A 69884-nucleotide genomic window follows, 5' to 3' on the forward strand; every position below is an offset into this window, starting at 1 on the left:
TCATAACCCGAATGATGGGGCATGAGCCAGGAAGTTTGGTATTAAAAGAAAAACGACTTAATTAAATTAAAACAGATTTGTTTGATAACAATTTTTTAAATGGATAATTATAACCCACCTGCCCACTCAGGTTTATTATTTTAAAGTTTTTTTTCAGGTTTCATCACCGCCTTAGTAACAAATCAACAAAATTTCCAAATTTTCTTGAAGTTTCTCGATTCCAAATTCGCAGCTTGTCGCACCCAAACATTGAAAAGGAAAATTTTCGGGACCTTAAGGGTAAACACTGTAAATTATAATGCGTAAAGAGCGCGGATTTTTTTTGCAATAAGAGAAGACTGTGACAGTTGGCAGAGTTGGTCGTCAGACAGATTCATAGCGGGGCGTATTTTGATAACGTAATACGACGCTAATTAGTGAGAAAAGTAAGTGAAATACACTTATAAAAATCTTTTATTGAAAGGCTTGTTTTAAAACGTCCCGACAAAGTTAACGAATAAATGACTGTTATGGTTGAGAGTATTTTGGTTGCCAGAACCCTAGCTTCAAAATTAAATTATTTTGAAGAGAAAAAATTCTATTTTGACAACAAGGAAGCATACCGTAGTCTATATTTCCTTTTTTTCCCTTCTCACACACGATGTCGTGCTATGAATATTTCATGTACTTGGAGCCTTCCAAAAATATCCTCTTTATTTATTTTTTTAACCTACCTTAGGCACTTATGATAATAAATGATGGAGCCCATTACCCTGACGTATACTACTCACGTATTAATTTAGGAGTTATTGTTTTCCCAGACCAACTATATTTAGAACGGCTTTCCAATCCTTCGAGAAATAGAGAAAACATAGCCGCTAAAGCCGCCATGTTGGTGGAATAAACAAGAGGAACTAATGAGGAATGCTTTGTTATTTGGCTCCGATGCGCATCTAAAAAAAGAAAGGAAAAAACCCCCGACAAATTGAAAACTAGAGATAAGGGTAAGAGTTGTAAGCTTCGGGTAATAGCCTCCTTGAGCAGATATTATTAATTGTTATTATATGAATATTATTACTGAACACGTAAATAAAAGTCTAGTAATACTACCAAACAAGAACACTGCCCCACAACTCTAATAAAGTGAGAATAAAGGAAGAGAGTAAGTAATGCTCAGGTGAAACGTTGAACTCCACATGAGCCGAACCTAAGAACATCAAAGAAGATCGCCTTGTTATCCATTGTTTCAATTTGGTTCGGCTCATGTCAAGTTCGACGCTTGACCTGAGCCTTATGAAAAACCTTTAAAATATTTCAAAATGAGTACTATATTATGTAGTACCATGCAGATCAAATCTAAAATGCCTAGGCTTGCTCATGTGTCAATCAGTACAGTTTTGGATGTTACTAGGTAATATATGAGTTTTATCTAAATAAAAGCAATTCAAGCATATTCAGCCTTTTCTGACGCTAACAAAAATGGTTCATTATGGACTAGCTTGGATACAAACATGTTTTGTTTACCATCTTGCCTTATATGGCGGCGTTTGCAACACTGCTTACAAAGCTCAGAAAAAATCTACAGCTACTTCAAGAAAAAAATGGTTGGTTAAGGCTTTGTTGCATGTTGCACCTCTGTATGTTGCTTACTAAGCAGGGAATTTATTATATTCGTGTTTAAATAATGTCAGAAAAAGAAAATATACGTGGCGTGAACTCGGACAAGTTTAGAAAAATTTCATATGGTTGACCTTCCGCTGATAGTAGAGTGCAAACAATATAACCGTGAAACTTTAGTAATACTAAATAGCACAATTTCATGCAAATTCCATTGTTTTCCATTGTTTAATTAGCACTATTTTCTACTATTTAGTAATTAGTGTTTTACGGATTAATTGTTTGCACTCTATTCACATCGCCTATGTAGTGCAACTCGGGCTTGGGATGCACCATACAATATATGCGTCAAAACTTACACCAACGTTTTTGTAAATAGGTGTATCTCGTATAGACAAATGGAAGCTTAGGACTTATGAATAGAATTAACAAATGCGGGTCACCGAAAAATGGAGAAAACTAGACGATTAATAATGATTTTACTTGTATATGATTTATGAAGCCACTATTAGTTGCTTGGAAAGTTTATTATTGCAACACAATGGCAAAGATCGCACGCTGTAGACAAAATACTGAACATTGAAGCGGAAGGAAAGCTTAATTGCCCCTTTTATGCTGCACAGGGCAAAACAATCTCTCAAAAAAAAAAATCTGTTAGTCATAAAAATATCTTTTTTGTAGTCATATCAGTCTGTAAATTTTGATTTTGAAACACTTTCTCCAAAAATGGCAATGAGTTCCGAACTAGTCGCATAAGAAAAGATTTTTAGTTCGCCATACGAAGCTACAAGAATATGAAAGAGTTGGAGAAGATATCTGGTCGGTAATAGGTTAGAAGTGCTTACTGCTACACCATCCTTTTTCAAACAATCAAACTATAGTCAATTAGAGATACTCCATCACACTCACCGAACGGAATATACAAAACATTTCCCCCCGCAGTAATGAGAGGAACTTCTCCTTGTTTGACAAAATATATATACAATGTACACTATATTATTTGCATGCGGAAATTACATGGAACAAACAATTATTAAGTCATAATAACATAAAAAATACTCGGAATCCTTTTGAGATCTTTTTAAAATCAAGTTTTAGTGGGAAGATTTGTTTCAAGTATTTTTCTTTTTCTTTTTCTTTTCCTTTTTTTCTTTTTCTTTTTTCTTCTTTTTTTGAGATCTTTTTAAAACCAAGTTTTAGTGGGAAGATTTGTTTCAAGTATTTTTTGGATGGTTTAAGCTAATAGCATTGCTCAAATTCTTTGGAACATTTCTATCATTATATCAATATACGTACTTACCCAAAAATCAAAGAAGAAACGAAAAAAAAGGGGATTTTTTGAGTGGTTCGACCAATTATTCTAGCTGATGGTATATCATTGCGATTGAAAAAGTGCTTTATTTCCGTTTCATTAAGATATTTATTTCTTATTGTTCAAGTAAAAGTGAAAACTATATATAATTATAATCACTGATACACAATTCTTTGATATTAAATAAGGATGGTTTTAAGTTACTTCATTGTACCACAAACAATGGAATATGTGGTCGACACATATCTACTATTTTTCGAATTCATTTTTCACAACTCTTTCGTTTGATTTGATTTCAGACAAGCGCGCGGTTCAAAGACAATAAATTCGTTTCGAAATGATCTTGGGAAACTTTACGCGAACAAGTATTTTTCTTGTTAGCGGAAGCTATCATGGCCGCGTTCATTAGTCAATGTACTAAGTCGAAGTATAGCATTCCATTCACGTAGTTAGGATACGTTTTACTACTCCTACTATACATTTATATAGTTGGGCAAATTCTGACTGAGTGAAACAATTGTATTTTAGACACGAATTCAGTAAATACTATTTTTTTGATTAATTCGCGTACATATTACTCGTTTAGTCAGTCTGTCCGTCGCGTCGAAAGTTACCAGGCACGGTACCTTCCTATCTCGCTATTTAAGAAACACAACTTCTCTTACATGGGTTAGGTTTATTTTTGAGAATGCAGTATTGTTGGGCAGTAACCTTTTAAATTATTAAAATCTATTTGATGAATTCTACTAAAAGGTTCTTTAGCGCTTGAAATGATCTTTCGCTATCTAACTGCTCCTTTTTGCTATGGTGACTTGCGATGGTACGATTCTAACATAAAAACCGTCCTTGCTTTACGAGGATAGCCAGTGGCTACCACGTCCTCGTTCGAGGATCGAAATTGCCGGGAATCGGAATTTAATTTAGAAGGTGATTTTACGAAAGGCAAATAAACCGGAGAACGTGGCTTTTGCCGTGAACAGCAATTTGTTGTTTATAGATACTAGAAATAATTCCATTCCAAAAGAATGATTCAAAAATGCATAGTATAGAGCCTTTTTCTCATTGGATTCGTTTGTCTTGTTCTCAGTATATAAACACTCCTTTCTACCACCTCTTTCTCTTTTTCTCCGACGAAGGACTAACGTCCGAAACGTCAGTAAGTTTCTTCATCTTTTCACGGTGTATAATTTACCCTTTGATTACCATTACTGAATATATATAGATAGTTCAGTAACGCTATAGACATGAGTAACATTGTTTTGACCCTAGTACTAGTTCTGTTATCGATAGTGGTTCAGTAATTGGAAATCGTGTGCACTTTTCTTTTTTTTTTTTTTACTGAAGTGCTTGGTCCTTGAGCGTAGAAAGTTTTGTTAATTGAATAACGATTCAGTCAGTTCCTGTTTGTTAGGTTTGAAAGATAATTGACTCTTTTCATATATGCTGATTAAAGTGTCTCGATTATAATTATTATTGTCGGGCATGTAGGAGGCGACTCTGACAACACAATATTAAAGCAATCATGCATTTTATCATGTTTTCAAAACAGAGTTTCGGCGCCAAGATGCCGTTTAAACAAAGACGCCATGTATTGTTTGGCAGTTCTGGGCAAAGTGGCAGTGGCAGCTAGTGACAGTTATTAGCAGTAGCAGTAGCAGTAGCAGTAGCAGTAGCAGTAGCAGTAGCAGTAGCAGTAGCAGTAGCAGTAGCAGTAGCAGTAGCAGTAGCAGTAGCAGTAGCAGTAGCAGTAGCAGTAGCAGTAGCAGTAGCAGTAGCAGTAGCAGTAGCAGTAGCAGTAGCAGTAGCAGTAGCAGTAGCAGTAGCAGTAGCAGTAGCAGTAGCAGTAGCAGTAGCAGTAGCAGTAGCAGTAGCAGTAGCAGTAGCAGTAGCAGTAGCAGTAGCAGTAGCAGTAGCAGTAGCAGTAGCAGTAGCAGTAGCAGTAGCAGTAGCAGTAGCAGTAGCAGTAGCAGTAGGTGGTGATGATTGTAAAGGTTTTACCTGAAATATCCAATATTTTAATATCATAAAAAAAAGTACATGGTTTCAATTCAACAACCTAATTAAACAGAGACTATTTAGGAAATACTTCCTACGAAGCATTTATGCCCCAACAAAATTCTCTCATTTCATTATCCAAAGTGGCGCTATATATTGATTGTCCGACAACTTAATTTCCTTATCTATACTAGACAACTGGATATAATTTTCAGTCACTTTTTTACTTCAACTCATTTGCTGCGGGAAGGAAGGAGAGTAAAAAGACTCTTATATCATTGACAGTTCGGTGAGTGGGAAAAAGTATCTAATGCTTCAGTTGGGAAAAAAAAAAAAAAAAAAAAAAAACTCGATACCCTAAGGGCGAAACTGAACTCAAAGTAGTTAGATCCCTCAGTGAAGACACTGCTAGGTTTTGTGCAATCATATTTCCCAAGAAAGTGAAGGAAAAATGTTAGTTGGTCAAATTCAACCAACAAAGCGACTGCAAAATGTCGAATGACTGATAGAAAAATTACTTTAAAGATTTAGTGCAATGTGATAGATGGATGGATGATGGACGGATGAATGGATGGATGGATGAATGGGTGGATGCATGGTTGGGTGGGTGGGTGGATGGAAGGATTGATGGATGGATGGATGGAATAAAGGATAAAAGAAAGAAAGAAAGAAAGAAAGAAAGAAAGAAAGAAAAGATAGAGAAAGAAAGAAGAGAGAAAGAAGAAAGAGACATCAGCCAATCCTCCCTCCCTCTCTCCCCCTTCCTCCCGCCCCTCCCCTGCCACTCCCGTCCCCCCCCCCCCTCCCTCCATCCCCTCCCTCCCTCCCTCCTTCCTTCACTCCCTCCCTCCACTACCCCCTCCCATCCCTTAGATCCCCCTCGCCCTATGCCCTTCCTCTCCAATACCCAAGAACTATACCTTGCGAGCAGTGCACCAAATCTATAGTTGGACCCCTAGTAGCGTCGCTATTACATAGCCACAAGATAACGGGTTAGTAGTCTTCAAATGATGGGGAAAAAGACCTCCAATTTCAACAACAATTTATAATATTTATCTTTCGATGGTTCTTCGATGTCTGTGTTGTAGCTTTTCCTTACCACAAGAAAGTACCACAGCAGATTTTGAGTCTAGCTTTTAGTAAAAATATTATTTAAACCAAGGTTGCCATCATGGACATCCGGCGAGGGTTGTAAAAACATCAATTAACTTATTTAACATGCATATGTAATCGGCTCACGTGAGAGCAAAATTAAAACTAGTACATTACCATATCTGTAATTAAGAACAAACTATGTTATGTTTAGGTCAATGTTTGCTGCTTGGACATATATTGGAAAGGGAAAAACGATGCGGAATGCTCCTGAAAACACTCAAATATCAGATAATATGTTCTTTTATGTATTGGATTGAATTGTGGCTTTAACAACCAGAGGGCACTAAGATGTATGGCACTGGCTCAACTTTAAAGCCGCTGATATTTTCCATTAAAATATATTGATCACGAGTTTACTCTCTGAATCTCTCTCTTCCTCCTCCTCTCTATACATTGTATTAAGTATTAATATCTATATATTAAGTTCTAAAACTTCCCTCACATATTCCATATTGCATTGTCTATCATAGGCCAGAAGGCAATATATTCAAGGGGGTTTTAAGGAGCGAGGTCTTATGGCGAAAAAGAAGGAATTACCCAAGACTAAAAACTAGATGCACACTTAAACCTCAGGCAATATATTCAAGGGGGTTTAAAGGAGCGAGATCTTATGACGAAAAAGAATGAATTACCCAAGACTAAAAACTAGATGCACACTTAAAACTCACTACCAAATCCACCACTTACAATCCTCTGCTCGAAATTTGGTTTATTACTCCATCGCACTCCAAAATATGATACATGAACTATATCTGAAGAATACTACTAGATATTGACAAAGACTCAAGTCACCTAGGCAGATTTTTAAACGTAAATCTATTATCCGAGGAAGCTAAAGGGTCCAAATTGTCTTCCAACTTTACCTCCTCTTTAGATTAAGATTCTATCTTGTATATCAGACCAATATCATATTAATATCAATATTTTGGTGCACTGAATCTTAAGCCGTTTCAGTATTATATGTATAGATAGTACGACAGTTGCTAGATGTTTGAATGGGGTTCTTAAAGTATAAGGAAAATCAGTAAAGATCCCAGATAATAGAAAAAATAATCTCACTTTCACGTTTTATGAAAATGAAGTTTGGTTTATTTCAAATCTAAATTGCTTTTTTGCGTTCTTTCTTTCAAAAAGCGAAATTTGAATGCAAAATGAAAATGTCTCATTTAAATGTAAAAGAAATAGAACCCCAATTTCTCGACAAGCGTTTTTCGACTTATTTTTAGAGGACTAATTCACCGTCACGATATAAGAACCTTTTGTTGTAGTTAAAGTTGTTCGTGATTCGTTTTTTTATTACCAAACTACTTCGCCCTCAGGAGTTGAATCCCCTTCGGCGATAGTCCATTTTGCAATAATTAAAACACCCAAGAGTACACTTAATGCAACGAAAGACACCGAGACATACAGTCATTAAAGAAAATCTACTTTTTCTCCAGATTAATATTATCACTATAGTTATTACTGATCATTATTATTATTATTTTTTGTGTATGAGAATCGAATATATATGAAATATATATTTGTACTACGGTTGTAATGTATCAAATTGAGCTGATCCTCGCAGTATGTGAAGCAACTTATGCAGCTGCCAATCGAAAAACTCAGAAAAAATTCTGAGTCTAGCCAGGGCAGGGATTCAAATCCCCTTCAAGATTTTTTCTGAGTCTTCTTCAATTTGCAGCTGCATAAGTCGCTTCATACACTGCGAGGATCAGCTCACTTTGATACATTATTATTATATGTTTATTTCAACATTTTTGCTACATGAATACAGAATATTGCGGGCATGAATAGTCTAAGCAAATATCTGCATTATTATTATTATTATTATTATTATTATCATCATTACTATTATCATTATTATTATTATTATTATTATTATTATTATTATCATCATCATCAGCATTATTGGATTTGCTGTTTCTCCACATACACAAGTGAAAAACAAAAATACTCGTACGGTTAGAATAACACAAAAACCAACAAACGTATCTTTTTTTTAAATCCCATTTACTTAATTTTCCTTTGTTTTAGTTTACATACAGTATACACTAACAATCTCCCTGTGACTATCTACTATATTTCATTATCAAACAAAAAAACCAATAGAACCGTAATTTGTTTTCCACCAAATTATGTTATAATTATGCTCAAAGAACCGATCTACGCTTCCACATCCGTTGGGAAAATGAACAAGAACCACATTGTTTGTGAAAGTAAGGCCAGTAAGATAAGATCACTTTGTATATACAGACAAATGCTAACACAATCTCGAAAAGCAAATGTCAAAAGCGTGTTCTTATTAAATAGCGGGGGAAGATAGACCCGGCTTTTTGATTGTTAAACAATGAGCCAAGATGATAGGTTTTTAGCAAAGAAAACTAAGAAGAGGAATATTGGTACATATTTTGTTTCCTCTAGTGACAAGTTCGCGATATTATTTTAAACAAAACCAATGAAACAAAAGCGACATTTTTTTGACAAGATTTATAACTTCAATTTGCCTTGACTCAGAAGATAATGACTTTTGGAAAATAGGTCTAGTTAATACGGCTTTGCGGAGGCTGGTTTAAAAGTATTGAACATACGCTAACTGAAAGCGGCTTATGCAATCTTGGCAACATGTATCTAGTGCAAAACTAACACGGCCTTGAAAGCCAAGCTATTTCAAATAAGGTTTGCCCCAAATCTATGAATGTATTATTATAGGCATTAACCTTAATGTTTGAATTTAAGTTGCTTTAAACATGTTCTTGATTGACAAGCTTTTTTTACACGAAAACATACAGTCTCTTTTAATGTTATTAGCGAGTACGAAGTGCAAGCCAACTAGTTTAGATCTGTGGTTGCTGTTTGTACCAAAGTACCTGATTTATGGTTGGCGGAGTCGGCGTAGTTCTTTCAACTCTTCATGAGCTTGAACCACGGGGGGATCTCAAAAGAGTCATCCTTATTTCTTTTGTGAAATGATTCACATTGCGACTGTGCTGTGCCGAGTGGATTCCAAGGCCACTTGACTCGATTACAGCATTTCGGCCATGAATGGTTTTAGTAATTGCTCTTTTCAAGCCAGTTCGGTAGTTTTCGTTTAGGATAAAGTAAATGAGAGGATTAATCGCTGGGTTGGAGTAGGCTAAAAACTGGACTACGTCAATGATTGTTGGCAAAGCACAGCGAAGGTTCGCAGGAACATTATAATCCCATAATGTTAAAACAAAAAGAACTGCGTTCAAGGGTCCCCAGCAAACTGCAAAGACAATTACTATAGTTAAGGCCAGTTTGATCACACTAATGTTGATTTTCGCTCGCCGTTTTCGCTGCATCTCTAGTTCTTCCCCAGCACCTCTGTTGCGTCGAAGAATGACAAGGATCGCGGTATACAATATGATAAGCAACACAAATGGAAGGATAATAAACAGCACGCATGCTAGAATGGTGAAGATTTTATGCGAATAGTTCGACCAAGTAGGCATGCAAATCCACATGTTTCCATTTTTCATCAGGTTGAACGCGTAGAAATATGGTGCGAAAAACGCCATGGTTACCACCCACGAGAATGCTATGAGAACCACACGATATCTTGCTGGGATCAACGCTGCTTTCATCGGGAATGCAACTGCGCAAAAACGATCAAACGTCATCAACACAAGACTAACAGAAGACACCGTTGGCGTAATGTCCGAAATAAAGTAAACGAACTTGCACAAGAAAGCACCTATTGTTCCATGGACTCTCCATTCCCTCGATGATGTCACATTTAATATTCGGAGCGGTAGAACAAAAATAGGAATAATCAGATCCGACAAGGCCATGTTGACTATGAAATAGTTGACGGTGGTGCGCATGGATCTGTTCTTGTAGATCACAAACACCACTAGAATGTTACCGATGAGAGATACGCAAAGAATAATCGAGTAAGCTATCGATTTGGAGATCACAGTTGCTTGCGAGGTGGTAGTGCTTGTGCAGGTGTCTATTGGCAGCAACGTTACGTTAGAACTATTCTGCTGGGAATCCGATCGATTTATCAAATCTTGAAGCGACATCCTTGTAAACGACAGAAGGAGATCTTGCGTTTGGGGCCAGAAATGTTGAATGAAATGAACAGTCTTTGTATGATCCTTTTGAATGGTAAAGAGCATCAATGCCTGGTTACCAAGGTCGATGATTTGTCACCTATCATATCCTGTATGTGGCATTTGGTGATGGCTTTAGAAATCCTTGATGAAGCCTGACGACCTTGACGTCTTCCACTCAACCAAGCTAACCACAAAATGAAAGAAAATTTCCCAAGGTACAAGTAAATTCAAGAAATCAAAAATTCTCAACACTATCTTATTAAGCAATCATAATGTATTTTGACTTTGCTCAATAAAGTCAAAACACAAGTAACTGACTAAAACGTAATTGAGATTCCATGATTTTAGTTGTCAGATTCGAGCCACCACACGGCTAAAAAAAAACACACATGCGGCCAGTGTTATTACATATAATTGAAATTAAACTGTAGGATATGATCGTGTACGACCCTCATAAATTTATTTAAAGAGAACTTTGTGGGAGAAAGTTTGAGCCAATCATCTATGTTCCTAGCTAACGAACAAGCTATTCCAAGGCTAGGTCTTCTCACGGTTCTATTTATTTGTGGTATGAAAAAGGAAGTAATGCTCATAGTATTCAAACCACGGGGTGTATCAGTGAACGTGTGCAATGTGAAAAACATTACATTATTGCTGATAAAGACAGGTTCAATCTCTCAACGATGGGTAAACTCTTCTTTTCTTTCGACTATGGGCTGCGTTTTATTTAAGGTTAATGAAAAAGAGAATAAAAAGAAAAGAAAAAAATAATAGAGAGGAAAGGGATGTATGGATGTTTCGCTGCATAATAAACTAGAACCGTTAAACAGCGACCCACTCAATATAAAGCGAGAACAGTTAGTGGCGCAGAGCGATAATTGACAAAACACATTTATCAAACCTAACATTTACGTTGGCGAAGATGAAGGAAGTTTTTTTGGTAAGCGATGAAATTTATTAAAACACTCGTTACCTGCTGTGTGTGATCAATTGTTTGGCAAGCGGATGTTCTTTCCGTTGGGGAGTGCTGTACTTGCTAAGGGGGCCAGAGAAAAAAATCATTTCAGTTCACAAAAAAAAGCCGCGTTTGCGACAGTGCACTCGTTAATATAAATGAATATGCGAACGTTTCTCAATGTTTAATTGATAGCTCGACGTTTATATATCAATATATATATTTGATGAACCGAAAACTTCTGAAGAAAATTAATGTCCTAAAATGATGAGCAGTCATTGCATACTAAATAAAAAACAACAAAGTTGCCATTAACGATTTGGTCAAAGTCCGGACGGTTTGATAAGACAAATCACTACCATATAACTACAGGATCTTGTATTTTTTTCCTAATTTGACGTAAATGAATGTTATGCCATTTTATGTTTTACTTCCGACCGGATTATTTGTGGAATATAGTTTGCTGCGTTCGTATTTTCTGTTATTTTCCCCTGTGCTTGAAGATATGATTTATCTACTAGCTATCATTCACTTACTAAATATAACTTTTAATCTTGCACTTTGTAAGCTCAACCGTTGTCATAATCTAAGTTATTTCCCTATTATCTATTCATTGATCTTTTGATCCATCCATTTGCAGCGTAGTAACGGACCGTCATGTCCTTAGTCGTGTGGTTTACTTAAGCTCATTTATAGACTGACTGATCCACCTTCGCTCTTAACCTTTTATAAGTGAAAAACAGTTCTCTTAGCCAAATCCAAAAAGAAAAAAAGCTTTTACTTCGACAATTAAGAGATTACTGACATAACATGACCTGAAGAGTGATCAGAAATCACGAGATTGAAATATTCTGAATTATATTTGAACATAATTTTAAATCTTCGGCCATAGACAACCACGAACGACGTTGACTTGAAGAAGAATCTTCTGTCGTCGCACTATAAAATATGATTTCATTTAAGGTAAATTGTGGATCCTTCTATCTGGTTCTGTTATTTAACTTGCAGTGCTTTAATGAAGTGTTCTGTAATCAAGAGTTTAGTATTTAAGTGATCGTTTAAAATAATTGCCAAATTCAGTAAAGCACATCCACAATAAAGCACAACTCTATGTCGTACATCTCATGTAGAGAGATCTAGATCTTTCCCAACATCATGGCTCCTATTGCCAAGACCCAACGTGACCAAGTTAGACTTGAAAATATATACATCACTGTTTTTTCCTTCTTTCCTTCTCCACAGGTTAAAAACTCTCGACCTTGTGTTACGCGTATTGGGGGAATTGTGTCGTCACGATCGGGAACCTCAAACGTTAAAACGAGTTGCAAAAAGAGAGCGTTTCTTTCAGAAGAGGCTGGCGGTAACCTTCATTGATCGATTCGCGCAAACGTCCACACAGATGTTCTCAACGTACCATTTATAAAAAATAATGCGTAAATGCGTGACTGAATGACTGAAAAAAATCAAAACGTAACAACGACTGACAAGTATTAACAAACTAGATTTTTGGACTGGGATTTTTCATATTGAATATCCTTTCTATATCTGAAAAGCATGTTATTAATTGACAAGGGAATTAAGCAATTTCTAAAATGAATATGACGTCATTTGAGGGTTTTATTACATTAGTATGATAAGGCTTGATCGCAAGATCAAGCTAGCTTTTAAAAGCGCGCATCGTCTTAAGTTAGTATATGTGATTAACTTAAGGATTGTTGTTCGTCGAAGATAACCCCCCCCCCCCAAAAAAAGCAAACAAACAAACAAACAAAAAACAAAAAAACAAACAAACAAAAAAACAACAACAACAAAATGCTGCCCGGATTGGTTTGTGCGCGTTTTTAGTATGAGAGCACGCAGCACACTCGCGGATTTTATATTTCATCATTCAATCCATATATCTGCTATGCTAATTTATATTTTCTAAAATGATTATAAAACTTGCTTGCTGTGCTGTGTGCAGTCATAAAGCACGTTGGGATTGGCAGAACACGAGAAAAGTGTTGGGAAGCATTCGCCAACGCTCCTAGCAATTTTCTACCATTTTTACGCAGTCCCCTCCTCAATTATCTAATGGTCCTTCCCTATTGCCCGCGTGATTTATAACTACACACAGAACGCGTGCGGAGTTTTAATTTTTTTTCGACAGAATTTTCCATTCAAAGCTACATAGTCACGTTACTGAACTCCAGTGAAGACAGAAACGCCGCATGTCATGGCTGATCTAAGATCACACTTTTTTTGTAGCTTAAAAATACGAATAAAGTAATATTTGATTCTTTTGCCTTTGTACTCGTACTAGGAAGTGACCCAGACGACAAGATTTAAAAGTATTGGTTTTACGATAATAAATGATTATTGTAAGGAATTAACTGAAGTGCATATGGGGGTTTTAAGACCGCAAAAGGTAACCTTCTAGACATCTATGCAGCTGGTTTGATTGACTATTTCTGATACACAACGATCGATTTAAGATGAAAGTCGCACGCGTTTTTTTAACCGCTTTTCTCATTTTCTATCCTTTTTGTTCCTCCCATTCTATTTATATTTCATTCATCATATATATATATATATGCATTGCAATAAGCATAAACCTTGGCCCTTTTCATATATCTACAAGTATATCAAAAGTATATCAAATATTATGGGATATCCTCCCAGATATTTTTTTCAGAAAGCCCTAGTGACAGACACCTCGAAAAAAATATCAGGGACGATATCTGTTATAGCTTATGCATGATAGAAGCGGGTTCCCTGTGGAAGAGAGAAAAGGAGCTCGTGGGAATGGGGCAGAGTTGATATAGGGAAGAGTAGACAAGTTGTTGTTCTTAAAAAATGAATACGGAATTCGAATGATTTTATCTTCAGGACAGCACATATGTGTAAGTATATTGATTCCGTTTTTCTTGGACAGAATATATTCTCATATAAGGTTTTGCAATTGTCATTCTAGCGAATCGTGAAAACCTGAACTCGTGAAAACCTGAAATCGTGAAAACCTGAAATCGTGAAAACCTGAACTCGTGAAATTAATCCTGTAACGTGGAATTGTGAAATCATTGACTGACTGAACTCTGAATAAACTGATAATCTAGAACCACTACAAAATTCGACATATCGTCAAATCTGAACGAACTGATTGAGAAAGAAAACACAAGATGAATGCCGAAGGAAACCCGAACTTGACCATCGAGCAACAACATGAAAGAATCCTCGAATTAGAAAAACAACTTGAAAACATGATAAAAGGACCGTCTGAATATGGGAGACAACTTGAGCGAGAGTTGGATCTTGGATCCCGAAGAGGTAAGAGAATTATTCAAGAAAATATGAAAGATTTCGAAGGCCGTAAAGCCGAACGGATTACACAAAGACAACATTCCTTGGCGGGATATTTATCCCACCTGTCAAGACTTGTCAACCAAGTTGGAGACGTGGAACGATGCTTCGAAGCCGAAAAAATTGTTGATTATTTAAAGAAATTAGAACTTGCATGGGATTTGTACAGAAATGAATACAGTGTTTACATCGAGGAAGATGTAAGTGAAACAGAACTTTTACGAGTAAAACAACAACACGAACATGCCAAAGATAATTATCACAAGTGTGCCTATGCCGCATGCGAGCGTTTGAGACAGGCACAACAATGTCGAGAAGACGAGCAGGCGCCAGTTCGCCGACAAAGAGATAATGAGACAATAAGCCGATATTCCTACGCAGGGGGGTCTACTAAGTCGAAAACTAGATCGCTGAGCTCTTCGAAGAAACGAGAGCTACAGAAAAACGCGGAATTGAAGAAAATGATGGCAGAACAAGCTGAAGGAATAGCAAAATTGGAAGCGGAAATGGAAAAGCGCAAGATAGACATTGAACTAGAGAAGCAAAAAACAGTAAGAAAACTGAGATTTGAAGCCAAGATAGCAGAAAAGGAAGCCGAATTTATGTCAGAGGATGAAGAGTCCGATCTAGAATTACCACGTGGACCATGCCTTTACACAAGCACCCCCTTGACAAAGGAAGACCAGACCACTGATTGGGTCGTGAACGAAACCACACGCATCCATGTACCGGATGACCGCGATGAAAGAATAAAACGAGAATACGAATATGAATACCAGAGAAGCTCCCAATGCCCCGAGAAGTACGATGAATATTGGAGAAACTCCCACGTTCCTAAGAGGTACGACATGCAAGAAGAAAGCGCTGACAAGAGCCACGCCCAAAACGTTATGGCCGACGAAAGATACCATTCTGAGAGACCTCGAAGAGAAGAATCCATCTTACAAGAAACTACAACCCACAATGCAATTATGCTGAAGTTGAACATGTTGCAAGCCATGCAGCCTGTAAAGTTCTCCGGAGATGCTGACGACTTCCCCAGTCTTAGAAGCCGCCTGAAAGACAATTTAGAGGACGGATTATTGACCGACGGACAAAAACTGGAGTTCTTACCGAAATTTGTCTGCGGAGAAGCGTATGAAGTAGTTCAACGAGCGTCTGGATGCAAGTACGACGATATTGTGAAGCTGCTAGAGGAACGATACGGACACCCATCCGCGGTTGCAGCCGCATGTATCGAAAAACTGACCATTGGTCCAAAGTTAGCCCATGATGACAACAAAGGACTACGTAACTTTGCAGAACAACTTGAATCAGCATCGAAGAAGCTGGAAGGAGAATACGAAGTTGAAGCAAGCACGACGTCGAACCTGAAGCTGATCGTAAGTAGGTTGCCAAACTACCTATCAGCAAGGTGGGGAGATACCCTGTACTGCATCCGAGAGAAAGGCAGGTCACCGAAGTTGAAGGACCTTGCCGCATTCGTGAAAAGACAAGCAGCAATCAAGAACGATCCCGCCTTTGTCACTACAACTTCATCACGGAACAGTGAATCGAAAACGAACACTGCTAGACCAATGAGATTCACTCACAAGGTAATGAAAGCTCAACCTCCGCTGAAAACCGCCACCTTCACGACCGACGTCAGACCTAAGGAAGCGTATCAAGCCGGTAGTAAAACAGAAAACGCAAGTACGCCGGGTCGCTGTGTCTGCTGCTCTGGAAGCCACGACCTTCTACATTGTACACAGTTCGCAAGGAAAGACATCACGGACAGATGGAACGTCGTGAAGAATAATAAACTGTGTCATGTTTGCTTGAAAGCGGGACACTTAAGAACACAATGCAAATCGAACGAGAACTGTGGATGTGGAAGTGAGCGACGCCACCACAAGCTGCTACACAACTTTCTCAGACCGAAAGCAGCCCCAGTCGACAAGAAAGCTGAAGAAAGGGAACAAAGAAAGGATCCACCGAGTAACGACCAGAGGCCTGCTCCTGAACAGAGGAAAACCGACCAGTACGCAACCAACGTACGAAATACAGACAAAAGTATTCTTCTGCACGTGGTACCGATAAAGATCTCCGCGCCGGATGGAAGTGCGATAACGACGTATGGACTCCTGGACAACGGGTCCCGCGCCACCGTAGTTGACGCCGAAGTGGCAGAGATGATAGGACTCAAAGGAAGAAAGAAAAGAATATCGGTCAATACGCTGATGAATAAAGAAGAAGAGTTCCAACTGGCTGAGTTCCAGATACAGTCTGCCGATGGCGAAGGACAACCAATCACAGTAGAGGAAGGGTTGATATCACAAAAATTCAGCATTTTTGAAGACCTCTTGCCTTCCAATATCAACAGAAATGCGTACCCTCATCTGATAGACATTGAAGTACCGGAAGTAGAAGTCCCGCGGGTATCTGTGTTGATTGGCAAGGATGTTGACGAAGCACACGAGATAATTGAAGTACGGAAATCTGATGAACCTACCTGTAAGCTCCAGGCTCAGAGAGGGCCCCTTGGGTGGGTCATTACGGGTACTATTGAAGGAAAAACACAACGAACGAAACTTGACTTGCACTTTACGGACATAGAAAACCTGAAGTTACGTGAACAGATAGAAAGATTCTGGAAGATAGATGACTATGGAACAAGACAGAATGTCAAAGAAAAAGAGGTGCTTTCAAGAGAAGATCTGAGAGCAGTAGCGAAGCTTGAAGAGACAACAGTGTTTAAAGAAGGACATTACGAGACCGGACTGCTGTGGAAGAAAGATGATGTGAAATTGCCAAACAATCGCGAGCAAGCTGAAAAGAGACTGTTGAGCCTCAAGAAAAGGTTTCAAAAGGATCGAGCGTTCGAAGAAGTGTATCGTGACACCATGAATGGCTACATCGAGAAAGGATACGCGCGCAAACTCTCCGCTGAAGAAACTTCACAGATTGGACCGCGAACATGGTACTTACCTCACTTCGGAGTTACGAACGTTAATAAGCCAGGAAAAGTGCGTATTGTTTTCGACGCCGCTGCTGAACATGAAGGTACGTCATTGAACAAGAATCTGCTTCAGGGGCCCGACTACACGAACAGTCTGCTTGGCGTATTACTGCGCTTCCGTGAAGACAAAGTTGCACTTGTAGCGGACATCGAAAGCATGTTCCATCAAGTCGGAGTACGTGAAAAAGATCAAGACTCTCTAAGATTCTTATGGTGGAGTGGAGATGCTGATGATCCTCCTGAAGAGTATGTGATGACAGTCCATATATTTGGTGCAAGAGACTCGCCGTGTGCAGCAAACTCAACCCTGAAGAAAACAGCGGATGACAACAGCGACGACTTCGATACTGCGACAGTTCACACTGTAAAGAACAACTTTTATGTCGATGACGTCCTAAAGTCGTTACCTAATGCGGACGCTGCAACGCGCATGGCTGACCAACTGACACAGCTGTGTATGAAAGGAGGCTTCAAGTTAACGAAGTTCATCAGTAACGACCGCGAGGTCCTAGCTGAGATACCAGAAGAAAAGAGAGCCACGTCCTTCCTCGATCTGAAACTCCAAGAATTACCAACAGAAAGAGCCCTCGGTGTACGCTGGGATGTCGAGTCAGACACCTGTGGGTTTAAAGTGTCAGAATTGCAGAAACCGAATACAATGAGAGGAGTTCTTTCAACTATTAGTGCGGTTTTTGACCCTCTAAACTTTGCAGCACCAGTGATATTGCCTGCAAAAAGAATCATGCAAGAACTATGGAAGAAGAAGTATAAGTGGGACCAACCACTTGAAGGTGAGATCCTACAAAAATGGTCCAGCTGGAAAGAGAATCTTCCACTGCTGGAGCGAGTATGTGTACCGAGATGTTATTTTACGCGAACAAGTGAACAAAGAATTTCTCTTGAGCTTCACCACTTCTGTGATGCTTCCGAGGTCGGGTACGGAGCAGTATCGTACTTGAGAGCCGAGTATCATGATGGAAGAATCGAATGCTCATTTGTGATGGCTAAGTCCAGAAACACCCCTATCAAGACCCTCACCATCCCTCGTCTTGAATTGCAGTCAGCGGTACTTGCAACGCGTCTTGACAAGACAGTGAGGAAAGAGCTAGAGCTTGATGTCCAACAAGTAACATTTTGGACCGACTCCATGATAGTTCTAAACTATATCAGAAACGAAACTCGACGTTTCCAAACATACGTCGCAAACAGAGTGACCGAAATCAGAGAGGAAACACTGCCCGAACAGTGGAGACATTGTCCAGGCAAGGACAATCCTGCAGATGATGCAAGCCGTGGTCTTGACACTGAAGAATATCTCAAGAACCAACGCTGGCTTAAAGGACCAGAGTTTCTGTGGAAGACGAAAGAGAACTGGCCCGAGAACAAGTTTGAAGAAGTTAGCGTGCAAGATCTGGAAGTTAAGAAAGAAGCTTATCTGACCGTACCTGAACGCAGATCATCTGTGGAGGAACTTACAAGGAGGTATTCCAACTGGATAGTACTCCTGCGCCGAGTTGCCTGGCTTGTCAAATTCACCGAATGGATCAAGTCCCGACACGTGAAAGAGAAACGTATTTCTACTGAAGACCTGCAGAACGCTAAATTGAAGGTTGCTAGGATCGTGCAACGTGAAGCCTTTTCCGAAGAAATGCAGAGCCTCAAGAAGAAGAAACAAGTTCAAGGACACAGCCCCACAGCAAGTCTAAGCCCAAAGTTACATGATGATGGTCTACTTCGTGTTGGTGGAAGATTGGCTAAGGCACCAATTTCCCATGACGCAATGCACCCAATAATTTTGCCTCGGAAGAGTCACGTTACGACAATCTTGATACGTTACTTGCATGAGAAGAACGGACACTGTGGTCAAGAGCAAGTGCTAGCCCTCCTGAGAGAACAATTCTGGGTAATCCAAGCACGAGTTGCCATAAAAAGAATCCTCGGAAGATGTATCGATTGCAAGAAACAGAGACCTCAAACGACAAACCAAGAAATGGGTGAGCTACCAAAAGTTCGCTTAACCCCATATGAACCACCATTTACCTACACAGGGGTAGATTATTTTGGACCCTTCCATATCGAGAGAGGAAGAGGACGAGTAACCGAGAAGAGATGGGGAGCCATCTTCGTGTGCATGAACTCCCGCGCCGTCCACTTGGAGGTCGCAAAATCGCTGGAAACTGACGACTTTATCATGGTCTTGGTAAGGTTCCTGAACCGAAGAGGTCACGTCAAAGAAATAAGATCGGATAATGGAACAAATTTTGTCGGGGCGGACAGAGAAATCAAGGAAGCCATTAAAGAGATAGACTCCCGCAAGATTGCGGGGGAGCTGATGGAACGCGGATGCAAATGGGTATTTCACCCACCAGGAGCTCCACACATGTCAGGTGTATGGGAACGGCTTGTGAAAACTGTCAAGAGAAGCATCAAAGCCATAATTGGACAAGAGACAGTCAACGAAGAAGTGCTACATACCGTATTTACCGAGGCGGAGCGCATTTCCAATGGCAGACCGCTAACGCGAAATCCGCCGAATCCTGATGATGACGAACCGTTAACTCCGAGTCATTTCCTGAACGTCCGTCCAACCACCAACCTACCCTCTGAGATGATAGACGAATCGGACAAATACAGCAAGAAACGATGGAGACAAGCACAGTTGTTAGCCAACCATTACTGGAAGAGATGGTTGAAAGAATATATACCCTCACTGCAAGAGAGACAAAAATGGCGACAACCAAAGAGAAACATACGGATTGATGATTTGGTGCTGGTAGCTGACGAAAACCCTACAAGGAACAAATGGCCGTTAGGCAGAGTTACTAAGGTGTTCCCAGGAAGTGATGGTTTGGTTCGAAGTGTAGAAGTGAAGACTAAGGAAAACAGCTACCGACGTCCAATCCACAAGTTATGCTTGCTGGAAGCCGAAGATGAAGATGACGTTTGAACCAAGAGACTCAGACTTTGCGTTTATAATTTAGTCGAAACTGTTATAGTATGAACGTTTTAGTATAGACCGTTCATAGGGGGCGGAATGTTATAGCTTATGCATGATAGAAGCGGGTTCCCTGTGGAAGAGAGAAAAGGAGCTCGTGGGAATGGGGCAGAGTTGATATAGGGAAGAGTAGACAAGTTGTTGTTCTTAAAAAATGAATACGGAATTCGAATGATTTTATCTTCAGGACAGCACATATGTGTAAGTATATTGATTCCGTTTTTCTTGGACAGAATATATTCTCATATAAGGTTTTGCAATTGTCATTCTAGCGAATCGTGAAAACCTGAACTCGTGAAAACCTGAAATCGTGAAAACCTGAAATCGTGAAAACCTGAACTCGTGAAATTAATCCTGTAACGTGGAATTGTGAAATCATTGACTGACTGAACTCTGAATAAACTGATAATCTAGAACCACTACAATATCCCATAATTTTTGATATGCATTTGATATACTTGTATATATGCACAAAAGGGTCACAAATTATGCAAACCGCAGTATAATATTCTTCGTTTGCACGTTACGTCATCGCGGCCATGTTGGTGCCATTTAACAAAAGATTTCTCATTAGCATCCATTGTTAACGGTACCACAATGGCCGCCATGTTTTTGTCTTTTAACTCTCTTGGGAATGCTTGCAACCCATCAATAAATATATATATTCATCAACCTTATTCCTCCAATCCTCTACTTTTTTTTCTTTCATTATCTTAGCTTTCTTTTTTCTCTGTTCTTCGTTCTTAATTGTCTCTTCTTTTTGTCTTTTGTCTTTCGTTTTTGATTGCGATTGATTGATCGATTCCTTCCGCTTTATCCTCGTCCGTTCGTTCATCCATTAATTAACTCACTCACTTCCCCATCTTAGTTTATTCTGTTTATCTTAAATGTCTCTGCTAGCTTTTTTAAAAAGTTTATCGTGTTTTTTACTCTTGCCACCTTTCTATTTCTTTCTTTTTGTTCCCATTTTGTTGGTCGCCATTATTCATGCCGTACAACCAACCATACCAAGATAACATAACCTCAGATTGTAATACAGGTTTAAAATCTCAGTGTAAGGTGCATTTATCTGAAAATACCCCACGTTAAGTCTATGGCTGCCATGACAAATCTAAAGTGTTTAAGATAACATCTTATTTAAGTAAAAAGGTTTCCAAATGAGCTTAATTCAAAACGGTTGTATCATTTTGTACTGAATCGTCAGCATCTTCGGGAACCTAGGTGTAACATTCTGTCGCTCGTTTCTCGCTATACTACCACGGAAGAGCGACAGAATTTTACTCCTGCATGGGTTCCCGAGGATGTAACTTTTTTCTTTCTTTCTTTTTTTTTTAAAACTTGATTTCGTAAGGTACCAAAGCAACGAAAAAAGATTTATACATCAGAGGCCGCTCTGAATCAATAATTAATCCATTGTTCAATATTAATAATGGATATTGTTGTTGAATATATTTGTATAGTTGTATCAATATTTGCGATTTTTTTCCTCCAGATTTCCAACATTATCCAGTTTCTTACATGTCTTAGTTAGTTGATCTCAAATGAAGTATGCCGGCCAATTTTTTAACATCTGATAGTGATATAGATCTTTCATTATATTTTAAATTTCCCCAGCAATAAAAGCTTAAAACCTAACCTCGTATATTCGTTATTAATCCTGTTGTCGACCCCGGCGCACAACTGATGGAATCCTTATTAAAGAAAGCTCTTTTTAATTAACGTGAAGTGAGTTCTCGGCCGCAAATCACCAACCAGATTGCCTCAAAATTTTAAACAATCAAATTATATATAATTAATAAAGAAACCACTCTCCGGGAGAAGTCTGTAAATCGAATACAGAATCTTCTTCATTTGCGTTCAACTTTAACATGGATTTTCTTCAAACTAAAGATTAACTCACTTGAATCTCAAACACCTTAGAAGAACTTTGGGCTGCGTTCATAATGTGTGGCAGGTGATTTAGGGGGATCGGAAAATTTTTTACCAGTAAAATGGGGAGGGGGGGGGGGGGGGTTGAAAAATTTTATAAGACAATTGGGGTGGATGGAAATTTTTTAGAAGAAGTTACGAGAGATTGCCCGGGGGGATAGTTATATAATGTATGGCAGGTGATTTAGGGGGATCGGAAAATTTTTTACCAGTAAAATGGGGGGGGGGGGGGGGGGGTTTGAAAAATTTTATAAGACAATTGGGGTGGATGCAAATTTTTTAGAAGAAGCTACGAGAGATTGCCCAGGGAGATAGTTATTTTTTGGGGGGACTTCAATGGGGTGTCTTAAGAATTTTTTCGTCATTTAAAGATCTCACCTGCCCCCCCCTCCCCCCTGCCATACGTTATGAACGCAGCCTAAATTGATCATACTCCTACACATTTGATAGGTAATATATATATATATGTGAACGCCGTTCAGTATGGCCATTTATTCAGATAGGCCGGTCATATGGTATATATTATATAAACAACCTTCACTAGGGTGATGACTGAACCTTTTTATAAGCATATTGCTTAAGTATATATACAAATAATTACTGGGTCGTTTGCAAAGCAATGGTAGAAGTAAAGAAATGATCGATGATTACACTTACCACTTGCTGAGTGGGAAGATCATTAAGGAACCGGTATTCTATCCCCGTTGGGGGGGGGGGGGGGGGGGGGGGTTGGTGGGTAGAAGAAAAGCGAATAGGGAAGGCCGGGGAGTAAAAGGAGGGTTACTTTTCGAAGTGGAATCACATGTGATTTAGGTGAGAATTGAACTAAGCAAAGACTTCGAAATACAAAACGTTATAAAAACGACTAAATTTCTCTAAAATAACTCTGGAATTTGTATCGTTAGACAGCACAGCTGATTTCGTCAAGCCATTAAAGAATGGTAATGTGACCGGATTTTGCAAAATATTTGTAGTTTTCAATACAGATCGATATATAAACCCTTATAAGACGTAAAAAGTATTATGATTGTGGTCTAGCTTCATACTGAGTGTTTTCAATACGTGGTATATATATTATATATACTGATATGTATATACTATCTGCAGGGATCTCTATATGGTGGTTATTCATTTTAAACGATCGCCTAGCAGGGCATACCATGACACATTAATGCCATAAGTATAGAAGTATTTTAATTGATATGTACGATATGGTTTATCATGTAGGTGATATATTTGTGGGATTACCACATGGACTCCATCCATCCATCCATCCCTCCTTCCCTCCCTCCCTCCCTCCCTCCCTCCCTCCCTCCATTCATCCATTCCCCTTTTTCGATTTCGATTCGTCTTGTGCTTGAGAGCTTCCGTATATATCGAGCTAAAATCTTAACATCTCCAACGTATCCGATTGGCTACTCTCATCTTACTAAGTAAAAGGTTTTATTTCAATAGATAACGTTTTCGATACAGAGGGACATAAGAGATATGCACAAAATTATAACAGACCTCAAGCATGATGACGTTTTAAATCTACATTAATTTCAAAATCCTTTTCGGTAGCTTTTTTATCATGCTAATTCTCAAAAGAGTATTAATATTTGAATAGGAAAAGAGATTTTGAAAATGATTATGGTAGTTTAGTTATGAAACGTCATTATCCGTCCATTATTTGGATTGCCATTGGCGAAGTAATTTTTTAGTATATATATAACGATGATGTCGGTTTAAAAGCAATGGAAGTCTTTTTTAGGACTGTCTCAGCTAATTGATAGGAAACTCGTTTGAAAAGAAATCTTTGAAGCTAAGATTGCCGGCTATCTTAGGTAGTAACACACCGGACACTGAATGGTTTTAGTTTCATCTGTAAAATAAAATAAAGGTCATCTGTTTAATTCAGGACTATTATTTTATTTCTGTAATATCGAATAGAATGTGTCAGTAAAAGACAATAAGCAAACCACAGTCAAAGATAATTAAACACAATATCAGACCTCATTATTGTCTCCGTCCATGCAGGTGACTCGATTCTATCTGTGCGTACTTTTTTCAACTTTATGATCAAAGCTTACGTGCGGCGATGGTAACTCTACTTGCTATCTATTGATTATAAGAGATTTGCTAAAATGAGAGGGATTATTGGTCTGACTACATATGTGTTTTCGATTCTTCATTTGCTTCCATTCAACCAAGGTAAAGTATTCGTTTAAATTTGTAGAAAGAACACGCATTGTAAATCTCGTTAAGAATCGTGAATCGAGTTAAGATAATTGTATGTTATTCAAATCTGTCATGTCGTCCAATATGCCGGGAACAAATATTTTAGAATATTAAGAATAAAAATCATCGTAAAAATATTGTTATTTTTTAATTTGATTTAAAAAAAACTAAAATGATGAAAAGGTAAATTATACATCGTGAAAAGATGAAAAAACTTACTGACGTTTCGGACGCTAGTCCTTCGTCAGAGTAAAAGACGAAGGACTAGTGTCCGAAACGTCAGTAAGTTTTTTCATCTTTTCACGGTGTATAATTTACCTTTTCATCATTACTGTTTCATTAGAAACACCGACGCAGCTCACACTAGTTTTTAGCCAGTTATATCTTAAAAAAAAAAAAAAAAAATCCCGTGCATGATACTGATAATTGCATTTAATTCAGTTACTGCTTCAGAGCCATGTTGGATAAACCTCACTTCATGGTATGGCACATTCCATTCTCCCAATCAACCTAGAAACTATTCGCCAAACGTCGACTGCTATTGGCTGATCACAGTCGCTACAGGGAATACTATTCGGATGACTCTAAACGACTTTTCGGTAAGACAAAAACTTAAAAAATTAGTTTTCCAATGTGGTGTGGTTGGTCCAGAGCTGGACCACTTTTTTCAATAACGTGGTATCTCGTTAGCCGACAAAGTTCATTAACTTAAACTCAGCTCATTTTAGGTCGAACAGTCTTTGAGATGTCAAAAAGGCTACATAGCAGTTCATGACGGACCGACGGAAAGTTCCCCTCTAATTAAAACAAGATTCTGCGGAACATCATTGAGCTCTGACCAGAGATTTATCTTATCGAGAAGGAATGTTATGCTGGTTCATATGCATTCTGATAGTGGGGAAGAGTATCGAGGATTCAATGCCAGCTACCAAGGTACCTACTCCGCATAACAGCTATTTTTTTGCGTGTTGCGTGTTGCGTGTTGCGTGTTGCGTGTTGCGTGTTGCGTGTTGCTTGTTGCGTGTTGCGTGTTGCGTTGCGTGTTGCGTGTTGCGTGTTGCGTGTTGCGTGTTGCGTGTTGCGTGTTGCGTGTTGCGTGTTGCGTGTTGCGTGTTGCGTGTTGCGTGTTGTTGCGTGTTGCGTGTTGCGTGTTGCGTGTTGCGTGTTGCGTGTTGCGTGTTGCGTGTTGCGTGTTGCGTGTTGCGTGTTGCGTGTTGCGTGTTGCGTGTTGCGTGTTGCGTGTTGCATGTTGCATGTTGCATGTTGCATGTTGCTTACCAAGTCTAAAGTGTACTTTATTCATGTGTGAATAATGTCAGCGTAGAAGAATCTTTTGATGATATCGATAGCATTCACATGGCCTATAGAACTTTTCTGGCATCGTATGAAGTTGATCCGACATTGTAGGAAGCATAACATCCATAATAAAAGTCCTCGAAATGTTAACTTTGGTTGATCGGTAACAAAGTTGTATCAAAGGGATTTTTTCCCCTTCTTTTAGGAGTATGCCACGTGATCATTACGTCACCATTTGAAGAGATCAGTTCACCATATTTCCCAGGCCTTCAAACAGAAGAAGCAATGTGCAACTGGCTGATTGATGTAGGAGATGGCTATTACATTATAATACACATCTCCGCTGTCTTGTCACACAACAACACTGACTGCAAGTCAAATTACATTAAGGTCAATACCGATAGTTATTATGGACTTTAAGCAAAATATTTCCAAGTAGACCACATCCACTGAAAGGACCTTTTGGCTTATGAAAAGGGTCCTTTGAATGGATGTAAAATAGTCATAGTCTAATGGAGTTCACATCCAGTGAAAGGTCCTTTTCGATTATTTTACCTTTTTGATTCTGAAAAAGGTCCTTTCACTGGATGTGAAATAGTCATGGTCTAATGGAGATTTTCTGAAAAAGGTCCTTTCGCTGGATGTGAAATAGTCATAGTCTAATGGAGTTCACATCCAGTGAAAGGTCCTTTTCGATTATTTTACCTTTTTGATTCTGAAAAAGGTCCTTTCACTGGATGTGAAATAGTCATGGTCTAATGGAGATCACATCCAGTGAAAGGACCTTTTCGATTCTGAAAAAGGTCCTTTCACTGGATGTAAAATAGTCATGATCTAATGGAGATCACATCCAGTGGAAGGACCTTTTTCATAATCGTAATGGTCCTTTCACTGGATGTGTTAGATCATGACTATTTCACATCCAGCGAAAGGACCTTTTCGATTATGAAAAAGGTCCTTTCGCTGGATGTGAAATAGTCATGGTCTAATGGAGTTCACATCCAGTGAAACGACCTTTTCGATTATGAAAAAGGTCCTTTCACTGGATGTGAAATAGTCATGGTCTAATGAAGTTCACATCCAGTGAAAGGACCATTACGATTATGAAAAAGGTCCTTCCACTGGATGTGAACTCCATTAGACCATGACTATTTTACATCCAGTGAAAGGACCTTTTTCATAATCGAAAAGGTCCTTCCACTGGATGTGAACTCCATTAGACCATGACTATTTCACATCCATTGAAAGGACCTTTTTGATTATGAAAAAGGTGAAAGGACCAGTGAAACGACCTTTTCGATTATGAAAAAGGTCCTTTCACTGGATGTGAAATAGTCATGGTCTAATGGAGTTCACATCCAGTGAAAGGACCATTACGATTATGAAAAAGGTCCTTCCACTGGATGTGAACTCCATTAGACCATGACTATTTTACATCCAGTGAAAGGACCTTTTTCATAATCGAAAAGGTCCTTCCACTGGATGTGAACTCCATTAGACCATGACTATTTCACATCCATTGAAAGGACCTTTTTGATTATGAAAAAGGTGAAAGGACCAGTGAAAGGACCTTTACGATTATGAAAAAGGTCCTTTCGCTGGATGTGAAATAGTCATGGTCTAATGGAGATCACATCCAGTGAAAGGACCTTTTCGATTATGAAAAAGGTTATTTTAATTTACTGGATGTGAATAGTCTTGGTCTATTGAATTTCACCTATGGGAATCAAAATGTTCATTCATTTGTTCTCAGTGAATTAATCAGCACGTGATTGCTTAGCTTTAAAGGGCCTATTAGCAGAACAAAAAAAGCTACCGAAAAGGATCATGGAAGGGTAGGTATGCAACGTAGCCATGCTTGATGCCTGTTATTATCTATATCGTCAACAGATCCAAGAGGGGCAAGTGTCGTATTCCACTGCCCTAACGATATGTGGAGAGGTCAATACAACCAGCATTACCACAAAAAGCCCCACGAGGATACTCTTTGCCAAAGAAAGAAACCAAACTTTTGAATTCAAAGCTCATTACAATACAATAGGTAATACTATTTGAATAATAATTAATAATATCTCAGCATCGATGCATTCATGTGTTCGTATTGTTTCTAGTGGTAATGAGAAAGAGATGGAATTTTCCATCTCATTGAAATCTCATCATATCTGATGTAGAGTATGTGGGTGTGGGGGGTCGGGCACATTTGTCGCACGGGGTCGACTAGGCAATACTTTTGAGTAGAACGTTGTCGTGCAGCTAGTAACAAGTGAACCAATAATGCAAGTTGAATGGAAGGGAAGCAATAAGACATTCTTTCTAAAAAAAAACTACAAATGTTTAATGGATATTCAATTTAAAAAAAGACATTATTCAGATACGGTGTGATTCGAACCCTTTTGACTAAAATTCAAAAATAAAAAAAAGTAAGAATAAAAAAAACAAAACAAAACACACACACAAAAAGAAAAAAGAAAAAGAAAAAGAAAAAAAAAGAAAAAAAAACTACTCCACTTTGCCATACCCCCGAGACATCCGCAGAGCTGAGGCGGCGTATGGACTTCGGACCTGACGGCGATTAAATCCTTCTGCCCTTGGGTGCACGAATTACGCAAGAAAATGTTCTAGCCGAAGCATCAGGGGAGAGACCAGCCGGCCCCCAGACCATATCGGCTAATCCCTTGCATCTCTGCCACGCACGGAATCGGTTGAAATAATATTGCTGAAAAGTCTAGTCTATCCGCTGCATTGTTTTGACTGCTATTGTTGTGCTAATTTTATGGAACCGTGGCCCAGTGGAAAAAACTTGGACTTTAAAGAAACTGAGTCAAGCCCGGTCGAACGGGTTAGTACCTGGATGGGTGACCTAAACATTATACCTACTCAAGCTTTCGCGTATTTCTTTATTTTGTTTTTCGATTTGTGATAGATATTTGATAGATATTTTCGAGTGTTAAAATCTTTGTTCCTTCCACAGACATAGACGAATGCAGCAATAGAGCTCTTGGAGCTTTTCCTTGTCATCAAAATGCAATCTGTATCAACAACAACAACGGTTCTTTTACTTGTGCATGTAAAGAAGGATATGTCGGTGATGGGAAAAACTGTTCAGGTTTGTTTTCAAGATATCATTAACATTATAGTCCACGAAACAATGACTCGAGGATGGTCTTGATAAAATACTGTAAATTTATAACCACATCAAGTCCAAACCTTCTTAAAGCAATCCGGTTTTGATAATGGTCGACGTCACTACCCATGCAATAGCCCACTTCCGAGATATGCTTCGCTTGTCACGCACAAAGGTTTCAGTATGAGGAGGCTACGTGCTAAATGCTCAGTCATTCGTGATAGGTGGTAATGTTACGTCGTGTGTGTGTGTTTTCTTAGAATGCCATGATACGGTGTCATCACAGGTAGCCCAAGCTTGGTTTCTGTGGTGTCATGTTATAAGGAAATGTATGGGAAAATTTCAGTAAAGTCGTTGAAACGTAAATTAAGGCCTCGAAATTTTACAATATCATTGAGAAATAGCACTGCTTTCGCTCTGTGTGGTTATTTTTTGAATTTAACCCGTTTTAAGATTTTTTTCCACCACCAGTAAGCTTGGGCTACCTGTGGTATCATATGCATTTGTTTAATAGGAACGAGTGATCATGTTAATCTTGTTTATAATTTCAGACAGCAATGAATGCCTAATGCAATCCCCTTGTCATGCCAATGCTCGATGCATCAACACGAATGGCTCATTCACATGTGAATGTCATAAAGGGTACACAGGCAGCGGTATTTACTGTCATGGTAGGTAATGACGAATTTTAAAGTTTTATCAAGAGAAAATGAACTAAGAGAAGGAATCTCTGTGCCCCGTCATGTGCACACTTTGATGCTATTTTTAGAATCTTTGATGCAATTTTTAACTCGTTACCATGCCCGCGCGATAATCATGCTTCCCTTTAATGCCTCGTTTTAGGACACGAAAAGCGCCATATTTCGCTTACGTCCACGACAAAAACACAGGCTTTTGTTTACTGCAAGACTGGAAGCCGTCTACCCTCAAGAAATCAACCAATCAGGTTCTTCGTTCAAAATATCTCCAAGCTAAAAATAGCATCAAACTGTGCACTTGATGTTTACAAGGCTATATAGGTAGGATTCCTTCTCTTAGTTCATATTCTCTTGGTTTTATTGATCATATCATATTTCTCAAGCATGCTAGGATAGTTTGGTTCGTGTTTTTGCATGGATTGGGCCGAATTTTTGAAAAGAAACGGAACTGCCGTTCATTTAGATATTCCTACCACGAACAATTAATGATTTCAAAAATATATTTTCATTACAAGGAAAACCATGTCTAAAATATTAATTTCGGACATTTCTGTTGTCATATATCAAATCACCGAAGAGTTATAAGCATTTGAAATGTACCGAAAACATGGAGACTGGTAGGCCCTTAGTTGTTGTTTCCATACAAACCTTTCTAATTTCAAACAACTGTAGCTTTTTATCATTTGATGTTAATGTAATGGATATACTCTTTCTAATGAAAGCATTATTGTCTTCTATAACTGATGAACTAAGGTATCTCAAGGGACACGCCCTTTTTCATATAGTCTAAGTTATAGTTATTGAAATAATCTCAAATAATGTAAACGTACGTTCGATATTTTTTAGTGAACGCCGGAATACGTCTATCTCAATAACTAATGGAGAATTCGGAGAATTGAATGTATACAGGTGCACTCGCTATTGCACTCACTATTGCACTCGCTATTGCATTCGTAATTGCACTCGCTATTGCGGATTAGGAGCAAGATCACCGGTCAAAAAATACTGACAAAGAAATGCATGACTCACAGTAATTAACGATAGCTATATTGCGGACGTTCATTATTATAGACACAGTCTGCTGTAACGAGAATCGACTGTACTTAGTGCTAGTCAAGCTCATGTTTAGCTACATTTTTTCTTCAGACATTAATGAGTGCATGGAGAAGACTCATACATGTCGACCAGGATCAATCTGCATCAACAAGGAAGGCTCGTATACGTGCCCGTGTCGAGATGGCTTTTATTTCGATAGAGAAACTACCAAGTGTTTACCAGGTGAGGTTGATATATGGTCGCTACTTAACCAACGCTTTGGTAATAATACTTGGTTTCAATAGATCGAAAGAGTGGGATCATCGTTGCAACAAATTATTTTTGTTGAACTTCAATCAATGTGTTTCAGTGGCATCATTCTTTTATCAAAAATTACAATATTTTAAGGAAACGTGCCAATGGAATGTCGTGGAAACGCCTTGATTGGCGTTTACCAACATATACTATCGCAACGGCAAATCAGTGCGTATACAAGGCTAACAAAAACGAGTAAAAAGGACTTGAATGCTTAGCTTATGCATGGTGCTATGCATTCTACGGTAACGTGCAAACATTACAATAGGTTAAATCTAAAGTTAAATTTGTAACCATTTTTTAGCTAGAAGTGTCCGTATGTCAAGAAAGGAAGAGTTCAAGTAACAATCATTTTTAAAGTACCTTGGAAGCCAATCGTAACTATAGACCTCTTTAGATTCGTTTGTTGTGCACATTTCAGACTATGTGATGCCACTCTTGGGAGTTGATTCTTTCATGTGTAAATATTTTAACATGTTCTTAATAAAAGAACAATTCTCAAGAGAATGTCATGTGATCTGAAATGGGCAATTTGCATACGAAGCTAAAGAGGTTTGTTTAAACCATTATAATGAAAGCATTTTCATCTAACTACGTTTAAACCCTGAATCAGTTTCCGTTGGTATTTCCGTTTACCAGACGCAGTGGTTTTAAACGAACCAGAACAAAGCAATCTATCGTTATCACCAGAAATCATCGCGGGGATTGTCACAACTATAATCCTACTCCTGGCTGTCATTGTTGGAGGATTTTTCTACTGGAAGAGATCTAGTAAGTGATTCTTAAGACGCTTTGCATTATCACGTGATGGCAGCCATGACAGGAGGCACAGCAATGGAGTCTTTTTCCCTGTGAAACTGATGGTTGCCATCACGTGAAGGTGCGAAGCCTATATAAGTTAAGATTCTTGGGGTGCAACCACATCACTCAAAATCTCTTGGATATAAATAGAATACTCAAGTGTGACGTCACGAAAAAATAAATTTTGACTTTAATTATTATCGATCTCTAATTTCTGTAGACAATCAAAAACGACGTTCGCATACCAATTTTGACGAGAATTTGTATTGTCGGCTTAGTTAAAAAGTTTTGAACTAAACCGAAAATACAGTGATTTGTATTGGGTAATTATACAGTTAAATGACCATATCTCAGCTGATATCTGTCCGATTTGGTGTGTAAACGTCTTGATTGTCTATCGAAATTGTTAACCAAGAATATGATTAAGCGAAAATTAATTTTTGAGACGTCTTTTTTGAGTACTCTATAACAATGAAATGCTCTGTTATCGTCAACCAGCATGGCGGCTATGACGTAATATCTGGAGCCGTAGAGTTTACTTAATGTTATTAAAGAGTAGAAACAAATCGCTCTCAATTGAAAAACAAGTTTTCCTGTTGAGGACGTCAGTGTGTATGATGTATGCTAGTTCTTAATCGATATTCTATTAATATGCTTGACCCTCAGGGAATGTAAGCACTTGTGGTTCTGAAGACCAAGACACGAGTAAATATGGTCGAAATACAAACACCATGATGGTCTCACAGAGCTACGAATTTTGTAACCTCAGCTTTTCTAGTATGGAAAGTGGACCTAAACGTTCGTTTGATGCTGTTACGGCTGCTGGATACCCGGCAAGACTAAATGGAGATGTGGAAGATTACTGTAGTGATAGTATTGTGATAAAATCACACAATCAACATGAAATGACATCACAGAAATCTACTCGATTACAAACTTTAGATGAAGAACTGGAATCAATTGATGTTTGATGAAAACATGATGTATCCATCCATTCATCCATCCTTGCACCCAGGCTTCCATCCATGCATCCATCCTTGCACCCAGGCTTCCATCCATGCATCCATCCTTGCACCCAGGCTTCCATCCATGCACCCATGCTTCCATCCATGCATCCATGCTTCCATCCTTGCACCCATGCTTCCATCCTTGCACCCAGGCTTCCATCCATGCATCCATGCATCCATTCACCCATGCTTCCATCCTTGCACCCAGGCTTCCATCCATACATCCATGCATCCATTCACCCATGCTTCCATCCTTGCACCCAGGTTTCCATCCATGCATCCATGCATCCTAACTGCAGTTTGTTTTAATAACTAACAGCAAGCCTCTTTTTATCGTATATAAAGAAGCTTGTTATAACCATAAAAAAAACCTCTACTGCATGGAATGATGTTATACTTGTCATCAACAGCAAATCCTATCCTACTTTATCCATGAACTGAAGAATAATCTAAAATTTAAAATTTACCGCAAAACATATTTTCTCGAGAGGTTCCTAACGTCAATCTTTTTGCAATTTTTACTGCCAAAGATTTCCATATATCCAATTAATAAAAAGGGTGTCTCTAACTGCAACCTGTTTTAGTAGAGCTATTAGTGTTTAAGATTTTTAAAAACTACTTGTCTCATAAAAGCATCAGTGATGTTATTACTATAAAAGTACATTAGACAAAGATGCGTAATAAAGTGTGCTATCCTATTCTAGCCCTTTTGGACCTTTCAAAGGGCTGCAATTAAGTTATAATTTTATTGTAGCTAAGCTGGGTTGGGCTGCACTTCATTTACTGTACTAGATTTGTGTAGGTCTTCAAACTTGGGCCCTTTATACCAATATAACTGGTTCAACTGACTAATCTTGCTAAAGGAGGAAGTACTTATTTATTCAATAGTCCCCTTCACAGTTTGCTCTGTTGTGTCATCTTGAAAGGTAACCGTGCCGTGCATCGAAGAATGGACGATGGTGCCTTTGCAATGATAGCGACCTTTTTATCAACTTGGACAATTATTCACATTCCTGTATCATTGCAAGGTCACCGCTGTTCTCGCTTCGATGCACAGGCACGGTTAACTTTCAAGATGGCGCAGGGAATTGTGAAGGGACTATTGCAGTAATTGGTTTTAAAACAACGACGTTTCGACTACAACTGCGAGTAGTTCCCTCCTTCAGGTGATGGTCTATAGACTGGGTGTTTTGTCGGACATTATATTTGATATATTTGATAACTGGAAATACTAATTAAACGACTAGATTCCCTCCTTTATCAACGATGCATAATCTTCTTTCTTTGAGATCTTCCTGTTATTCTTGAATTTCATCGATGTTTGGATGTTTTGGAACAAGTGCAAATATCATCAAAATAGAAGCGAAGAGTACAGCAATAAAACAATACAAGAAGAAACGATCAATAATGTGAGCAGCAAGAATCCATTCGAAGCGGTCATCCACGGCTTTGTCTTGATCATCCTGGTCCTCAGCAAGCTGCTGGATTCCCTCGACGATGTGATCTTGGCGATGAATGATTGCTCCTAATATACCAAGGTACTTGCTCCTTGATGCGCATGCGTGTCTCTTAGGTTGTCTTGTGCTTCTATCCACGGAGTGGTCCATTTGATCATCGATAGTATTTACGCTTTCAGCATCTCCAAAGACAGTACTTGGTGAAGCAAACGTACTTGCAGGTCTAGAGGATCCTGCCAATGACTTTGTTGACTTGGCCCCGGCATTTTGGCACATTTTACAGCTTGTCACAGATGGCTTCCTACTCAAAGAAACATTTGATTCTGTATTGAAACGATGTTCCGATCGATTTCCAAAAAACAAGTTTCTCAGCTTGTCTATGGCATTGACAGAAGGGATAGCGCCCTCATCATCGATATTAGTTTCAGGTAGCTTTTTCTTTAGCGATGTTATTCCTACCAGTTTTCCAAGTCGCTGATTAACGTAATAACGCATCCAAAATGGCATTTCATTGATTTCAGGGTTTGTATGATAGCATTGAAGAGCAATACAAGTAGCAACCAATGCTATTCCAACCTGTGATGAGAGAAGAAGAAAACACCTTTACCTATTGTTACATGGTTGAGTGCATACCATATATCCATGAAAAAGTTAACTTACAAAATTTTACAAGTAAGTGCACAGTTTTGTAGGTCTCCTGAACTTACTAATTTGAACAAATTTGTTCAATTTCTTACAAAGTTTTTCAACATAAAGTGAAGTGTCTTAACTTTTTAATTTCAATAAATTTAGTCACCAAAATTCTTGAAAACTGAGACCGCTGAGGATACGAAAAGTAAAGGCGATACGACAAAGTACATATTGAATGCTAACGGGAGGTGAAACACACTGGTAAAATATATCAATCATTGCTGGTCTCAGTTTTGTAGCTTAGGGTTTAACCACGCACTGATATCTCAAAGGCAGCTTGAGCTACAATGGTGCAGTATTGGAATGAATTACCAGTTGAATTAATCAACAACAATTTCTCAGTTTAAGAAAGGCGTTGGCAAACTCTTCTCAACGTGTCAGACTCCCATACGGCAAAAATATAAAACAGTTTTTTGAATATTTAATATATATATACATATATAGTTTTGTTAACCGTGTTTGAATAAAGATTACCTACTTAACGTTACTAAAAATAAAACACCTACTTTGTATATAAAAGTGAAAAAAAAAAAAAGTAATGAAAAGGGTTGAATTTGTCAATTCTTCCTAATCGCTTCTTTTGTGTTTATCAGATAATTTCGAGATTTTCCTACCTCTACAATGGAACAAGTAAGAAAGGTACTTATGAGAGGTACCACTTCAGACGTGGGTGGTAGAATATCAGCTACAATCAGCATGAAGACTGTCAGTGCCAAAAGATTGGTTATGACCAGAGAGATTCGTTCACCAGACTCGGTACTTACGATAAATGAAAGTAAAGACAGCACTATAGAGGACAATAAAAACAAAATTAAAAATCATGATTGTACAGTTTAGTACTTAATATTGAGTTCTGTCAACAGGATATATAGGATGATGGGGTGATCCTAGATGTCTTGTTTTAGTGGTAACTGGCGCCAATTGTGAATGGATCGACTCAGTGTGCCTCTAGCATCAGGCCGGCCATTTTGCGTCCACATCACGTGAGTATCAACGATAACAAACCAGCTAAGCGGTGAACACGGCGCGCAAAGCATGTGTGGAAAAAGGGTGAGCCTTCGAGCATAATGCATAATGCTCAGTGATTCTGTAGCCTCGTACTTAAACCTTTTTGAGTGACAAGCGAAGCATATCTCGAAAGTGGCTAGGGTTATTTAATGTACATGTATAGTGTTTTTATCAAATTAAGGGGAATTACCTGTTATTAATAAACATGGCACAACCAGGTTAATCCAGTAATACATTGTCCTTCTCCTTATATGGAGAGTGCACGTGACATCAGTGAAAGGGTTTGGGCAGCACACGTAACGCTTTTCATTGCGTTTACATGGGAATCCAATCATATCCCACTCGCCGTTCGCCTGGTAGCCAAGCAAGTTGACGGATTTACTCTGCGATACGACATCAACGGAGGCAGCGTCGTAGGTCCATGAGCCAAACTTCAAGGTACAGGCCTTAAAAAATAAACGAACAAATAAGATACGAAAATATCGACACCTACCTTGCTCAACTGATCCAGCATTCTCAAGGTATGTTCACAGAAGTACAAGTCAATCTCCTTTATCAATATCTGCTACATATATCTCAGGGTTTTTATTGAAAACAATTTGCTTAAATACCTGTTGGTCAAAGGGAAAGTATCTGACGTTGATTTTACAAGAGGTCGTTAATAGCGTTGGAGCCAACCATACGTTTCGCCCAGCTGAGTCGACGGTGATTTTGGCTTTGAATCCATACAGAGATCCATCTGCCCCACTGTCGGCACTACGAAAGAAAGAAGTGCTTTTTGCTTAAAAAAAATAGCGGGTTTCGTATAAGTGTGGAAACGATACTGCAAATTCGTATTCATGTGTAGCCGCACCACATCTTGATGTGGTCGTAACTGCGATGCGTGTTGTGTGATGCTAATAATAGTTATGCTTATGCTTATGCTTATAACCCTTTATGTCAGGCATATCTCGGTGCTTACTCGACTTACTTGTTGTAAAGATAGATATCTGGTTTCCACAGCTCACTGGGTTCTAGATTCACTTGGAATATGTTACCATATTCACTTGCATTCCATGCTAAGAGGGGATTATCCCAAATCTGAAACGGTAAGATGCCATAGATTGTTGAATCACTTTGTTTTCCGGCCCCTTTCTTTACCTGCCTGCCTCTTTGCCTGTCCTCCGGCTTCATTTCTTCATTCCTTTCAAATCCTTGCTTTCTTGTTTCCTCACTTCCTTGCTTGCTTGCTTGCTTGCTTGCTTTCTTCCTTGCTTGCTTGCTTGCTTTCTTTGCTTGCTTGCTTGCTTGCTTTCTTCCTTGCTTGCTTGCTTGCTTTCTTTGCTTGCTTGCTTCCTTGCTTCCTTGCTTCCTTGCTTCCTTGCTTCCTTGCTTCCTTGCTTCCTTGCTTCCTTGCTTCCTTGCTTCCTTGCTTCCTTGCTTCCTTGCTTCCTTGCTTCCTTGCTTCCTTGCTTCCTTGCTTCCTTGCTTCCTTGCTTCCTTGCTTCCTTGCTTACTCCCGATGTTAAAAGTTGCGGTATGTTTTAATCAACTTACCTGTCTTATGTTGAGGCTCAGTTTCAAGATTTCATACTTTTCGATCTAAAAACATAATCAGATATATATGCCCATGAATGAATGATCGAAATACCCCCTATCACGGGTACGCTTCCCGCGGCACACACCAGGGATATTCTAAATAAGAGTATATCAAAGAAGGTCTTTAGGGTCGCGTCTCGCGATAAATCGCACGCAAGTTCACTTAGAAAACAGCTGAATCATGGATAGATCATGCTTTTTATTTCATTTAATTTAGATATTTCTAACTTTCCATTTCAAGCCTATTCATTTTGTCAGGATCAAAACTATAGATTTGTTATATGTGGGGCTTTACAGCGAGATTCTATGACTTTGTTATATGATGAGGTATTATTATTAAGTGAGCCGCCTGGTTCTCACTATAGCAGTGCAAGGAGACGCAACTTCAAGATAATGCATGTTCTCACTATGTAAGGCCAGGGATACCGAGCACTGAAGATACTAGGATATGGTAATATACATTACCAAGAGAATATGAACTAAGAGAAGCAATCTCCGCGCCTTACCATGACCACTCTTTGATGCTATTTTTAGAGCCGTTGATGCTATTTTTAGAATCATTCATCTGATCGTTTTTGTTTTTTTTCTGCACGCGCTTCAGCCTGTTTGCTCATGTTTTCCTTTCTTTTTTTCAAGAAAAAAAAGTAAACAAACAGCTTAGAGCGCGCGCAGTATGCGCCTGCAGAAACCAAACTATTGCAAATGTGATTGTAAAAGTAGCATCAAACGGTGCCTATGATGGTTACGAGCATGAATACCAGAGATTCCTTCTCTTCATTTTCTCTTGAGACTACTGTTATTTTCTTACCACGTCAATAATCTGATTAAGAGTAAAACCCAGTTTAACCTCAACCTTATCGTGCTTGCTTATGACTGGACGCAGTTTTTTGTTGTATTCACCCAACACATCTTTGAGAAGCTTTGCTTCATCATTGTCAAAGTCTTTGGTATAGAATTGTAAAAAATAAAAAAATATTAAAGATAATAATGATAATAAAGGTGATAATGATAATGATGATAAAAATGATGATGATACATAATGATAATGATGGTACAAGATGATGGTACAAGATGATGATACATGATGATGATACATGATGATGATACATGATGATGATACATGATGATGATACATGGTCATGATACATGATGATGATACACGATGATGATACATGATGATGATACATGATGATGATACATGATGATGATACATGATGATGATACATGATGATGATACATGGTGATGGTACATGATGATGGTACAAGATGATGATACATGATGATGATACATGATGATGATACATGATGATGATACATGATGATGATACATGATGATGATACATGAGGATGATACATGATGATGATACATGATGATGATACATGATTATGATACATGAGGATGATACATGATGATGATACACGATGATGATACATGGTGATGGTACATGATGATGGTACAAGATGATGATACATGATGATGATACATGATGATGATACATGATGATACATGATGATGATACATGATGATGATGATACATGATGATGATACATGATGATACATGATGATGATACACGATGATGATACATGATGATGATACATGATGATGATACATGATGATACACGATGATGATACACGATGATGATACATGATGATGATACATGATGATGATACATGATAATGATACATGATGATGATACATGATGATGATACATGAGGATGATACATGATGATGATACATGAGGATGATACACGATGATGATACATGATGATGATACATGGTGATGATACAGGAGGATGATACATGGTGATGATACATGATGATGATACATGATGATGATACATGAGGATGATACATGATGATGATACATGATGATGATACATGATGATGATACATGATGATGATACATGATGATGATACATGAGGATGATACATGATGATGATACATGATGATGATACATGATGATGGTACATGATGATGGTACAAGATGATGATACATGATGATGATACATGATGATGATACATGATGATACATGATGATGATACATGATGATGATGATACATGATGATGATACATGATGATACATGATGATGATACACGATGATGATACATGATGATGATACATGATGATGATACATGATGATACATGATGATGATACACGATGATGATACATGATGATGATGCATGATGATGATACATGATGATGATACATGATGATGATACATGATGATGATACATGAGGATGATACATGATGATGATACATGATGATGATACATGGTGATGGTACATGGTGATGGTACATGATGATGGTACATGATGATGATACATGATGATGATACATGATGATGATGATACACGATGATGATACATGATGATGATACATGATGATGATACATAATGATGATACATGATGATAATACATAATGATGATACATGATAATAATGATGATACATGATGATGATACATGATGATACATGATGATGATACATGATAATGATGATGGTACATGATGATACATGATGATGATACATGGGGATGATACATGATGGTGATCAGGATAATGATGACACATAATGATGATGATAATGATGATGATGATACATGATGATGGTGATGATGATGATAGCTAAATAAACTGGCTTGTGTTTTAGTCGACGAAAATACCGAAAACTATGGAGTGTGGAAAATAAATATTTTTTGTCACTATTATGATACCTACTTGTGCCGGTGATATTAGTTCTTGCGATGACAACATTATTGCTCATCAGTAATAAAACACTAACAAGGACAGACACGATCTGTTTCAAATTCATCCTGATCTCCTAACGTGGGGTATACCAAGATCTGCAAGAAACACGATATCATTAGAACAATGGAATACCTGTAATATATAAAATAAGATTATAGGCGTGGTCATATATAGACCGGTAAGGTATAAGTTATACAGCAGAAGTTAAGGTATACTGGAGAACTTTACAAAAAACTTCTTTTATCGCTAGTGCAGAAGTGGCGCAGCAAATATTTGAAAGTAGCTCTACTCTGTCAATAGATGTCGTGTACGTGCAGGGTGACAATGTTTTGTCGTGCCATAAAAAAGAGGCTTGAAAAGGTCATCTTTCTAAAAAAAAATAATTATATGGGTGAATTTACATATTTGCATACTTATATCAAATCGTCGACCTGTTTTTGAAATAGGAACTTTGGAAGCTTAGTTTCTTTATTATTCCTTACAACAGCTCTTGGAGACGACATTTACTAGTGAACAACTGTAATTGTGAAAGAAAATAAAAGGCTGTTAGTGATATATATTAGCTGTACGTTGTCTTTCTAGGGGTTTGCTCGTCTTTGTGATGAGAAGTAAGGGACAAACGTTTGTATTTATAATATATCTGAGGAGTATTCGGTCTTACCTTAATGACCTCAGTGAAAAATATACCCTTCTGCAGGTAATTCAACCAGAAACTGCAGCATCTAAGTTTGTTACTTTAGTAGCTACTATGATCACTTTTTCTTATACATTACTACTACAGATATGAATCTTCCTTATTCAACTTCGTGACCTTGTAGTCAACGTGTCTGTTATAAAGAATAATAAATAGAGTTCAACACAGAAGTAAACAATAAATTGAGTGAAACATAACGCTAGCGCTCTCATGCGGTGGAAGAAGAATGCCATACTCTTGTCATGATGTATCAACCATTCAATCACACAAACATTCTTATATCTGTTCAGAATATTATCAAAATCCTCTACCACACTTCTTTCATTTCGGGTCAAAGAAGAAAGAAAATCCCAGTCAAAGATAACAACATTGATTAGTAGAGTTAGAAGCATTTTCTGAAATATTATTTTATTTTTAAAGGTTTGTGAATCAGAATAGGCAAGTTAGCCATCATGTGAGGTAATCAAATATAAGAAGTTAACCTTCATATACAAAAAACAATGGTACGATTCCATTGATATTCAAAAGGGCGACTACTTTTAGAAAAAAAAGTACTCAGAAAACGTCCGCCAAGAAAGCTTTATTTAACACAGAATTAAACTTTTTCAGGCTTTGACGGTGAATAATACTGACCATCTACGCCAGGTTGTACGAAGCCTGCCGGATAGCGCTATCCGGCGGATAAGTTTTTATCCAATGGATAAATCGATGCTGTTTTCCAATAAATTTATCCGCTGGATAAGATTTATCCGTCGGACAGCGCTATCCAGGCTTCGTCCAACCGGGCCCTGCTCATTATTAGTTTTCGAAAAGAAAATACAGGAACCAATTGAAGTTTCGCATAAATAATTCATGTTATTCGAAAACTAAAAAAGCTATGGAAGTGAATTTTTCAGAGCATCTATTTTATGGACTTATTTTCATTTTATTTTTATTTCTAATATTTAATATTAGTTTTTTATAAACTGATTTTAGATGTAATTTTACATGATCTTTTTTTTAGTTTTCGAGTATATGAAATATTTATGCAAAGCTTGAATTGATTCCTGCTATTTTCCTTTCGAAAACTAAAGGTGCTGACACACGGTGCAACATTGCATACAACATTGCACGCAACAGGACTGTTGCAGCGTGTCTACCCCAAACTTATAACTTGTTGCACGCAACGTTGCATGCAACAAATCTGAAGTTCAATCGCGCTCTACTCTTGCAACATTGCGCGCAACAAATTTCATCATGTGAACATGGCTGCAACATTACCTGCAACATTTTGAAATTTCCAGCCAATCAGCTTGCACCAAATTTATAACTGCTGACCAAATATCTTAACATAGCAGGCTGACACAAACGATGTTGCGTGATTTTGTTGCAATGTGTGTCACCCCGATTCAAATTTGTTGCGCGCAATGTTGCACCGTGTGTCAGCACGTTATTATGTCTTTTCGGGTATCATTTAAATTATTCGAAGTGAACTCCCATACCGTGTAAAACGTTCGATGTTTTTTCTTAAAGTATACAATTATATTATGAAATGGTTTTGAACAAAGCTGCTTTGATTCGTTTTGCTGCAAATTGTCTGTTTAAAAAATATTGTATCATTAATTTTTGAGCAAAAGCTTTAAAAGATGTTCTCATTTATTCCAATAGGATGATGTAATCCTTAAGGCGAAGTTTTTAGTGTTTCAGCCCTGTTAGACAGTTAGCTACACTTGGATAAGTTGGTAGGGATCAGATACAGTTTGAATTGTGAGATCTGTGAGTTAGCCGTGCCCTACTGACTTAGATCAGCCGTCAGAAGTTGACTAGATCACAGCAAGAGGTTATTGCCCTGACTTTGATCAGCTAAGAGGTTATTTCATTTACTCCAATAGGAATGATATAATCCTTAAGGGGCCATATCAATTTCCTGACTCAGATCAGCCAAGAGGTTGTTTCAAGGTTCGATTAGTGAGGGAGGTATGCCCTGACTTAGATCAGCACAGAGGTTGTTCAGGATATTAAATATTATAGAAGAAACCACTTCGCTTCATTCTAAGTGACCTTTTATCGATCGTTATATCGGATTTTTTTATGTTCAAAGCAGAATTGTTAGACAAACGGCCATTAGGGATGACATGGAGATGATCAGTTGCAAACAATGGTTTGCCAATAAGTCAATATTAATGGTCAATCAAGTTCATAAGTGTTTTGCTTTTAGCAGTGCTAATGGAAACAGTGATCGAGACATTTACTCCAACTAAAATAGGATAATACTACAGATTGAAACAAGATTCAGAAAATATGAACAAGAATGCATGCTTTCTAATGAAACAGTAAATGTTGAAAGCATAAATTGCTATACACTCCCAAACATCAGCTAGTTTTCAATCCACTAATATAAGAATTCATTGCCATTAAATATTGTCAATTGTCCAATAATTTGACTATTAATATAATATCCATTACTGGTCATGAAGTGTTTTGTTGTGAGATAAAAGCTTATGCCCACAATTATACTCATGACTTGGCAGAGTGGAATTTTTAAAAAGCTTTCATTCTTTTGGATTCTAGATAGCTGTCACCCTGGAAATTAATGAAGTGAAGGAGTGTGTATGGAGAATACTATACACCTCCCAACTTTTAGTTTCTAGCTTCAAAGCCTACCGTGTATTTGATAAAAAAATGATTTGATTTGATTTTGAAACCGAGCGTAAGTTAAGGCCATCCCTGTTGGTCGGTAGCACATACGATAGACACTGATAGACAGATTGAAAATTGCATTTTTTCATCCTACAAAAAAAGCAGAGCACTACTTTGGTGTATCAACCACCGAATAGAAATGTCCTCCTTTAGTTTAATGGTTAAGTTAACAGAAAGGGCTTGGCTTCTTATATTTAGTGTTTTATTATCCCCAAAGGCACCTGTGTTTAATATTAATTTTTGCGGAAAATCTATATAGTCAGAGTGCGTTCAAGCATGTAAAAAGTTATATATATATATATATATATATATATATATAAAAGAAAAAAGAAAAAGAAAAAAGAAAAAGAAAAAAGAAAAAGAAAAAAGAAAAAGAAAAAAGAAAAAGAAAAAAGAAAAAAAAAGTTGTTGCCAACGGCAAACATGACACCATTTTCATCGTTTCTCGGTGATCTCACTTCATCTTAATTTTACAAACCTTCAATTATCATATAAATAACAATGTTAATGTTTGAAAATCGATATCACGACTGTCCTATAACCGACTGACTGAAATATCGAACGTTTTCATCGTTTCTCGGCATCTCATAACCTTTTACAAACCTTCAATTATTGCGTCAATTATTATTTTATCAAATTATCTACCAATTGCAAAGTTGTTCAATCTTTAATTTTAGATTCTTTATTGAATGACTCAAAACCTGTTCTACCGTTCTTTATATATCGTAATTATTTCATATTATGCATAAAGAGTAAGACTTTGCCTTCCTACTAACTATCAAGATTCTTTCTCTTTTTCAGTTTTAGGGCCATTTTGGCGCAACTACGGGGTTTGGAAATAGCCTATAACTGAAACAACAAATAACTTGAATCGAAGCTTTGATACTTGCAATTGACCGCAATCGCTCCATAGTGATGTCACTACCATACCTAACTTATAGACAAACGAAAAGAATTAGTGATCAGAATTCTCGTTCAAAAATTTCTTTCAGTTTTCCAGGGCAAGCTGTACAAATGGGGAAGGAAGGAAGGAAGAAACGGGAAAGAAAGAAGGAAGGAAGGAAGGAAGGAAGGAAGGAAGGAAGGAAGGAGGGAAAGGAAAGAGGAAGGAAGGAGGAGGGAGGGAGGAGGAGGGAGGGAAGGAGGAGGGAAGGGAGGGAGGAAGCTAAGGAAGGAATAAAGGAAGGACAGATCAAAGCAAGGAAAGGAAAGGGTGGTAGAAAACACAAAGATTCACGGCAGTAAAAAACAAAACATATCGAATTGCTAGATCAGTTTGCCTGTGGCAACTTTCACACGTGCACTCAAAAACAAATAGCTTAAAGACCAATTAGTACTGACTTGTCCTTAGGGGCGATCTTCAGCCTACTCATCGAACGAAAACAACTTTTCAAAACTTTTCATTCGGATCTTCAGCCTACTCATCGCAAACAACTCTTCAAAACTTTTCTTTCGGACGAAAAAATTTTTTACTTGCTTTTTTAACTTGGCAGTAAATTTTCTTAGTCGATTTATCTAGGCATTTAGAATCATGTATAATAAGTTGCATTAGCAAGATAGCCAGCGGCAAAGGATGTATCTGTCGAATCCATCAATATTTTAACAAAACCCATAAAACACTTTTCTATTATAAAACTAATAAAACCAATTAGCCAGTTTAAAGATTACTATAAATAAGAGTCTTGCCGGGGTGTGTATGCTCATAGTAAAACAATTCCAGTCTTATCACAGCATCATGTTGTTCTACGTTGGCCTAGCTGTCTTGTCGTTTTGCTCCTTCGTTTCTTCCACGGCTGTAATTCAAGGTACGTTAAAGTAAAGTGAACCGTGTGACAAAAATAAATTAAATCAACTCCAAAATTCGAATTCCATCACGGAACGAAGGTCGCAGGTTTGTTAGCCACTGGCTACTAGCGACCTTTATATACGACGAGTACGAGATCGAGTACGAGTACGAGTTTTAAAATTGGTCCTGTGCACGTGGTTAACACTAAATCGTAGTCGATTTCCGATTTTTTACAATCTAAAGTTTCAATGTACGTACGATATCACGACTACAAAAAGATAGTGCCTCTCTTTAAAAGTTAAACACTCGTACTCGTTCACGTAGTTCGTCGTCGGATCTCTAGGTCTCTAAGTGCTACCCTCGTAACAACAAGGACGGTTTTCTTTTTATGACTCGAAAGGAATAGATATAGATATTTTCTTTCTTTAAAGACAGCGGGGAAATTAATAATTTAGATTTCATCCTTTCTTTCGTAGAAGATCAATCGTCTTCTTACACTGATTGGATAAAGATAAGTGCAAATCAGGTATGCTTTGAAGGAAGACACAATAGGCCTGGCAGTCTTCATAACTACGTCAAAGCCGGTCTCGTAGTGGGAATTAAACTGGTGCATCTGTCCGGACGAATACGTTGTGTTTCTTTAGTTGAATATGACAGCCGTTGGGGATGTGGTCACTACGCACCGTTCAAACCAAATCCTCTCAATGTGATTGTGACTGATCGCTATGACCAGATTCTGTTCCCAAGAAAAGAGAATCTCGGGTAAGTCTTAACAGTTATTGATCGGGTCAAGTTAATTTACATGCTTACTTTCAGGAATCTCTCACTGTTGTCCGCCCTTAACAAAACTTAGTTTAATTCGGTGCCATATACTAACCATAAACTAGAAAGCAACGTGCATCCGCGTAACTACACTGATCGGTAGGCAATTCTTCTCCGCGCTATGAGAACTACACTTATAATCATCTCCATCGACTGTAAGATTCCATAATCATAATATACGTGCGAAATAAGTCTCAAATATTATTTCAAATATAGTCTCACAAGACACGTAGGGAAATTTTGTATTAAATCAAATGTCTTTTTTTTAAAGGCCTCATGACGGTCTTTGGTATTGGCTTCCCTTCACTCACAGCGTCGAATCCAAAGAACTCGTCTTCACCAACTTCGGCACGCCATTCAACTTCCCTCAGAATGAAGAGATGAAGATTTGGTACGGGGAAGATCTGAGGAACTGGGCTGAAGGAGACAATCAGGGCCGTGTATGTGTGGAAGTTTACGCCAAATTCTTAAATTAAAATCGTTAAAGGCGGAGGGAGGTCACAGCTCCTTTTCTAGCTTGGAATTAGATTGTTGGTTTTAGATTGTAAAATGCCAAAATAAAAAAATCATAAATCTCCCTCTTTAGTTTTACTTGATCTTCAATATTATTATAATCAGCAAGTCTAGATCCAGATATGCGTCTAGTTCCTGTTATCAGTGAAATACCGTCTTTTACCAATAAATAAAGGCAAAATTTAAGTTGATTCCCTGTATGTAGTCTTACTTCTTCGGGATGATGATACATGAGGATGATACATGATGATGATACATGATGATGATACATGATGATGATACATGATGATGATACATGATGATGATACATGATGATGATACATGATGGTGATGCATGATGATGATACATGATTATGATACATGATGATGATACATGATGATGATAATGATGATGATACATGATGATGATACATGATGATACATGATGGTGATGCATGATGATGATACATGATGATGATACATGATGATGATACATGATGGTGATGCATGATGATACATGATTATGATACATGATGATGATACATGATGGTGATGCATGATGATGATACATGATGATGATACATGATGATGATACATGATGATGATACATGATGGTGATACATGATGATGATACATGATGATGATACATGATGATGATACATGATGGTGATGCATGATGATGATACATGATTATGATACATGATGATGATACATGATGATGATAATGATACATGATGATGATACATGATGGTGATGCATGATGATGATACATGATGATGATACATGATGATGATACATGATGATGATAATATACATGATGATGATACATGATGATGATACATGATGATGATACATGATGTTGATACATGATGATGATACGATGATGATACATGATGGTGATGCATGATGGTGATGCATGATGGTGATGCATGATGATAATACATGATTATGATACATGATGATGATAATGATGATGATAATGATGATGATAATAATATTGAAATAATGATGATGATGATAATAATTATAATTAAGATAGATGATGTTGTGGTCAAGGGAGGTCGTTGTGGTCAAGGGAGGTCGTTGTGGTCAAGGGAGGTCGTCGTGGTCAAGGGAGGTCGTTGTGGGAGGTCGTCGTGGTTAAGGGAGGTCGTTGTGGGAGGTTGTTGTGGTCAAGGGAGGTCGTTGTGGTCAAGGGAGGTATGCCTTTGAACATCCTCTTTCCTTCCTGCATCAACGATACTTTTTTTCTGACCTGGGTGTTTTTTTATACAATTCTAAAATCATTTCTGATAGTGTCAGTCTGTAGTGAGGGTAAAACCATGAAACGTGAAGGCAAAACGTTCGTCATACTTCGGTACTGTGTCACACTTAATTTTGTTACTTGATTCTCCATATTTTGGAATATAAAATACGATGAATGTCTAAACACTGATTGGCTGTTTACTTATCCAGTACATCACCATATTCGTTTTTCATTGGTGCAGGTCCTACAGGTGAAACAATAAAAATTACAAATAAATGAAAAAAGGAATGAATGAATGGAGGGAGGGAGGGAGGGAGGGAGGGAGGGAGGGAGGGATGGAGGGATGGAGGGATGGATGGATGGATGGATGGATGGATGGATGGATAAGCCTAATTTTCAAATTGTCATTGAACTTGGTTGGGAAACAAGTGCAAAAAAAGACTTAAAAAATCATAACTTCATACCTCCTCGTTGCCTCTTGGTGCGAGAGCTCTTATCATCATCCTTGTCACTTTTGTATGATGCATCATCTTCAGACCAAAGAGAAGAGGATGACATATCTATCTGATATGAATCTGTTGACGACTTGTAGTCATCAGCTTCTCTGTATTCAACTTGTTCCTCATCCTAAAGATGTTAAAAGAAGCAACAAAAAATAAAGTAGGATAAATATACATGTAAATTAGAGGATAAGGAGAAACCTCCCTTTCTCTCTAGTCCTCCTAGGCCACTACACACAGATGGCCAAAAAAAAACAAACATGCTTATTGGCCAGTCTCTTTAGTCCCCCTAGGGCACTACACACAGACACTTGTCAGACAGCCGAAAAAACAATCATGCTTATTGGCCAGTCAAAGATACAGTGGTGAACAATTATGCATTAGCAGCAAACAACACTGTTGCATTTTCTAGCTCCTGTAGCCACTCTCTGTGTGGGGTGGATGAGGAGAAACCTCCCTCCCAATCAATCAATCAATTTATTCCTCGCTTTTCTTAGGACAGCATTTAGGTCCCCTTCTACTAGACTCTACTAACTTCTACTAAGCTAAGATTTTACAAGATTGTGGAGGCTTTAATTACTAAAAAAATGCTTTTCTAGTCGCAGCCTTATTGATTATGTAGTATATACACGGAGTACAATAACAGCATCATCAAGACCCATTCATGGCATACCTTTGGTGTTTTAGAAGCAACATGTGGGTGTGGTGCAGTGTTCATCCATTGATTGCGGTTGCGCCGTCTTAATTCCTCATAACTTGTAAACCTATTGGACTGTTTTCTTTCATCGTCAGTCAACTCTAGTGGATTTGGCACACTCCAGGCATCACCCTCACTAACAGTACTCTCTCTGATTAAACTTGTTGAAGGTTTGGGCATCTCTTCATGAAAGCCAGATTCTAATGTTTGAGATTGAAAGAGCAGGATGACTCATAAGAGTAAATGGTTTGAATCCAGGTGTTGAATTTAAGTTATTCAAACACAATAACTTAATTGGAAAGAAAGAAAGAAAGAAAGAAGGTATGGGGGTGGGGTGGGTGGGGTTTGGAGTTGCAGTTGGGCAAACAGTAAACTACTTAAATAGCTATGGATCACCTTTCGCGCATTAAAGACATGGTAATGGCTTATTATTACAACATATACATGTTATGCCATGCTGTAACATTGACATGGCTTCCCATAAGAATGGTTATTGTATGAGTGGAAAAAGTATGGTACTGAATTACACCATGTACATGATACAGCATGCCATGACATTGAATAACTTCCCATAAGGATGGTTATCATACATGTATGAATGTGAAACTTATGGTTCTGACATACATATCACATACTGTACACGGTTTGCCATGTCATACTGTAACAATGAAATGGCTTCCCATTAGAAAGATTATCATATGAGTGGGAAACATATGTATGGTAGTGACTTACACCACCTACATGGTGCCCACACGACATGCCATAACATTGAAATGACAATTACCTGCTCTACAGCTGTATACAATATAGTCTTACCTGTGTGACTCAGATGATCATCAGGTGTGAATGTACTTTCACCCCCTGGTGTTGGGGATGTCATACCAGCTCTAAAAATGATGGAGATACACGTAATAGAAGGTTTGATCACTGATTGAATATTACCAGAAGGGTTTTAATTAGTTTTGATCATGGACTCCTGGAGAGTCCTGGGGACCAATTGTTTTTTACCACAAAAATTCACTTAAACATGCATTTTTTTGACATACATAAACAGCGTGCACTTTTTGACGTCAGCTCATTTGTCTGTCCTCTTACTGATCATAAAAAATAGCCAATCAGCATGTGAGAATTATTAAAAATTTGTGGTCAAAATGATGTTTATCAGGAATTTGGGAAATGACCTCTAAAAATACCATATTCTTGCTTGTGTTGCAATGAAAGCTATTTCTCCTATATGGAAATAAATAATAACATAATTTCATGAAATACTTCAAATAACTAATATATTGAGTTATTACACACACTTTTTGTAAAATTCACGAACTTGATCAGCTAATTTTGAGTTTTCCAATCTCAAAATTTTTTCCATGCATGTCTTGCGGTAAGAAGCAATTCCAGATAAAAATCCCAAAGCAAAGATTCCTAAATACAAGAGATGGGGAAAAAGCCACCTTCAATCAAATTTGACAATTACATTTATCAAAATATAAAAATTAATAATAATAAATTTTATAAGAGTAAATGGTTTGAACCCAGGTGTTGAAGTTATTGGGATGAAATGTGATTGTCTGGATGAGTGCAGTCTTGAGAAAGAGAGTTGGTGGTGACTTACATTTCGAGAACCTGAGACGAAGTCATCTTCAGAGTCCCACTGGACTTCCGCTCAGGTTGTCGAAACGTCAGTCACCACCAACTCTCTTTCTCAAGACTACACTCACCCAGACGATCACATTTCACACCAAATAAATTTTATATCCCTTAAAAAATATCTCAAATGTCTTGTATTTTTTCATGAAAGGATGTAGAATTCTGTTTATGATCCCTGGGTTTGTAAAGTTTTGTAAAGGTTTTGGGTTCAGCAAGCCTATTTGATCAGGAAGGCCATAGTTACTGTATTATAGTAAGAAAACACACAGATGTATTACCTGGGTAATAAAATCCAGAAAACCTCTTGATGTGTGACAGATATCCTAAACATGAGAAAAATATTATATACTGTCAGTTACTATTAAATAATTTAATATTTACATGATGATGTAGTATTATACTGACTGGGATGTGTACCAGTTTCTAAACTTGACATCTAGACAGGCAACAACTTTTCAAAACATCTTTAGAAAGAATTGCATGCTTCTTTTTCATGGAAACAAATTTGATTCTATAGCCTTAAACAACCTCTGGGCTAAATAGCAGAGAATGGCTAAAGATTGAATCAGGATTTAGAATGCTGGGTTTTGTGTAGGAATGAGTGTGAAGCGAGTGGGAAGAATCCAGAAAAAGCTGCAAATCAAGGGTGTCCACCCAATAAACTCTAATTCAGGAGTTGAGCCTTAAAACCCCAAAGGTGAAAGGCGAGTCTGGTACATTACATTATTTTATTTACGATAACCTATTGATTGTTCTTTTCAATGTAAGTTTAGGTAGATATTTATTATATTTCGATAACCGTAGAAATAGACCTCTTCAGCTCAGAAGTAATGTTTTCCCATTCCAGACCATGTGTCATTCCCTTGAGAATATTAGATTCTTCTCTTGAGAATAAGATACTCAAAGGAATGACACATGGTCTAAAATGGGGAAACACTACGCCTGAGCCGAGGAGGTATATATACAGAAATAGTTACAGTTGCAAGCTGCAAGAGCATTTGGCAATGGAAAACTAACCAGTTTTCATTCCTTCTCTCATGATGAGAACAGAAATTGCACCAAGTGGAATTCCTGAAAAAGAAACAAATATTGAGAAAGTCACATTATAAAATAACTGTTATAAATCTCACATTCTGATTGGTTGGGGGCTTGTGCTTTATGAGCACACAGCACACACATGCACTTTCAGTTGCGTCATTACTAAAGAAAAAAGGATATTGAAATTTGTATTTTATAAAAGAAATAAAAGCCTTGCTTGCTGTGCTGTGTGCAGTTATACACGTAAAGCACTTGGGGATTGGCAGAACACTTGAGAAGTGTTGAGAAGCACTCTTCTACTCATCTTGCTTCTCCTAACACTTCTGTCATGTTCTGCCAACCCCACGTGCTTTATGACTGCACGCAGCACACACGCATTTTCTATTTCTTCATTAGGACTATGTCAACACAGGAAACCCAAGCCATTTTTTTTCTTTTCAATGTGTAAGTTCCAAAAAATATCCATTCCCCACCCACAGAGGAAAACGAAAATTTTGGAAGTAATGTTGGGTCAGAGAAAAAACAAAATTGGAGAGTTTGTATTGAAGAAAATTGTGAGTTCCTGAGGGTATGCGGGCCTTTTACATTATATTCCCTCAGTGGTGCCTTTGGATATTTTCTGGAACCAAACAATGTTGGAAAAAACCTGGTAACTGCTTGTTATAAATGTTGATTTGCTAGTGAATGAAAGGTCAGGAGAGAGAGAGCACCAAGCTAGACAAGGCATATTAACATGTATATGTATATGACCTAGTACCTTTGCTGTAAAGGCGTGTGTCTTTAACTTACCTCTAAAGTAAACGCTATTTACTCGACATTCTCGAAGCACAGCTCTTTCTTCATCAGTAAGCTAAAACATAATAATGCAATTCGAGCTTAAAAGATAAATATAACGGAATGAAACGATATTAATCCAGCTGAAGTACCTCTAAAGGAGGCATGCCTTGGAGGACCTCCATGAGCCGCCATCTTGAATTTTGATGATTCCCGCTGACCCCCATGTATATGGGCTCTTCTCTTGACCTACGGAAAAATATCGCGGGGAAAAATCATTGAAAATTTGATCAAAAAATAATATTCCTTATATATCTTTATCATTTGCACTTTAATTTTTAAAGGCCAGAATTTGATTTAAAATGATAATTTTTGAGAAATTATATAATATGCTATAGCCGAAAGATTATCGACTGGTGTGAAAGCAATGCTCCAATCGATATTTTTTCGTGATAACCGAGCAAGCAAGCAACTCAAAACACAACATGGAGACGAAGAGGTTTTGGATTATCGTTCGAGAAGATAAAAGTAATAGTATTTTTTAATGAAACCTCAGACTTCAACTAAACAATGAATAACTGATAGTCTAGTTTTGATTATTCAGTTGTTTCAGATATCAAGGAAGTGACAATTCCGGCGAAGAGAGAAATTTTTAATTATTCTGATGATAGGCGACTGCTTTTGAAGGTTAGCTGTCTAATGGAGTGAAAATAATCTTATCTATTTGACATGCTTATTAATTCTCCGGCTATTTTGCATGTGTAGTCCTTATGTGCTCAACTGGGAATTAGCTACAAGGATGACAAAGTTCTAAAGGTGAACAATTCGTCGTTTTATTAATTCATTTAAAAATCATTGAAGGCATTTATGGGCCGTGGAGGGGGATTGCTGCTTGGCAACACTTTCAGTTTTTCCCTTGTTTTGTCATCTATTATCTCTCCTCTGATATATAATGAACATTCTCTTATAAAGCTGATTTTCCTTTAAACTTCAAAGCTAAGAAATGGCAGAAGTTCTCTGGTTCCTATCAGTAGAAGTCTTTCACCAAACACTGTAACAAGGTAAAGCTTACCTGAAATTTCTGCTTCAACTTACCGCAATTCTCACTACATTTATTCTGCAAACTCAGACATTTCAATAGCTTGTTGTAAAATTGTTTTTTCCCTGCCATCAGTCAAAAATAATCAGTCGGTGCTTCTTACATTTTTGACTGGTGGCAGTAAAAAACCAACTACGGAGTTTGCATAATGTTAAAAATCATTGCAAATATTAGCTACATGTACTATTGAAGAAATAGAAAACACGCGCGCCTGCTGTGTACTGTCATAAAGCACGTGGGGGTTGGCAGAACACGAGAGAAGTGTTAGGAGAAGCACGACGCGTAGCAGAGTGCTTCTGGACACTTCTCGAGTGTTCTGCCAATCCCCAAGTGCTTTATGACTGCACACAGCACAGCAAGCAAGTTTTTTATTTCTTTTATAAAATACAAATTACAATAATAGATAGGAATGATGCCACGGAAAGTGCGCGCGCGTGCAATGTGCTCTCATAAAGCACACGCTCCAAACCAATCAGAACGCAACATTCATAACAGTTATTTTATAATGTGCTTTAATGTTTTGCTTGGTATGGAATGCCAAAATGTTTGTCTCATTCAGCCCTGATAGTTTCCATGGCAACCATGATACAGTGCGATGTGCCTAACCGTGGCCACCCAAATTATTTTCTTACTAGTTAGCCAATCAGACAGCAAGAATTTGTGCATTTGTATGTGAAGTCATTCAGCGTGACCACAAATATGCAAAATCATTTAGTACTCTAGCTTTGCAACAAAAACTTAAAGAAATGGCTAGAGATTTTGTGGTGGTATCTTTTTAGTTCCTTGCTGGCTAACACTGGTCTCTTTCATAAAAGTCTTTTAAATCAATGAAAACACTTGGAGGGAAAGGATTCAAGGGCATTGGCAATAAAAAATAAGTTGAATTCTTTTTGGTTACAGCCCATTTATCTTAGAAGTTTGTGAAACACACAAAACAGGTAACTAAATAGAAATAACAGTATTTAACTTATTCATTAAAATATTTTCTTCAATAGTAACAGGTTGGTTACAGCCATTTACAATCATGTTGAATGTTTTTTTTAGTAAAACCTGGACTGAAGCAGATTGTTATACCTAGCCACAGTGAGATTTGTCAGAAGAAGAAGGAAACGCTATCAAAGAGGGTATTAATCCAACTTAAATGTTGCTGAATATATCCCAATGCTCCCATTTCAAGTTCGCCTTATTACTCAGTCTTAGCCTCGATTATGTGCAAATGTGTTATTTTCTTCTATTAAGGCCGATTTAGTACGATTTTTGCCCACAACTATCGTATACAACACGCTTGCGTCTGTTGTAGACGAGTTGTGGGCTTGATTTACACGCTACAACTCGAGTTGTAGGTTGGTGTGAGCACGTTGTATACGATAGTTGTAGGCGAAAATCGTACAGTCTAAACCAGCCTTAAAGGTCCAATGTATAGTAAGGAATGTATGCGCTATGGAACAATACGAGATGATTAAAATGCCACAGGTTTAGGTTGAATAGCTGAATGTTATAATGCATGACTGAGACTGAGGTTGAGCAAAGAGAACTCGAAACTGGAGTATTGAAAAGCTCCCCAAACCTTATATTTATAAGTTTAACATTTCAGATAGAAAGACTTGAGAAAATAATTCCAGATTTGCCTCTGTTGAGAAAGGCAAAGCTTGCTAATGTAAGTTATATCAATTATAGCAGCATTGAGTATTTTGTTAATTGTTGTTTTTGGCACATACAGGTAGCCACTTACAATGGTTTATCCATATCAGAAGCAAATTGCCGAATTTTCATTTTCAATAGATGCTACAGTATATGTTTCACAGTTTCAAGACATTCCACTTATCACCCTACCAACAACCTATTGACACCAGGGCCGGGTTTTTCAAAGCTCGATTAGCGCTAATCCAGGATTAACTCTATAGGTCTCATTAAGTGTTAACCCAGGATTAGCACTAATCGGGCTTTAAACAACTGGGCCCAGAGCTATAATCTAATGACATCCTACCATTCCCTTACTGACACCCTACTATCAACCTTTGTAAGAATACCCTTACATCAATCTACTGTTTCTCTACCAACACCCTACTGAAACTCTACCAACAACCTTCCAACCCCCTACTGACAATCTACCAAAAGCCTATTGAAACCCTTAGCCAACACCTTACTGACAACATATTATCAACCTACTGACACCTTACAAACAGCCTATTGATACCAACACCCTACTGACACTCTACTGACACCCTACCAACAATCTGCTAGCACACTACCATCAACCTACTGACACCTTACAAACAGCCTATTGATACCAACATCTTACTGGCACACTACTGACACCCAACCACCAACCTACTGACACCCTACTACCAACCTGCTAGCACACTACCATCAACCTAATGACACCCTACCATCAGCCTACTGACACCCTACCAACACACTACTGACACGTCCCCTAAGGACACCCTATGACATCCTAAAACGTTAAACGTTTTTGCATCAAATCCAATACAGTTTATATTCTTTCAAACAGGAAATGAAAGATGTTGAGGCAAGGCTTAGCTTTCTGAATGAAAGAATGAAGGTATTATATTAGTTTATTTTCCATGCATAACAGTTGACCCCCTTGTGTTGACACCAACATTCATCCCTGCCCATTTTCTCTAAATACTGAATCATTAACTAAGTTGCCATTTGTCTCCAAATAAAATAATATTATCTATCAGGAAGCAGAAACACAGCAGTGGAAAGGCATGTTTAAGAAGCACCCACTGTGGTGAGGATTCATCAGGTCAGTTTGATTCAGCTGTTGTCTGCTGCATCACACTAGCTTGGCTTCTCATAAAGAGATGATCAGTGTACATATTCTGCATTATACCCAGATATTTTGCATGAAAACGACTCCAGACGCATCTTGAATCTTAAAATGTACAAAATAGTATTTCAAGTTATCAAAACCTTGGCTCATTTAGGGAGCATTTTTTATGTATGGGAAAATATTTATTTGATATATTTTTAGCCACATTGTAAGTAGTCTCCTATGCAGCCGCTATTAGTTTCGTGACGACACTAATAGCAGCTGCGTAGGAATACTACATTGTTAGACGGTTGGTCAAATTTCTACAAGACAATCAACGGGCAGACATAACAGCATGTTGTACCATTCATAGGCGCCAACTCACTCAGTACTGTATGTTTTCCACTCTTACCAAAAATTCTCTAATTGTATATATGTTTATTAATATATGTATGAAATAGTTAATAATAATATCTATGATATGAATAGAATCTGATTTGAAATTTTGTTCACTACAATTTTTTTTGTCTTTTTATTTTGTTTGTAAATAGCAATTATTTATAAATATTGTTATCAAAAGATATGCTCTCAATTCTGTTAAGTATTTTAAGAATGGATAAAACGACCATGTATAGATTATTTTTCCCTTAAGTAACTGTCCTTAACATATTACCTGTCCCCAAGCTACATCACGAAAACTCCAATATAATGAAGTGGGTTTCTTGAGTCCATATATCCTTTATAGCCTGCGTAGCTCGGCCCTAGGGGAGGGGGCAGGGGAAATTTTTATAGCTCTTCTAAAGTAAAGCCAAAACTGTCGGTGTTTAAAATTTAGAATGCACCGATGCAGAATGCAGACATGCGAAATCATACAAAAAAAGAAAAATGTAACAATAAATGCTAGACCCCGAAGTCTTTCGTACAAATGACTACACACTTTTAAGAGTGTTTTAAAAAGGCTCTATTGAGCAACATATAGTATTGAGAGTGAATGCAGTATTGATCATAAGTTTATATACATGCATACAAAAGGCTGTATATAGGCTGTTAGGTTTAGGTTTTTAACTGGGAATTAATCATCCGATGACGAATAAATATTTTAACAACCGGTTTGAATGAGTGATTTTCGTGCGCACAAAAACAAAAATCGTTCGGTACAATATTTGTTTTAAATATCTGCTTTCCCTTGATTCGAAAAGCCCTTGAAAACATGAATTAGGAAAACTGGCAGTCTTACCGAATCTATTACTAAATGCCACTAGATTGGTTTCCCTTCTCTTCCTTTAATTTTTTCATTTACCATTTTTTCATTTTCTTCCATTTCCTTTCATTTATTTTTCCTGCGTTCAAGGCTTTCCTTTTCTCTTCTCTTCTCTCTTCTCTTCTCTTCTCTTCTCTTCTCTTCTCTTCTTGCCTTCTCTCATCTCCTCTTCTCTCTTCTCTTTTCCTCATATTGAACATTTGTTAAATCTATCACTTTTTCCAGCCCACTTTATGGATTGCCGATTATCTACTATAACACTTACAAGTCGAGTATTTTTACCGCCTCGTTAAAAATAATCGTTATATTTTTAAATTATTCATCACACTCGTCTTTTCTGAGCATCCGGAAAGACAGCCAAGAGAATTAACTACTCTATGTATGTCGCTAGTACGAGCTAATTTTATACACCAGTAGTAGATATTACTTTATACCATATACTTCACATCTAACGAACAGTCTATTATTAACATTGTCGATCTACAGCAGATCTTAGCTTTTTTTAAGCTAAAGTTATTATTATATACTGATGATTAATGACCGTTTTTGATTAAAAACCTGATCTTATATATAGCATAATATATATATAGTATAACATATGTGCGTAGTGTAGGTTTTAATCATTTAACGTCCCTAAAATGCCACTAAAATCATGATAACATATCCTTAGGCGTAGAAATTCTTCCAACTGTTTTTTTATTATCTTCTTTCTTCAAGCTTGCTTTTTTTCTGCGCTTGTTATTCTTCTTTTATGTAACCGCCAGTCTTACGAAATACTTCAGAGATACTTCATTTCTAGTCGTTATCTTGCTGTTTATATGAGACTGAACTCGTTTGTGTTAAGTTTTTTTTGTTGTCTATTTTGTTTTTCGAAGATATAACTAGCTAAAAACTAGTGTGAGCTGCGTCGGTGTTTCTAATGAAACAGTAATGATGAAAAGGTAAATTATACACCGTGAAAAGATGAAAAAACTTTACTAACTTACTAGTAAGTTTTTTCATCTTTTCACGGTGTATAATTTACCTTTTCATCATTACTATTTTGTTTTTCATCGAGTTTCCGAAAGAATCCACTTTTGAGTCGAATTTTCATGATATCCTATCCAAACCATTACATAACATTAATAATTGATTAACAATTAATAGATAATTAAAGATTAATAGTTAAAAATAAAATGTGCTACTTTTAAAGTTAAAGCTGCACCTGAATCTTTACTTTACAGATATATTAAAATAAAGCGACTACGGCAGATACGAAATATCGTCCGCGACACTGTAATTTTCGGGAGGATTAAATGATTCGAAAAAGTTAAGACCGTTTCCTCGTTAGCCGGAGAATCATTAGGGATTAATAAAAAAATCAACGCTTTCCTTAAAAAAAACTTCCCCCGTTTCTTTCCGCTTGTTGTATTATCTAACTCAGCATGTTTTCATTTGTTTTCACTATAGCGTTTTTCTGTTATCTTTCCTTTAACACTTTTTTTACGGAAAAGAAAGACAGAAAAGGAAGGAAGGAAAGAAAGAGAGGGGGGGGGGGGGGGAAAGAAGGAACTGAAGAAAGAAAGAATGCAAAGAAAGAAAGAAGCAATAAACAAAAGAAACACCCGCCCTCCCCCCCATCCCCCATACCCCCATCCCCCAGCCCCCCCCTCTCCGCAGCTCCCTCTTCTTGTTCCTAAGCAGCAAGCACTAACGCAAGAAGAAAAAAATAAATGAAATTTAGGAAGGAAAAAAAAAGATACAGTCCAACACAGGTATCAAAGTGGGCATTTGTAAACCTGGTTTAACAGACAATGCGTTAGTTAGCCAAAACTAAACGCCTTGAATATTCCCCGAAATAGTCGCCCAGACCCGGCATCAGTCGCAGCTTTTTATAAATAATGATGATGAGTACTATCAATATGAACTATATGCCTACTCTTCTCATTCTTCCTTTGTCATTCCCACGACCATTTAACATTTTCACCGGTAGTGCCATTATCATTCTAAATAACAAAAACATTTAATGCGCCATCTCGTCCGCATGGCCGTTCTGGTGTTGATTGATTCTGATAAAAGAAAACAACAACCGAGCTTGGAATACTGCTACTTAGTTTCAATATAGTTACGCTTGTATGCAGCATAAATATCACGGCATGCGTTTCCCTACATTGCAGCCAGAGGAGAATCCACTCGTATCCAAGTGCCTTTGCGCCTTTATTTTTCTTTTCTTTGGCTTTCACCGGTTTTGTAGATATTTTTGTAACTTCTACCAACAATATTACTGATACTAATGGTCGTGCAATATGTTTATCCCATATGTTAGTCTCCATTCGGTCTGAGCTGACTGACATTCGAAGTTCATTAAGATATAACTGATATGGTTCTACATCAGTTAAGGCCGATTCCATCAGTTTGAAATGCGTTTGCTGTGTTTTTTAGCAACATAGATAAGGCTATACAATTAATTGAAAGATATCCAGTAGAAGCGATAAGGAATAGCAGGGAATCGTAGGGACTTTGTAGCGATAGCGCATGCGCATTTGCCTCATCATTTATTTCTTACTGCGCATGCTAAACGAAATAAATATTCATTTCGTCGAGCATGCGCAGTAAAAGATAAAGGCCCTGGTACGAGATTGGTTCGATCACTAAAATCGAGTAGAGGAGAATTTGCCGGGAGAATTTGTTTAGTCTCCCTTGGGTTTTTTCGGTTTTCCTCCATCCGCAAAACCTATCTTTGTGAATTCAGATTCGATCTATGAGAGCCATGTTCTAAGAAGTTGTTTCATGGTTCGATCTCTGAGTAATTAAGCCGTGACTTAGATCAGCCCAAAGGTTATTTCAGGGTTTGATCTGTTAGTTAGCAGTGCCCTGACTTTGATCAGCCCAGAGGTTATTTCAGGGTTTGATCTGTGAGCTTGCCCTGACTTTGATCAGCCCAGAGGTTATTTCAGGGTTTGATCTGTGAGTTATAGCCGTGCCCTGACTTAGATCAGCCCAAAGGTTGTTACAAGGTAGCCTATTCTCACTTAGATCAGGCCAGAGTTTGTTTCAGGGTTCGATGAAATCGAAAATAGAATCGTACCCAAATAACAGATTAAATTTCATGATCATGTATGTTACTGCACGAGATAAATTTCGTAATCTTACAACACTTAAGAATGTTAACCAGAAAGAGCCTGTACGAGTGCTACATTGCATGCCTAATGAACAAACGCGTGATGTACCAAATCTAATCTAATCAATATTCTTGCGCAGTATTTTAGTGTCAAGAAAACCTGTCAGCCTATCACTTATTCTATACAAATATTTGCTCACTTATTCATGACAAATGAGCCATATTAGTATAGGAATATCTTTTATGACTTGCCGACTTCAAAATATTAGTCCACTGCTCTTCTTATCGAAGGGTTTTCTTCAGGTTTTCCGGTTTTTCTCAGTGGCGCAAACCTAACTCTAACCTCTACATATATTCAAATTCTAAAACAAGGAATACAATCATATTAGCCACAATTAAGCTATCAGTTTTTATCATTGCTAAATTAGAGTGGCTTATTTCGTACATTTTATTTAGTGAATTCAGTCGTTTTCCATTTCTGAACTGGCGCAAAATTCGCTCTACAAGAATTTTTTTCTACCACTCCGATGTAAATTTAATGTAGCCATTTCGCCACCCCCCCCCCCCCCCTCCGCCCCCCAAAAAGGCCAAAATTTTGATTCATATATGGCCCCCTTTTTTGTGCTGAAGACCACACCTTATGCCTAACTAACGTTCGTATTCACCTCAAAGCAAGCGGTCAGATAATATCCATAGTTTTTCGATGTGATCAGAACTTATTGAAAAGCACAAAAAACAAAAAAAACAAAAAACAAAAAAAAAAACAGAGAAAAAGACAGCTGTGCAGTAGTTGCTTATCCCACAATGTCTTAATAAAGTAATAGAATTTAAGAAAAAGAACTTTATTTGTACCCATTATTACATTTTTTTTTTGTTTGTTTGTTTGTTTGTTCTAATTTGATACATTATTTTATGTTAAAACAGATTGAGGGGTACCAACTTCCAAAAATAACTAGAAATCTAAAAATGCTGGGAGTTGGTTTACATATTAAAAGTAATTACATTTAGGGTCAGGATTTCTGCTATTTATAATCATAATAATGAGCATAATAACACACCGTATAAACAAATAGGCAAAAAAATTAATATGATTGAAAAAATGACAACAAAAAAAAGGACATAAAAACTATACAAATACACACGCAGCACACAAGAGCATCATCAGTCTTTACAGTATATAAGTTAACTTGTAAAAGTAAAACTTGATCTTAATATTTAGAATTTAATTCATTTTTCTTAAATTGATAAGATGGCCGCCATATCGGTAAAAGGGCCCATATTCTACCAGCTGGATCATCTATGTAGCATATAAGTTAGCGGTGATGGGACAACTGCAATATTCAGACACTTCTAAGAAGTGTCTTACACGCGGTACAGGTCGGAAATGAGTGACATTATTTTAAGTATTTCCTGCGCTACTGCAGTAGAAAAAGATCAAACGTTTTACAAAGTTCCCGGCGGCGCTTCCCTGCTGGCAGAGGCGCCTTTTCCCTCCCTTTTCTTTTCCGATCCAGAAAAAGAAAAAAAGAGAGACTCTTTCAGCAGGGAAATCAAGCGCAGTCTTAGATTTTTGAGATAGAATGTTCGCAATTAATTGGATGGTTAACAATTAATTGGGCAAATCAATTGAGAGTGAAAGGATGGAAGTGTTATTAATCACGATAGACAACGCTCGAAATATTAAATTTCTTGCACAATATGTACCGAGGCTTTCCGGCATAAAATGTTCAAAATTTCATTTAACCTCAAAGGATGAATAGATATACAGTCAATGTCATTAACGTTGTCCACCGAAAAAAGACATTTACACATTTAGACTAAAAGAAATATCACGTGTTACCTCGAACGTTCTGTCATAAAACAAACGCTGAAATACCATTTTCTCCATATTAAATCCTAACTGGATTCCATCCTTGGCAATCTGGATTTTCGATTCACGAGTTGAATTTTACATTTAAAGTTCAGGCTCACTTTAGTCTAATTGTCTAAATGTGTAAATGTCTTTTTTCGGTGGACAACGTTAATGACATTGACTGTATAGTGATGTAGATTCGATTATAACGTCTTTGAATAGTGAACTGACCAGAATTTCTACCAAAATTCCACACATATGGTATTTAGAATGAATAATTAATAATAATGTCGAGTTTTCTTTTAAATTTTTTTCTTTTTAAGAACTGAGAAACCATTTATTCATTTAAATACTTTTCTACCAAAATTCCCTTATTATTGTCGAAAGGTAGGAACGTCGTTTATGGTAAATCATTTCATTCCCACCAATGAATGTATTTGATGATCCATATGTTAGTACCATACATGAAGTACCATTCGACTAAAACCTGGCAATCAAATCTGAATTTAAATATATTGAATGTCATAATAAAGCATGTCTGGCAAGCTATTAGGAAAACTAAAAACAAATAACTTTTACCTAAATATCTCTTTAAAAGGAAATTTGTGTCTCGGTCCTAAGCAAAACGACAATTAAGACGGGAAAACGTACTGAAAACATGAAAACATGTTTTGTTAACACAAAAGGCAATGTCCACAAACACTGTTGTTGCTACGCAACCAGCTCTTAGTCAAACATAAACTAGTCAGTTTTCGCAGCTTTGAGATCTTCATCTTTGCCTTCGTTTTTTCATTTGTTTAAAGAGAAAGAAAGTGTCGACCAATCAAGGAGCCCGCCAAAATTCCACATATATGGTATTTACTTTAACAAAAATGAATAATTAATAATAATGTCGAGCGGGTTCCTTTTAAATTTTTATCTTTTTAAGAACTCAGTGAGAAACCATCTATTCATTGAAATACTTTTCTCTCAACAAAACAATAAAAAGTAATTGATAAAATAGGTATTTCTAGTGCTAATATTTCTCAAAACATTCAGAATCCTACCGATTTAGTAATTAATTGGAGAAGATTAGAGCTTAAGTCTTTAGAAAACTGAAAATAAAAAATGTATAATTTATTTTAGTAGCCAAAACAGATAGCCAAAATTAAGATTATACTATAAAGCAGAACTCCTTGCTATAGTCTTCAGTTGATGACTCTAAAAGAAAGAAACGGGGGAAAAAGATAGAAAGAGAAGAGAAAAAGAACAATGAATTTTCTATTTATTGTCAAAGAATACACCAGCTGTGTTTTTTGAGCACCCCTTAGCATTTTCACTGTTTCACTGCATGAATTTTGTCATTGTCTACTTTTCCCTCAAGGATTAGAAACTAAAGCTAAGCTAATAACTTAGAATCGCATAGCCAAAGGAAATAGAATTTAAAAAAGTGGAATAAGAAACTTGTCATAATTCTATTACAACAAAAACGATTTCGGCATTTCAATAACGAAAATGAAATTTGTTTGAGGGAGTATACAAATTGGTTCTAAAAATAAATGTCCCCAAATGCTTTCCATTCATTGTCGATAAATATCTCCCCAAAACCACGGTAAATAAACCTCAGGCCTTGACGATGTAAAGGGGATTCTTTTTGCTTCAATTTCTAGAAAACACTTCTAAATACATAGTATGAATCCAATTTGAACTGAAATTTCGCCAAACAATACATGCACTATGTCCAATTTCTATCAGATTGATTCAGAACGATTTCCAGCGATAAGTTTTAAATTTTAATTTGTTTTTCTCGGCTCGTTAAACGATTTTCCAAAACTATTTATGATTTTAATTTATTCAATTACAACTCTTTTGAATGGCCTCGAGCTGAGAAAACGAATAATGAAAAAAAAAAAAGAGCTTTGGCTTTGATCTATGACTTATATTTTATCTTATTAAAACAGTAAGAGTGCATGGAACCAAATTATCAATCAATACTTTCGAACAAAGAGAATATGAATCCGGTTTATAAAGCCAACCAGGGTTAGCAAGTTTAATAATTTTTCAACCGTGGGAGTCTCCAGAAGTCCTTTGTAAACTTTTTCATATAAGATTTTAATACAACTTTCAATTCAATCACATTTGAAAGGCGGTATAATGAAGAGTATCAATGAGTCTAAGGTTTTCAATGATTGATGTGAAATACTTGAGAATCTTCATTTGTTTTCCACCATCTACAGCACAATATCTTGTCCCCAAGAAAATTCTTAATACTAGAACGGAATTTACCGTTTAAAAACCCGTACAAAAATGGGTTCATTGAAGAATTAAGGAACGTTAACCAAGTGGTCAATGCTTTAACAGAGAGTGGTATTGTGATTCTATTTAGGCTTGAATAGAATATCAAAATGAAATGGGGCGACCAACAAATAATAAAGGCAGCCACTATAAGAAGAAGCATCTTGAATCCGCGCGCTTTGTGCTTACGTTTGCTGATGTTTTTTGAGTTGTAGAGCCGCTTAGTACGTATAGTATTCGTAGCTGATGTAATTTCAGTATTATCTGATGTGAAAGTCTTCTCTCGATTTGAGTGTCTGTGAATATTTCTAACGATCTCTTGCTCTTGAGGTTGTACATTGATGACGTTCAGTTTAGGAGCGTGATGGACCTGACGAAACTGTTTTCTAGCTGTCCACAGAATAGAAATGTAGAGAAAAGCGAGAATTGCAAAAGGGATAACAAAACAAGTGGCAAAAAGGAAGCTTGTAAAGCCGTTGTCTTTTTGTGGCGTTCCAAACTCTGGTCGACAGATGCTTTCGACTTTAATGTACGCATAACCACTTCCCCAACCCAGAGCGGGTAGGAGAGAAAAAATCGCAGCGACGAGCCATACGAAAGCTAGCATGCATACGCAAGCTTTATTCGTGAGGTATACACAGTATTTGAGTGGGTGTTTGATGGCCAAGTAGCGGTCAATAGCTACTAATACCAGAGTTAGAATCGATGCTATGCACAACGTCGAGAGAATCAATCCGGAAATGCTACACATCAAGCCACCAAATATCCAGTCGTCAACGATACAAGACACCAGAGCAAATGGCATACAGAGGATGGAGAGAAGAAAGTCGCTTGTTGCCAGATTCAAAATAAAGATATTTGTAACTGTTCTCAATGACCTGTTTTTTAAGATACAATGGCATATAACTCCGTTGGCCAAAGTACTAACAACTATCATGAAGAACATTGTTATGGCTTGGACCACCAGTACCAGAAGTGGTTTGTTCTGGTATGATAAGCTATCCCCTGCTATTGTTACACTTGTTTTACTTGAATTGTTGCTAAAAGTCATCGTACGTACAACTTTAGTCGAGCCGAAAAGCCGCAGTTTCGCAGTTATAGAATAACAAGGTTATGCCTCGTTCCAACCAGCAATCGCTGGGTTAATTCACTTAGAAATGAGAAAAACACTTCGCCAACCTTTGAGACTTGAGACTGTCGAAGAATTAATCTAAAACCAAATACTTAAAGATTGTAAACTGCCTAAAAATGATGGTGCATCGACGGAATGGCAGTTTTTGCCAGCGAACTAGACTTGATTCGAGCGATTCCCTTAGCTGTTGCTGTATAAACAATGATCGGCGAGTCAAACATTTTCCCAGAACATGACCATCACACTCGCCTGTGACAATGTGAAAATCATACGATTCGAAATCGGTTTATATGAACTATATCATCAACTTACCAGCTGCCGACCTTACAAATGCCAATCTAATCGCCATTCGCCATGGCAACAGGAAAAAGATATATTTATTCTCTACTAAACGTTGTTTTTGAGGGGACTATTAGTTTCTATTACCTCTGTAATTCCCCTCAGGTGCGTAATCTGTTTACGAACAAAAAACCTATTTCGTCAAATCCGGTATAGAACTTAATTTATTTTTTTTTTATTTTTTTTATTTTCTTATTTTTTGGACTCGATCAAATTGGTTGGCCTTTTATGGAAGTGTAAGAAAATTACCTGAGATACGAAGATGATATGCGGTGACAGCCACCTTGAGTGCCTTGCGGATGTGAAAATCCTTCTTGTGAAAAGTTAAATTTCATTTGATCAAATAGATGAATATTACACGAAATATTGAATTTTCTTTGCTACGTATATTTAATTTTCTAGTAAATTTTGTATTAATTTATTAGCTCTTTTTTGTAGTTTATTTTTTATTCTAAAACTTAAGTTATCGAGCAAAACTTTCAACAAAATGATAAACAACAAAGACATTTGATTACTCATTAACATCTCAGATTACTCAATATTTTTTCTGATTACAATTACTTGGGCCTTCATTTAAAGAATTGCAGAGCCATTATTTGGTCAATCTTAACTTGATTATTTTATTTTATTTTATCTTATTTTATCTTATTTTTTGGTTTGATGTTTTTATTGTCTGTGTGTGTTGCGGTGTTATGTGTGTGTGTACGTATCTGTCGGTCTGCTTCTTTTACTGAATGGCTTTGTTCACCATATTATCGTTATTGTTGTTATATATTGCTGCGTATTTGTAATTTTAATTTTTTTTATTTTATTTGAATAAAATTGGGACAGGGCTTCGATTTCTAAATATATAACGTTTTCTCTGGGGATAACAGTGATCAGGCCTAGATCTAGTAGTGTTATTGATTGTTTTTCCCCCTTATTTTTCTTCTGGCTTCATATCCTTACTGGTTCCGTTCTTTCATTATTTGATTTGCTTTCATTCGTGTTTTCTTTCTTTCTTTCATTCATTCATTCTTTCTTTCTTTCTTTCATTCATTCTTTCTTTCTTTCTTTCTTTCTTTCTTTCTTACTTACTTACTTTCTTTCTTTCTTTCTTACTTTCTTTCTTTTTTTTTCTTTCATAATTTCTTTCTTTCCTTCTTTCCTTCTTTCCTTCTTTCCTTCTTTCCTTCTTTCCTTCTTTCCTTCTTTCCTTCTTTCTTTCTTTCCTTCTTTCCTTCTTTCCTTCTTTCCTTCTTTCTTTCTTTCCTTCTTTCCTTCTTTCTTCTTTCTTCTCCTTTTTTCCTTTTACAAGTGGTCAGTCATGAGATCATTGGGATATTCTATAGACTAAACTTATTCAGTCTTAAAGCAGCATGAACACCGGCGTTTTCCATGTTGGTAGCAGAATGTCGTCTGAAGCATCAGTGACGGCAAATCGAATAGACATTATATTCATCGGGAAACAACTCCTCATTGTTTTGTCTGGTGATAAAAAAGAAGCCCTTTTAACCAGGAGCACTTTACCAGGAGCGTACAACTCACTTATCTTCATTAGGAGTTATTGTTTTCCCAAACCATCTATATTTTGAACGGCCTCCAATCCGAGAAATAGAGAAAACAGATATAGCCACCATGGACACTAGAGAAAAACGTTTGCGCATGCGTGCATTTCAGCACTTTTTCTAAGAATTTTGAAAAGTTTGAGTGAGAAAATAAATGTTTGTTTTCTGCGAGTATACAAAAAAGTTCGCGAGTATACTTTTGACAGACCAAGATACTGTATTAACAAACACAATATGAAAGAATTAGCCTTAAGTTTCAAGCATGGACACTAAGTTTTGGCATTTGGTGAAGTCCAATTACTTAGGCATGTTTGAATGTCAAATTCACATGTGTTTGGACTAATTTACATACGAATTCAGAGCATGCGCAGACGTTTTTCACTTGTGTCTCCACCATGCTGGTGGAATGAACAAGAGGAACTAATGAGGAATGCTTTGCTATTTGGCAACAATTCTAATCTAAAAATAACCAATCCGAGAAAACAAAACTCTAGATAGGGGTACTATAGTTGTAAGCTGCGGGAAATAGACTCCTGTTTTAACTCATTCTATAGATTCAGATATGATTTTGAGTATACTGATTCCATAATTCGGTGTTTTCGCTCTGCTATCGATTCTGGATATTGCTCACTAGTTGAGCGAACATAGCCCACAGAGGAGATGTGGAAATGGAAACATTGCGCTTCCTTTTTCCTAGGCCCCAGGGTCTGTCATTCTTACTACGCATGCTCGACGAAGTGCCAGGCACTTTCTCGGGTACGCTTAGGCGCTTCGTCGAGCATGCACAGTACGAATGGCAGGGCTCTTAAGTCGATAGGGTGCCTATTGTGCATAGTTCCGGTGCGCCAATCTTACCAGCTCTATAGAAACTATTCCTTTAATTCAATACCATGATAGATAACTTTCATTAATGCAAGAAAAACTAAAACAGGCTAAAAAATCAGGCGGCTTATTTTTATTCTCAGGCTTAGTGACACAGTTGCTTGTTGGTTCTTCCCTAAGCGTCGAGGGTTTTTCTGTGGATTCTATCGGTTTTCCTCCCTAAGCAAAAACCAACTTCTAAACTGGAATCCAATGGTAAAAGAGCCACTACCTCTGTGGAATCCACTGTTAATTTCCATCATCATTATTTATTATTATTAGTTTTTATTCATTTCAATTGAATATTGAAAGTGATGCGCACACGTAATAGAACAATCCACTCGGTCTTTCCCTTCGCAGTTTCCAGATCATTTCACTCAGTATTATATTTAAGATCGAAGATACACAAAAGGAAACTACGAATAACTACAGGCTATTATCAATGAAAGTGTCATCACGTTGTATGAATTAGGGTAATATCATTGCGTATTAGGCTTTTACCTATTTCCTCCTTCTCCCCAAAAACATGATCATTATCAGCATTTCCACTTTGGATGTATTGTTTATTTGAGATTAAAAGGAGAACTGCCAAAAGCCTTGCTTCATTAACTGTTGTGCAGCACGACGCCAGTAAGGCATGCCATAGACCTCTTTACCTTGGGCGTAATGTTTTTTTTCATTTCTGATCACGTGTCATATTCTCAAGAAAATAACATGTGGTCAAAATGAGAAAACATTACGCCCACTGTCAAGAGTTTGAGTTTTATCCAGGCACTTAGTTTAGTTTAGTTTAGTTTATTTGTCACAATACAAACATATGCATTTTATAAAACTTGAGACATAGAAATTTTGTGACTGACGAAGAAAACAGAACTTTCGTCCCAATTAATATTCCCTCTTCATACAATTTACATACAGTACAAACATGA

The 69884-nt window shown here is 37.4% G+C and overlaps 7 protein-coding genes across 8 annotated transcripts; 3 read left to right on the forward strand and 4 right to left on the reverse strand.

Annotated features, from left to right (window-relative positions):
• Positions 1-8075: 8075 nt before the first annotated feature.
• On the reverse strand, positions 8076-10448 carry LOC148905913 (QRFP-like peptide receptor). Its single transcript, XM_089039578.1, has one exon. The coding sequence runs from the start codon at positions 10201-10203 to the stop codon at positions 8971-8973; it is 1233 nt and encodes a 410-aa protein (XP_088895704.1). The 5' UTR covers positions 10204-10448; the 3' UTR covers positions 8076-8970.
• A 3805-nt stretch (positions 10449-14253) lies between these two features.
• On the forward strand, positions 14254-20379 carry LOC148905914 (uncharacterized). The gene has a single exon (XM_089038931.1). It carries the CDS (start codon positions 14254-14256, stop codon positions 20377-20379), a length of 6126 nt encoding a protein of 2041 aa, XP_088895057.1.
• Positions 20380-32175: 11796 nt separating this feature from the next.
• LOC148905915 (neuronal acetylcholine receptor subunit alpha-7-like) lies at positions 32176-41156 on the reverse strand. Of its 2 annotated transcripts, none has more exons than XM_089039184.1 (10): positions 41001-41156; positions 40771-40856; positions 40310-40434; positions 38394-38527; positions 37544-37588; positions 36978-37087; positions 36619-36763; positions 36198-36453; positions 35614-35786; positions 32176-34885 (listed from the first exon to the last, which is right to left on the reverse strand). In XM_089039184.1, the coding sequence occupies exons 3-10, from the start codon at positions 40401-40403 to the stop codon at positions 34151-34153; spliced, it is 1692 nt and encodes a 563-aa protein (XP_088895310.1). In that variant the 5' UTR covers positions 40404-40434; positions 40771-40856; positions 41001-41156; the 3' UTR covers positions 32176-34150. The 2 variants fall into 2 exon arrangements, with proteins under 2 accessions (XP_088895310.1, XP_088895309.1); XM_089039183.1 differs by having other exon boundaries at positions 40753-40856.
• A 4240-nt stretch (positions 41157-45396) lies between these two features.
• LOC116307677 (uncharacterized) lies at positions 45397-47024 on the forward strand. Its single transcript, XM_031717953.2, has 3 exons — positions 45397-45517; positions 45975-46260; positions 46592-47024. The coding sequence occupies exons 1-3, from the start codon at positions 45409-45411 to the stop codon at positions 46794-46796; spliced, it is 600 nt and encodes a 199-aa protein (XP_031573813.2). The 5' UTR covers positions 45397-45408; the 3' UTR covers positions 46797-47024.
• A 1141-nt stretch (positions 47025-48165) lies between these two features.
• Positions 48166-52915, reverse strand: LOC116307673 (OCIA domain-containing protein 1). Its single transcript, XM_031717947.2, has 9 exons — positions 52867-52915; positions 52730-52790; positions 51920-51973; positions 51181-51225; positions 50560-50677; positions 50072-50142; positions 49232-49455; positions 48523-48685; positions 48166-48302 (listed from the first exon to the last, which is right to left on the reverse strand). Exons 1-9 carry the CDS (start codon positions 52897-52899, stop codon positions 48256-48258), a joined length of 816 nt encoding a protein of 271 aa, XP_031573807.2. The 5' UTR covers positions 52900-52915; the 3' UTR covers positions 48166-48255.
• Positions 52916-53124: 209 nt separating this feature from the next.
• Positions 53125-57697, forward strand: LOC116307674 (uncharacterized). The gene is made up of 9 exons (XM_031717948.2): positions 53125-53242; positions 53319-53401; positions 53480-53530; positions 53711-53775; positions 54714-54751; positions 54858-54937; positions 55408-55470; positions 56326-56376; positions 56519-57697. The coding sequence occupies exons 1-9, from the start codon at positions 53200-53202 to the stop codon at positions 56570-56572; spliced, it is 528 nt and encodes a 175-aa protein (XP_031573808.1). The 5' UTR covers positions 53125-53199; the 3' UTR covers positions 56573-57697.
• A 7101-nt stretch (positions 57698-64798) lies between these two features.
• Positions 64799-66486, reverse strand: LOC116307676 (alpha-1A adrenergic receptor). Its single transcript, XM_031717952.2, has one exon. The coding sequence runs from the start codon at positions 66125-66127 to the stop codon at positions 64964-64966; it is 1164 nt and encodes a 387-aa protein (XP_031573812.1). The 5' UTR covers positions 66128-66486; the 3' UTR covers positions 64799-64963.
• Positions 66487-69884: the final 3398 nt, after the last annotated feature.

Source organism: Actinia tenebrosa, unplaced genomic scaffold (genome assembly GCF_029948245.1).
Source record: "Actinia tenebrosa isolate PJP-AT-01 unplaced genomic scaffold, QUT_ActTen_1.0 PGA_scaffold6__47_contigs__length_16458017, whole genome shotgun sequence".
In the NCBI taxonomy this organism is placed as follows: Eukaryota; Metazoa; Cnidaria; class Anthozoa; order Actiniaria; family Actiniidae; genus Actinia; species Actinia tenebrosa.

Coding starts and splice junctions, on each gene's coding strand:
- LOC148905913 (XM_089039578.1), bottom strand. CDS start 10,203: ATGCTCTTTACCATTCAAAAGGATCATACAAAGACTGTTCATTTCATT.
- LOC148905914 (XM_089038931.1), top strand. CDS start 14,254: ATGAATGCCGAAGGAAACCCGAACTTGACCATCGAGCAACAACATGAA.
- LOC148905915 (XM_089039184.1), bottom strand. CDS start 40,403: ATGAATTTGAAACAGATCGTGTCTGTCCTTGTTAGTGTTTTATTACTG. Junction 37,589..38,393: donor TTAATCAGATTATTGACGTG/GTAAGAAAATAA, acceptor TTATGTTTTTAG/ATCGAAAAGTATGAAATCTT. Junction 37,088..37,543: donor TGAGCCTCAACATAAGACAG/GTAAGTTGATTA, acceptor TTACCGTTTCAG/ATTTGGGATAATCCCCTCTT.
- LOC116307677 (XM_031717953.2), top strand. CDS start 45,409: ATGCTCATAGTAAAACAATTCCAGTCTTATCACAGCATCATGTTGTTC. Junction 45,518..45,974: donor TTCCACGGCTGTAATTCAAG/GTACGTTAAAGT, acceptor TTTCTTTCGTAG/AAGATCAATCGTCTTCTTAC. Junction 46,261..46,591: donor CCAAGAAAAGAGAATCTCGG/GTAAGTCTTAAC, acceptor TTTTTTTTAAAG/GCCTCATGACGGTCTTTGGT.
- LOC116307673 (XM_031717947.2), bottom strand. CDS start 52,899: ATGGAGGTCCTCCAAGGCATGCCTCCTTTAGAG. Junction 51,974..52,729: donor AAATAGCGTTTACTTTAGAG/GTAAGTTAAAGA, acceptor TTTCTTTTTCAG/GAATTCCACTTGGTGCAATT. Junction 48,686..49,231: donor TTGCTTCTAAAACACCAAAG/GTATGCCATGAA, acceptor TAACATCTTTAG/GATGAGGAACAAGTTGAATA.
- LOC116307674 (XM_031717948.2), top strand. CDS start 53,200: ATGGAGACGAAGAGGTTTTGGATTATCGTTCGAGAAGATAAAA. Junction 53,243..53,318: donor TATCGTTCGAGAAGATAAAA/GTAATAGTATTT, acceptor TTGATTATTCAG/TTGTTTCAGATATCAAGGAA. Junction 54,752..54,857: donor TTGTGAAACACACAAAACAG/GTAACTAAATAG, acceptor TGTTTTTTTTAG/TAAAACCTGGACTGAAGCAG.
- LOC116307676 (XM_031717952.2), bottom strand. CDS start 66,127: ATGACTTTTAGCAACAATTCAAGTAAAACAAGTGTAACAATAGCAGGG.